The sequence below is a fragment of the Tamandua tetradactyla genome, assembly GCF_023851605.1.
Source record: "Tamandua tetradactyla isolate mTamTet1 chromosome 22 unlocalized genomic scaffold, mTamTet1.pri SUPER_22_unloc_2, whole genome shotgun sequence".
Lineage (NCBI taxonomy): Eukaryota > Metazoa > Chordata > Mammalia > Pilosa > Myrmecophagidae > Tamandua > Tamandua tetradactyla.
In genome coordinates, this window is record NW_027518252.1 from 465,227 (window position 1) to 536,065 (window position 70,839).

General features: G+C 34.3%; 1 pseudogene; it reads right to left on the reverse strand.

The window, feature by feature from the left end:
• Positions 1 to 54,540: 54,540 nt before the first annotated feature.
• Positions 54,541 to 55,513, reverse strand: LOC143672920 (olfactory receptor 14A16-like; annotated as a pseudogene).
• Positions 55,514 to 70,839: the final 15,326 nt, after the last annotated feature.

Below are 70,839 nucleotides of genomic sequence, written 5' to 3' on the forward strand. Positions count from 1 at the left end.
AATGGAATTGAATTGTCTCCAAAAATAAACCCTCTTATCTATGGATAACTGATCTTTGATAAGGCAGTCAAGCCAACTCAAAGAGACCTCTTCAATAAATGGTGTTTTGAGAACTATGTGTCCGTATAATAAAGAGAAAAAGTACCCCTATCTCACAACTTATATAAAAATGAACTCAAAATGGATCAAAGACACAATCATTAGAGCAAAGAAAATAAAACTTTTAGAAGAAAATGTATAAAAATATCTTAAAGATCTTGTGATAGGAGGTCATTTCCTAGATTTTACACACAAAGCACAAGCAATGAAAAGAAAAAAAAGATAAATTGGATCTCCTCAAAATTGAACACTTTTGTGCATAAAAGGTCTTTGTTGGCTAAGTAAAAAGACAGACTGCATAATGGGAGACAAATTTGGAAACCATATAACAGAAAAGGGATTATTATTGAGAATATATCAAGAGATCTAACAACTCAACATAAAAAGAGAAACAACCAAATTTAAAAATGGACAAGAGACATGGATAGACACTTTTTCAAAGAGAAAATATAAATGACTCAAAAACATATGAGAAGATGTTGAACTTCACTGTCTATTAGGGAAATCAAAAGCATAATAAGATATCTCCTCGCACCTAAGGAATGGCTGGTTTCAAAAAATGAGAAAATTATAAGTGTTGGAGAGGATGTAAAGAAACAGGTACACTTATTCATTATTGGTGGGAGTGTAGAATGGTGCAACCTTTCTGGAAAACAGTTTATCAGTTTCTCAGGAAGCTAAATATAGAATTGTCATATGATCCAGCACTATTCTCAATTGCCAAGAGATTAAAACAGCCCTAATGTCCATCAATGGATGAGTGGATAAACAAACTGTGGTACAGACACACAATGAAATATTATGCAGCAGTAAAAGAGAATAAAAGCATGAGGCATGCAACAATATGGATGAAATTTGAGAACATTAAGTTAAGTGAAATTAGGTAGAAACAAATGACATGTGGTCTCACTAATATGAACTGACACTAATGATCGAACCTCATGTGATCAAGTTGAGGATACAGGTTTTCAGAAGAAAGAAGAATGGTAGAGATCAGGCATTTGATGCTGAAGGAGCAAAGGATGTTCAATGAGATTGAGTGCATAAATCCAGAAATGGATAGCACAATACTCTCTGATGGTAGCAAAATATTGTAAGTACAGTGAAGAAAGATGAATGTGATTATGGTTAAAGAAGAAAGTCATGTACAACACCAGAAAGAAAGATAGACTATAAAGACTGGAACCGTGTAACTTAGCAAACCTGGAGTAGTCAATGATGGAAATTAAGTGCACAAGTATAAGAAGACCTTTATATGAGGGAGAACAAGTGAATGTCAGCATTAAAAGGTGTTGAAAATAGAATGGTACAAAATCCCTATATATAAGCTAGATAGAATCTAGCTATAGTAAACAGTCACATTGTAATATGTTTCCAGTAAATGTAACAAAGGCTATATAATATATCTAAGTATAAACAAGAAGGATATAAGGAAGGGGTATTGGATTCTTGGTGTGGGTATTGGTGTTCTCCATTTTATTTATTCTATTTTTCATTTTTCTTTTTTTTTCTTCTTTTTCTTTGCAGAAAAAGGTGGAAATGTCCTCACATAGGTTGTGGTAGAGAATGTAAAACTGAGTGATAATACTGCGTTTAAGGTATGTGAATGAAACTGTTTATTAAATAAGCAGAAAGATACACCTGCTGAAAAATGTGAAGAGAGGAATGTACTATTCCTTATTCACTGTTGTTAGGGAAGTAGATTGGTGCAGCCTGTCTGGAGGGCAATGTGGCGGTTCCACAACAGGCTAAGTGTTGGATTTCTATATGATCCTGCAACCCCATTATTAGATATATACTTGGAAGAACTGAAAGCAGGGACACTAATGGACATTTGCACACTTGTACTTATGGCATCTTGATATAAAATTTGCAAAGGATTGAAGTAGCCTAAGGAAACATCTACTAATGAATGGAAGGCAAACTGTGGTTTATACATACAATTGAATATTGAGTGGTTGCAAGAAGGAACAAAGTTGTGAGGCATGCCACTAGATGAATGATTTTGACTACAGGATATTGAGTGAAATAAGCCAGAAATGAAAAGATAATCATTATAAAACCTCACCAATATAAACAAACTATCATGTGCAAAATCTAAGAATTGAATCTGAGACTACAGGTTATCAGGGGAAGTCTTATTGTAAATGTTCCTAGATATAAAGGTCTTCCAGCAGTCACATCTGTTCCTGAGTTGTAATGATTATTTCTAAATTCTGAGATGTTGAGCTGTATGTGTATAAAGTTGGTCCCTAGTGTCAGTGTGACATCTGAGACTCAGAGCTAGATTTCTTCACCTGTGAAAGTCAGCATTACTCCATATAGTAAGTGTTTAAAAAGCTGAAAATAGTATCAGACTTCAATTAGAAATAGGAATGGAGCAGATCTCTTATTGATTAAGGTCAATTAGATTAATGGGTAAAGGATGATACAATGTTTTAAAACTTCAACTTTTGTTTGAGACTAAAGGAAGAGAGGTTTATTGGGTGCAAAATGTATATTAGCAGACTATCTAATTTATAGTTTATTTGAACATCAAAATTACATGGAACATTGAATAGGGAGTGAGATCTTGTTGGTTTGTACAAGTGAGTTTCATGCCCTAATACATGCCAGAATAATTTGGATAGAGAATAAAACAGTACTTGGAAAACCCCCTTTAGGGGCTGGGAAAAAAATGTAGAAATATTGTACATCCCCACCTGGGGAATTCCAGATTCTTTCACATTAATTTGTTGACTACTAATTTAATAGGCTGAACTCCTGATCTTGGGGCTTGCCCTTATGAAACTTGTTCCTGCAAAGGAGAAACTAAGCCAACTCATAATTATGTGTATGTGTCACCCCCACAGCACCTCTTTTGTTGCTCAGATGTCAGCTTTCCCTTGAAGCCAATTCCACATGTAAACTCACTGCCCACCCCCTACATTGGACATGACTCCCAGGGGTATAAATCTCCCTGGCATTGTGGGACATTATTTCCTCATCCCAGGAATTAGCCTGGACCCAGCATCATGGGTCATGGGATAGAGAAAGTATTCTTGAAAAAAAGGGGGAATAGACATTAAAATTTCAGTGCAGAGTGATTTCCAATAGAGTCAAGAAGACATTTTGGTGTTTATTCTTATGCACTGCATAGATATGCCTTTTCAGTTTTAGTATTAAAATATCTAGATGGAAATAACCTGAAACTCCTGAACTGTATTCTGTACAGTTCTTAAATTTGGTTCTTAAAGATGATTGTTTACCTATATAGCTTTTACAGTGTGACCATGTGACTATGAAAACCTCATTGCTGAGCCTCCCTTTATTCAGTTTATGCACAGATGAGTAAAAAATATTAAGGACAAAAATAAATAAATAATAGGAGGTTAAATAACGTGGACTGTTTTGGTGTTCTTTGAAATGTTTTTTTCTATTTTTATTTTTTATGTACTTTTTAGTAAAGAAAATATTCAAAAATTGATTGTGGTGATTAATTTACAACTATATGATGATACTGTGCACAACTAACTGCACACATTATGCGATTATATGGTATGTGAACATATTTCTATAATATTGTCAAAAGTTAGTAATTAACCTGAAATAATCTGAAAAAATACATTGTGAAATCATTTAAAATCATAACCATTTGGGGTAGACAGTAATGTAGATGTGATTTAACATCAGATAGCTATTAATGTAAGAGTAAAACAGATGGATGTCTTACCTCACTTCACATTATTCTGAAGGTCCTAGTTAATGCCAACAAAGTTCTAAAGTTGTTTAATATTTGAATATGATATTTTGGTATACCAGGAAAACCCAGTTTCAACTGAAAAACTATTACAAACAAAGTAAATATAGTAAATAAACTGGATATCAAGTTAATATAAAATGATTGATTTCCATGTTCATAAAAATAACTACTTGGAAGGAATGATGGACTAAAATACACTGAAATCAGTATCAATAAAAAAGATAATATATTCAAGAATAAATATCACAAATTAAACTGTTCTTGAGGGTTCTAAAAATGAAGAAAAGGATGTCATGTTCCTAGATAGGAAGACTCAACATCATAGATATATTATTTCTCCTTATATTAGCCTATAAATGTATAGTAACCTTAATTCCATGATACATATGGAAGAACAAGCAAGCAAAGATAGGTAGGAAAAAATCTGTGAAGAAAAACAATAGTACTTAAATGGATGGCCCCAAAAGATATCAGTTCACAAAGCTACAATAATTAAAGCAGTGTGGAATAGGAATATTAAGAAATAGAGATTATCAATGAAGTTATCAATGGACTAGAATGGAAAGTTCAAAAACGGACACAAATGTATAGAAAGGAATTTCATTTATGTTAAAAGGCATATGAAATAAGTAAAGAAAATGTCTATTTATGCAGTAAAGGAGTGTTGGGACAACTGAATAACCATTTGGAAAAAATGAAATAACTTAGATCCATAGTATACCAAGATGAATTAAAAAATGTGTAAGGCTTTAATGAATCATAAATATGTTAAAAGGAATCATTTCCAAATATTTACATAACCTTAAATTGAGAGAGATCTTTCTATGGCACAAACCTAAATTAAAAGATTGAGAAAGACAAACTCAGCAAAGATATGAAATTGATATTATAAATGATGGTCTATAATGTAAATGTCTCTCAAAAACATGAAACATATGAAGAGTACCTCAGTAACATGAGAGTACCCCTTTGTTAACATGTGTAAATTATTGTTACCATATTGATTTAAATTCATGTTAAGTATTTTTAATTCAGCCTTTTGCATTCACTTCAAGAGAAAAACACTACTTTCAATATTTTCTGGAGCTTAGATTGCAGTGGAAATATACCTAACATTGAAGTCAGACTGAGCTGGGTTCATAAGTCAACTTATGCCACTTTTTTAGATGAGTGTCTTTGCATGAATTCCTTAATGTTACTGAGCTTGAGCTTCTCCATCTACAAGTGAGTGTTAGTGATACTTGTCTTTCAGGGCTCTTGTTAGATAGAAAATGAGACATTGAAAGTTTATGGATACGAAGTAGGCATCTCTCTACTTTCTTTTCACAGACACCTAGAAAGCAATTGTATTTTTTTCAAAAGTGTTCTGGATGAGAGAGATTTTAAAAGCATCTAAGATTCTGTCTTAGTTTCCCAGACTGCTATGATAAATACAATATAATAGTTTAGTTTAAACAACAAAGGTTTATTATCTCATGGATTCAGAAGCTAGAGGTCCAATATCCATGCCTCAGCAAGACCTCACTTTCTCCCTGAAGTCTGCAGCTTTCTGGTGATACCTTGTCACAGTCTTTGGGGTTTCTTGGCTTGTATCTCTGCCTCCATCACATGGTAATTTCTTTCTCCTTGTTTCTGCTCTTCTGGTGCTCACTGACTTCCTGTGTGGCCTTGTCTGATGCATCCAGTTTCTTTTCTTTCTAAGGCATCTAGTAATATAGATTAAGAGCCAACCTGACTGAGTTGGTTACAAGTTAACTAAAAGTAATATTTTCAGAAGTTTCTTTTAACAAATTCACACACACACACACACACACACACACACACACACAGGAAGTCACATTAAGATTAAGACCCTCTATTTTGAGGGAGTGTGTAACTAAACCTACCACAAACTCTCAGAATGGTTTAAGGGTAAAGGAGAACAGAAAGCAGCTAATAGCAACACTGAAACCCTGCAGGATGGTTCCAGCAGAACATCCACTGAAAACATGAATGAGTTTTCTCTACTCCTCCAGGAATAACCAAAACCACAAACACTTGCAAAATTTCAGGGCAGAATATTTATCAACTGCCCATAGGTGAAATAAAAGGTAAAAGTCTTACAATGTGTTATTTTGGTATTAAATAGACAAGATAAAAATGAATTAAAAATTATTCCATGATGCATGCCTTAGTGTCATTTTCTTTGCAGCAGAGTCTCACAAGCTCTTTAATTTTAATTTTCCTATGGTTTTACTCTATTTGATTTATGGTTTTGTAATAAAGGGAATGGTTAATTCTTGTCCATGAGGACTATTCACAAATTGCAAGCATTAAAAAAATATCCCTCTAAATATGTTTGTTTTGGAGGAGATATTTTATCATTATAAAGAGAAGTAAATTTTAATTTTAGGAAAGGGAGTTGGTTGGGCCTTGAGGATTAATATCAATCACTGGGTAATGGTAAGGGATATTAGTTCACCAAAACAAAATTACAAAACAAACTACCAACACAAATCCCCATATTTCCATGAACTTCCAAATCTAAATTGAATTCTAAAGCAGTTGATATAATTCAGTGCAAGGTGGAAGATAAAATTTCTTCCGTCATGCATTTTATGGTAATCTGTTAAGGAAAGGTGACAAGGTGCCAACTTCTGAACAAATAGTGGGATATGGGGAGGGGGGAATTAGCATTTTTCTACATTGAAAGTTATTGTTAATGTGGATTATAAGCAAATGCATGCAAACCTACAGACAGACACTGAATATTTCAAAATTGAATCATATTACAAAACTTTTACTAATTTTCTCCCTGATGCTTTCTTCTAGGCTCAAATTATCAGATATCTGGGTCTGTGCTACATAAGAAGTGCTACATACTAGAAATTCAGGGTGTAGAACTATGTCTAGACAAGGAAAACTGGAAAACTAAGTTTAGATGCTAAATCCTAGAAAGTTTGTATATGCTTTTCACTGGTGCACTGAAATCTTATATTTTCCTTCTAGACTATTTAGCAGCCTGGGATCAAAAGTCACGACAGAAAATGTGAGTTTCCTGTCTCTCAAACCTCCACCTGGGATTACTGTAACACCAAAGCAAGGATAGAAGACAAGTCCAAACTGCTATTTTTCAAAAACTCAGTTTCCAAAGTCCTTGCCCAACTAAAATTTGTTTTGCCAGAGTGAATAGTTGAAATTTGAAGAGCAATTTCTATGTATCAAGCACCATGATAAGTACTTTTAAAGTATTATTTAATCCTCAGAAAGATCTTCTGATTTAGTTCTCATAATCCCTTATTTTATTATTGAGAAAACTGAAGCTCAAAGAGATTAAATAATAAGCCTAAAGTCATGTAGCTAAATGAAACATTGGTCTAACAGCTAACCCAAGTAATTAAGGAATCCCTATGTCCTATACATGTGTTGCCATATAAAAATCCCTGCAATAATCCTGTATGTCAATGAGCATGCAATTCAATTACTAGAATAATTTTTAGCAGCTTCTATTGGATGATAGATGAAAATGAGGCACAGAAATATTAAGTAGCTTGTCTCTGATCTCAGAAGCCCTATACAAAAACTCGAACAAGAACTAATGCATTGACTCAGCCTTGAGCACTTAGAGGTAAGATAGGGTGAAAGAACACAGGTTCTGGAATTATACCTGATTTCTTTCAAATTACAGCTCTATGATTCACTACCTGTGTAACTTGGATCAACAGAACTACCATTTTTTATGCCTCAGTGTTCTATATATTGGGAAGAATATAGCTTGACAATCTGTTATGTGTATTAGGTCTATTATGAAAAGAAATTTGTCACAAATTATATACTCAGCTTGTAATTTTTTCTTAGGAAACTAGGATCCCTTAGGCATTTTTGTCACAATGAACAATTGTTCCAGGTCCTCTCAACTTTTAGTGAACTTGTTTGTCCACTTGCCCCAAACACAAATTTACCATTGTAGAACAATAAGCCTAGAGATCTATTGTCATTGGATATCTGATCATTATAGATGGAAAAATAAAATAAAGGCCCAAACTCTCTCACTCTCTCTCTCTCTCTCTCTCTCTCTCTCTCTCTCTCTCTCTCCCCCCCCTCTGTCTCAGACACACACACACTCACATACAAACAAATTCAGGCATAGTACCTTAACTTTATCTATAGCAATTGATACAGTCAGTGTTCCACTCAGTGGACAAAGGAGAATGAATAAAATCTCTATAGAAAGATGCTTGATTCAAGAGGTGCTCTCTTTCTGATGATAGATCAAAATCTAACAATGAAAAATAATGACCCATAGGATAATTCTTGCAACTTAATAGAATTTTTGAAAGTCATGGTATTAATGCCACTTTATACTCTCTCCTTTTTGGTTAGTGTCTGATATGGAGAAAAGCCACATCTACTTAGGCCCTTTCTAAAAATAAGAATCAAGCCCAGTACTTACCAGTAAATTTTCTTTAAAGAGAAAATATGAAGAGAAAAACTATTAACTTCTGGAAATACTGCACCCAGACTGTTCTTCAGTAGAAGACCTCTAGACTACATAAATCCCTAAATCATGACTCATCCAGTTGTAGAGCTAGGAGAGATTATCTAGCTACAATAGAACTTGTGACTAACCACCAAGCATGTCCTTTTGAGAGTTATCAAATCTAAAGTTTGGTAAACAGTTTGTAGCTGATGCATAAGAAATATCATTTTGTTCTATGTACAAGCTCTCAACAAAAAGAAAACTTTATGATACTGAAATTACTTTCCTTATGAAGTGAAGACTTACTTGACATTAACTTAATATTTTACATGTTTCAATAATAAGGAAAATTGTTCAAAGATTATGTATCCTAAAATAAAAATAATATTCATGCCTTTAAATGTAATGTTTTACCAAAATTTTTAGTTCTTTATCATTTTTCTTGAATCTTTTAGTACTTCCTGCTTATAACTAAAAAACCAACTCTATTATTGTCAACCTCTTAATTCATTGTTTACAGTGTGCCCAACAACTTATTATGAATTAAACATAGCTATTTAAATAACGGTTTCAAAGTTATATGCATTACTGAACAAAAATCTATAATAATTAAGCCTCTGAAAATAAACATAAAAATTTCAATTAAAACCAGAAATGGCAGAAAAAAGGATAAGATAAAGAACCCACAAATAACAAAGACAATGATTAGAAATTATTTATTCCTATGGAAGATATATATAGTCACTTTAAATATGAATAATCTGTATCAATTAAAAGATACTGAGTGGCAGTCAATATAAAAACAACACCCAATAAAATGCTGTCTACAAGAAATCACATTAAAAATAGCTACAGATAGATTACAAGCAAATGCATGAAAGATGTTTTATCATTCTACCAGAGAACAACCCTAATAATGTATTGGGTGATTACATTTACAGGTAAGGGAATTAATGACATCAATATTGTAATGGATGAAAGGAAAGATTGGGAAGTCTCTGATATTTAAGGTACTTGAACTCCTGTGAAGTTCTAGTATTATTTGAAAGTAGAGTTTGATCAAAGAAGACATATAAATCAGAAGTATCACCCTGAAAGATAAGCTAGAGTAGCTGTATTTATTTCAAACAAATCAGATTCAGAATAAGGAAAATAATCAGAGATAAAGAAAAGTGTTGCATAATGATAAAAGGGCCAGTTTTCCAAGAAGTCATGCAAATCTTTAATGTACATACCTTAATAATAGAACATCAAAATACATGAAACAAAATTGTTGAAATTGAAAGGAGAAAAAAAAATCCACTGTTACAGGAGACTTCAACACAACTTTATCATGTCTCTTTTGTTGATTTCTAATTATCGCTACTGTAGTGTGGAAATATGCTTTATATTACTTCTATAATTTAATTTGTTAAAGTGTGTCATATCACAGAATATGGATTATGTTGGTGAATGTTCCATTTGAGTCTGAAAAGAATATGCGTTCTGCTATTGTTGGATGGAATATTGTGTAAATGAATGAGATTAAGGTGACATAGTACTGTTCACACCTGTATCCTTAATGATTTTCTGCTTTCTGGATCTGCCAATTATTGAAAAAGGGTGTTGAAATCTCCAGTTATAATATTGAACTTTTTCAGTTGTATCAGTTTTTTGATGCTCTGATTTCAGGGTGATATTTCTGATATATATGTCTTCTTGGAGAATTGACCCTTTTCTCATTAGATACTGATGCTATTGATATTTTTCATTGTACTAAATTTTACTTCACTTGAAATTAAAATAGATATTGCATCTTTATTTTGATTAAAGGTAGATAGTACAGCTTACTCTATCCTGTTGCTTTTATCAATGTCTGTATTAAAAATTTAAGTTAGTCTCTTGTAGACTGAATGTAGGAGTGTTTTGTTTTATTTTCTAGTTTGTAAATCTCTGCTATTTAGTTTGTGTTTTAACCATCAGGTTCAGATCTACTATATTCGTAATGTTTTTTGCACATTTTTATTATTTCTTCCCTTCTTTAAATGCATTCTTGAGTTTTAAGTGAGCACTTGATATGATTTTATTTTCTCCTCTCTCTTAGCATATCAGTCAAACCTTATAAAAATAAAAAGTCTGCTTTATGGTTTTAAATGTACATTTACAACTAATCTGTGTCCACTTTGAAGTATACTCACACCCCTTCAAAGATAATACAGATATCTTGAAACAGAGCATTTCTAATTTTTCCCTTTCATTCCTTTGAAAATGACATACTACATTCTTCTTGTCATCATGCTGCAGTGATAAATATATCACTAGTATCATTGCTTTAAACAAATATTTATCTTTCATTTCATTTAATGGTAAGATAAATTATTATTTTTTACCTTCATTCATTGCTTTTCTGAGTCTCTTCATCTTTATAGGTAGACTCAATTTCTGGCCTATATCATTTCCTTTGTCTCTGTAGAAATTATTGACATTTTTTAGAGTATAACTGCACAGAGTGAATTCACCCAATTTTCATTTGTTTGAAAATACTTTTATTTATCTTTCACCACTATGGTTTGTTTCACTGAATATAACATTATAGTGTCTTGTTTTTTGATGGTTTGTTTGGTTACCTTCAACACTTCAAATTTTTAAATAATTTATTCATCCTCCTTTTCCTGGAATTGTCTGTAACAAATCAAACATAATTCCTATCATTGTTCATCTATAATGAAGTTTTTTCTCCTCCCTTTGGTTATTTCAAAGTTTTTTCTTTTCAATATTCTGAACTTTGTATATAAAAAGTTTAGTTGAACTTTTATAGTATGCTGTTCCTTCTTATAAAATTATTAGAGAATTTGAAGGTTTACAGACAAAAATTATGAGGAAAGTATAAATTTTAAAGCTCCTTTTCTCTTTGAATTTCAATGCGGGGAAATTCTATTGATATATCCTCTATATTACTGATGATTTTAGTAGGCATTTTCAATATGTTGTTGTATTAATCAAAGGCATTCTTCATTTCTGTATAATGTTTTTATATTTTTAATGTTACCTTGGATTATTCTTTATTAGATTTTCATTCTCTGTGTTTGTCAACCTGAACTTTCTTTTATTTACTTTTCCCATTGTATCCCTTAACTTAGTAATCATAATTAATTTAAATTCACTGTCTGGAAATTCTAAGTCATATATAATTTAAACAAGGAACATGATTCAGATATATTAAAAATAGATAATCTCAGCTTATAAAAATTTTCAGCAAATAAATGAAAGCTATAAGGGAGAACTAAATGTAAATTTGCTACATAAACATATAATAACTAAACTGAAATCTCAGTAGATTGTCAATTGAAAAAAAAGGGAGGGGACAGTGTGAAGAATTGGTGAATGTGATAAAATCATAGAAATTACCTAATATGAACAACAGGGAGGAAAGAGGGTGAAAAAATGTATTAAGGCCCAGGTTCCTCTGAACTTTAATGAAAAGTATAATATTCATATTATAAATTCTTGTAAGGAGAGTAGAAAATGATGGGCTGAGTGATGAGCTATACCTAGTCAATACCTTGAACAGGTATCGACTAAAAATTCCTAGAGTTTCTAAAGATATAGAAAACAACAGGCAAAAGAAATGAGTAAACAGCAAAGAGGATAAATGCAAAGAAATCCACTCTAATACACTTACAATTTTTATGCATTCTCAAAATTAGAAAAAATATATTTTGGAGAGAGAAGAAAGAAATTGCACTTTTCTTGTAGGTATAAAATAATAGATATAATACTGAATTTCTCTTTAGAAACCTTGGAGGAAAGAAGAAAGTGGCACAATATTGACAAATGACATCAGAAAATAAATGTCAATCCAGTATCCCATATGAAGTGAAAATATCTTTCAGAAATAATGAGAAAAATATTTTCATTTCATATGAAGGAAGATTAATATAATGTGTTACTAGCAGGCCTATCATACATTAATGGCTAAAGGAAAGTATATAAACAGAAACAAAAAATCAAATAAGGAATTTTCAAACATCAGGAAGAAGGAAACACAACTGGAGAAAATAAAACCTTTGGTAAAAGAATACAATTTTCTTCTCCTCATGAATAAGATATCACTAAATATCAAAATAATGTGTTTGATATTTGAAGAAAAATTATAATACTCTTTGATGTGCATCTCAAAGATTGTAGGGAGATATTTTCCTTAACTATATTTTAAATAGGGAAGCTAAAATGATGTATTGGGTGTAAGATAACTATGCCTTACTTTATTAAAATATCAACATCGTTTGAATATGTTATATTATTTATATAAAATGTAAAGTTAAAGCAAACACTAGAACAGAGATATGCAAAAACACTTCATAGAATCAAAATGGAATTGTAGGACCAGTTTAAGTAAACCTAAGTAAGACAATAGAAAAGAAATGAATAAAAAACAGAACATGATAAAATGAGAAGTAAAACATTGGACTTAAGCCCAATCATCTAAATAAATATATGAAATGTAAATGGTCTAAATACATTAATTAAATACATCAATGGACTCCAGAAAAGATACTGAATTGAGGACAGGGAAAACTCATTCTCCCACCACTAGACAACTAGAGAACATGCAAAACATATCCAAAACAGTGGTTCTGTGGCTTGAGTAATTCCAATATGTAAGGAATAGCTGGATGAGAAAGAATAGAAGCTACAACTGAGAAATGGAGGTAAAAGTACTCAATCATGACCACCCTTGAGGCCTATGACTGTGACTGGTTGGGCCAAGCAGCCAAAAAACAGCACACACCTACTTTAACTGCCAGCAGGGGTAGTCAACCCCCGGAGTCCTGCAGCCTAGAGACTTTCAACATGAGATCCCAGGAGAAAGCAGACTCATTATATCCTCACACAAAGATTCTGCCAAGGTGCCCATTATCTAAACACAATCTTGAGGCTGGCAGATGTAGGTGCACAGATTTGGGGGAGAATGAGAAGCTCTCCCCTCAGTACACAGAGCAATACTGAGCTGACAGATGGCCAATTAAGGAGAACCTCTTGGTCCTGCAGGCAGTATCCTTTCTGCACAGAGGATCAGGGCACACACAGTTTGGCTGCATACATAAGCAGAGAGGTGGATGAGGGAAGGAAATGTTTTGCAATGCTGGGTGTCCTTTCCCCACCACTGACACTGGCTTGTGTACACTGCCCTGGGTCTTGCCAGTTGGCAAAACACAACACACTCTTGGGCCAGCTGCTGACTGATGAAGATGAATCTCTCAGTCCAGCAGGGCAAAGTCTTTCCTCAAAGGGTTAAGGGAATCATGAGATCCATTGTGCCCAGAAGTGGGGTCTTTACTGTGATGCACAGTATCCATCCCCCACCCCTGGCTTTGATTGCTTCCAACACACCCAGACCTGTGAGAGACAGGGATGCCTTACCTTGGAAAACATGGAGATGCAGGTTAGTTCAGAGAGAATAGGTGGTCAGAGACAATGATACTCTGGTTTCTGCAGCCTGTACTGGACTCAACCTTGACAACAGGCTGCCCAGCTAGCTGCGCTGATGGAGAGAGGTGGAATTGAGGAGAATATGTGCTCAAGAGTACCATCTGCTGGGAAGACTGGGAAAGTGAAATATGGCAAGTTGCTTTTCTTGCTCAGCCTCTAACATCTTTTCAAAAGTGGTTGCATCTACAGCATGGCACCCCAACCTTGGTTTGTTTGGGAAATAGGAAATACTGGCAAACCAAGTGCCAAATGAGACCTTCAATGCAAACTCAAGTTATAATAAAATCTTAACAAATAAGGGAAATCCACTTTCAAAATAATCTCATAAAGATAATCAGATGTCAAGGAAACAGGAAAAAAATGACAAAGCACAATGAAGAGACAAGAAGACATGGCCAAGCCATCTGATGAAATTAAAATGTCAGAAGAGACAGAATTTGGAGTTAAAGATATTCAAACAAATCTCCTAAATAAATTCTGTGAGGTAGGTAAAGAGATAAAGGATATCAAGAAGACAACTGGGAGAGAATAAAAAATACTTTGAAAACAAATAGTGAAATAACAATATTTTCAGAAATGAAATCTACCATAGCTCAAATTTAAAATATACTAGAGACAGGGCAGTGCAATGGTGGCTCAGTGGCAAAATCCTTGCCTGCCATGCCAGGCCAGAGACTTGGGTTTGATTCCTGGAGTCTTCCTATGACACCCTCCCCCCAAAATATATATATATGTGTATATTTAGTGTGTATATATATATATATATATATATATATATATATATATATATATATATATATATATATATTAGAGATACACTACTTCAAATTTGAAGAGAAAGAATTAACAATAAATGAATTAGGACAGAGCAACCAAATTCGAACACACACAAGAAAAAAATGAAGTAAAAATGAAAAGATTTGAATTAGTGCTAAGGAAAAGGAATTGACAACAGAAGGCACACAAATATAACAATCATAGGTGTCCCAGTAGGAGAAAAGAAAAGTAAATTGCCATGAAGATTATTTGATGAGACAATTGCAGCAAATTTACTGACCCTTACAAAAGACTTAAATATGCAGAACAAAAAAATCCAAGGTACTCCAAATAGAATAAATTGAAATATACCTACACCAAGACAAATATTTATCAGATTGTTAAATGCTGAAGATGAGAGAATCCTGAAAGCAGCAAGAGAAAAGAAATTCACCACACAAAAAATAAGCTGTATAAGACTAAGGTGACTACTTATTAGGCACCATGGAGGGAAGAAGGCAATGAATGATATGATATATTTGAGATTCTGAGAAATAAAAGTTGTCTGTCAACAATACTTTACCCAGCAAAACTGTCATTCAAAAGTGAAGGAGAGTTTAAAATTTTTACAGATTCAAACGAATGCTGAGAATATTTTAACAGAAAACATGCCCTGCAAGAAATACTAATGGGAATACTGCTGGTTGATAAAAAAGAATGGAGAGAGAGGCTTGGAGGAGAGTATAAAAATGATGATTAACAATAAGGATAGCAAAAAGGATAAAAAGAGAGAAAAATAGGAGGTCTTACAAAGTCAAAGGATGAAAATTTGAAATAAAAATGGCCTTTACAATAATATCATTGAGTGTTAGTTGATTAAATTCCCAATCAAAAGACATATTGACAAAATGAAAAAAATGTGATTCAGTTTTTGCTCTTTAAGAGACTCATTTTAGACATGAAGGTATAAATGGGTTGAAAGTGAATAGATAGGAAAATATATTCCATACAGGCAATAAGCAAAAAAAGAAAAGAAAGTGCAGGTAGCTAAACTATACTAATATTAAATAAAAAAGAATTTAAATGCAAAAATATTATAGGAGACAATTAAAGACTCTATGTATTACTAAAAAAGGAAATTCACCAAGAAGAAATAACAATCATAAATATTTATGTACCTAATCAAGGTGCTCTAAAAATACAAGAGATAATCACTGACAAAATAAAAGGGACTAACAAACATTTCTACAATAATATTGGGGCACTTCAATGTACTACACCCTTCAATAAATAGAACATCTAGACAGAGGATCAATAATTAAATAAAGAAGTTAAATAATTTGTTAAATGAATTAGGTCAAAGAGACATAGATAGATCATTGCATCCCCAAATAAGAATATACATTCTTCTCAAGTGCTCATGGGACATCTGAAAGGATAGACCATATACTGGGGTATAAAATTGATCTCAATAAGATTTTAAAAGATCAAGATTATTCAACACACTTTCTCTGATCGTGGAATGAAACCAGAAATCAATAATCACTAGAAAAGCAGAACGTTCACAAATATATGGAGGCTAAACACCACACTATTTAATGGTAGCTTAAAAAAGAAATCGCAAGAAATATCTGTAACTGGATATCCATATCCAAAGAATGAAAGAAGCCATGTACCTCACACCCCACACAAAAATGAAGCCAAAATGGGTCAAAGACCTAAATATAAGAGCCACAGCTTTGAAAATATTAGAAGAAAATATAGGGAAACATCTTCAATACCTTCTGATAGGAGATATCTTTTTAGACCATACACTAAAAGTCCAAGCAACAAAAGAAAAATATAGATAAATAGAAACTCCTCAATATTGCATACATCTTTGCTTCAAAGGACTTTGCCTAGGGAGTAAGGGCTGCCAACTCAATGGGAAAAAATTTGGTAGTCACATGTATGATAAGGGTTTAATATCTAGAATATATAAAGAAATCATACAACTCAACAATAAAAACACACTCAATTATAAAATGGGTAGAAGACATGAATACACATTTCTCCAAAAAAGAAATACAAATGACTAAAAGCACATGAAAAGATGTTCCTGTTCCTTAACAATTAGGGAAATGTGAAGTAAAACCATAATGAGATATCTCACACCTATAATGACTACTATTAAGCAAAGAGGAAACTACACATGTTGGAGAGGATGTGGAGAAATGGGAACACATTCACTGCTGGTTGGGATGTAAAATGATACAGGCACTGTGGAAGACAGTTTGACATTTCCTCAGAAATCTAAATATTGGCTTACCTTATGACCCAGCAATTCCACTACTCAGTATATACATAGAAGTTTCAAAAGCTGGGACATAAGCAGACTTTTGCATGCTGGGGTTCATAGCAGCATTATTCACAATTGCTAAAAGGTGGAAACAGCTCATGTGGCCATCAGTGGATGAATAGATAAACAAAGTGTGGCATATACATATAATGGAATATCACTCAGTATAAGAAGGAATGAAATCCTGTAGTGGATGACAACATGCATGAAACTTGAGGACTTAATGTTGAATGAAATAAGTCAAACACAGAAGGTCAGATATTAAATGATTTTACTAATATGAACTGAGATGTGATAACTCATAGTTATAAGACACAGAATATAGTTTACCAAGAGATTGATTGAAGCTAGAGAATAAGGAGTGTTTTTTTAATATATGTATATAAATATATATATATGTATAAAATATTCAATGAGGTTGAACTTAAATGTTTGGAAATGAATAGAGGTGAGGGTAGCTCATTGTTGAGATAATAAGTAATAGTGCTGAGTTGTATGTGCATTTGATTGAAAGGGGCTATTGAGAGTTATGTAAGTCACCAGAAGGAAAGCTAGAGGTTCAAATATGGCATTGTATAATGCAGTGAATCTTTAGACAGATGTTGTATAAGATTAACACTACAAATTATGTTGTTTCATTAACAAGTACAAATGTATGAAAGTTATAAATAGTTAACATAAGATTAGTATACAGGAAAAACTATCTATTACAACCATGGACTATAGATAATAGTATATATTAATATCCCTTCATCAACAGTAACAAGTGTACCTCACTAGCATTAGGAGCTAATAATAGGGTGAGATAAGGTTTATGAGTTGTTCTGGGTTTTCTTTTTATGTCCTTCTCTTCTTTTTATTTTTGGAGTAATGAAAATAGTATAAAATTGAATGTGATGATTTAACAACTGGTGATGACACTTTGAGATGTAGATTAAATACTTTTGAATACATGGTACATGAATAAATCTCAATAAAATTTGCAGTTAAGGAAAGAGTATTTAAAAAAAAGACAATAAAGTGAATTTAAAACAAGACACAACCTTATGTCCTCTGCAAAAACTCACTAAAATTTAATTATGTAGACATGCTTAAAATAAAAGATAGATACAATATATACCACAAAAACACTATAAAAGAAATCAGATATCTTGTTAATATCAGATATAATAAATATCATTTCAAAGAAAATTACCAGGACAGAGACGGAAAATATAAATTTATAAAATGGTCAATCCATCAGGAGGACTTACCTATCCTAACTATTTTCACCTCAAGCAACAAAGCTGCAAAGTGAAGAAAAATGGTAGACCTGAAAAGAGGAAGAGAAAATACATTAGTTTAGGTAAATACATCAACATCTCTCAAAATTAATAAAATCATCAGCAGGGATCTAGAACTCAACAACTACATCAACCAGCAAAATCTAATTGGATTTTATGGAATATTAAAAGAACCAAGAGCAAAATATTTGTTCTTTCATGGGCCCATGGAGCACTGATCATAATAAAACATATGCTAAATCATAACACACTCCTCGAAATTTTAATTGGAAACTTACAGAGTATGTTCTCTGAGCATAATGAAATTGAACTAGAAATCACTATTAGAAATACAGCAAGAAAATCTCAAAACATTTGTTAACTGAACTACACATTCACTTGTTACCCATAGGCAATAGGAGCCTCTAAAGAAATTTGAAAGTACATTAAATCAAATGAAAAATAAAATATGGCACATCAATTTTTAAACACCCTTAAGTAGTGTTAAAAGTGGTATTTATGGCACTAGCGGTGCTGAAAAAGTCACCAACGCACTGAGCAGCCATCTCCTAACATTGTCTACCCCACCCTTTTCCCCTCTTGCATGTTTGCATGCAGATATTTTTTTTTATATTTTCATTTTGCAGACTGGAGGAAATATTAAATCTCAAATATGAAAAATAAGCTACCCAGAATTGGAGTGGCTTTGCTGTACCTTGGGCCCAAGACTGGGAACAAGTAACTCTGTGTTCTTGTCAGGTCAGAAACTCTGCACTAAGTTTGCTTGCTACATGCTTTTTCTTAGTGGCAGGCCCCCAATTCCCATGGGGTGAACAAGAATCCAACCCTTGGGAAGCACTGGGCCTTTATCTCCAAAGGAATGTGGGCAGGTGGAGCTGCCATCCACCAACACTGATCTAAATAAACAGTTGGGCTCCTTGGCAAAATCAGCCATGAAAGAACTTCTGCTCTTTTCTTTTGTACACTTTGTGTTGCATAAGTATAACGTGGACATTATCTGGGAATCTTTGTTGTTCCTGAACTTGTGTTCCAATGGCACACATATCAACTGTGTCCACAAATGGTTGCCTTAATAAAAAGCATGATTATCAAATTATAAGAGAAATTTCCACTTCAAGAAACTAGATCAAAGGAAGAACCAAATATAACTCAAATGATCAGAGACAGGAAAAAAGTAAAATGTACAAATCTAAATGAAATTAAAAGAAGCAAATCAATAGGAAAAAGAGATGAAGTAAGAAGCTGCTGCTTCATCAAATACAATAAAATAATAAATATCTGGAAAGGTGTTTGTTCTAGTTTGCTAGCTGCCGGAATGCAACACACCAGAGACGGATTGGCTTTTAATAAATGGGGATTTATTTTGTTGGTTCTTCAGAGGAAAGGCAGCTAACTTTCCACTGAGGTTCTTTCTTACGTGGAAGGCACAGGATGGTCTCTGCTGGTCTTCTCTCCAGGCCCCTGGGTTCCAACAACTTTCCCCGGGGTGATTTCTTTCTCCATCTCCAAGGGCCCGGGCTGAGCTGCAAGTGCTGAGATGAGGAATTCCAAGCTGCTAGGCTGTGCTACGTTGCGATCTCTCATTTAAGCACCAGCCAATTAAGTCAAACGTCACTCATTGCAGCAGACACACCTCCTAGCCAACTGCAGATGTAATTGGCAACAGATGAGGTTCACGTACCGTTGGCTTATGTCCGCAGTAACAAGATTAGGTATGCTCACCTGGCCAAGTTGACAACTGAATCTAACTAACACAGTGTTCTAGTTTGAAAACTGTAAGAATGTGATATACCAGAAGCAAAATGGCTTTTGAAAAGGGGAATTTATTATGTTGCAAGTTTACAGTTTGAAGGCCATGAAAATGTCCAAATTAAGGCACCAATGAGTGGTTATCTTCCCTTAAGAAGGGCCAATGAAGTTTGGGGTTTCTCTCTGCTGGAAGGGCACATTGCAAAGTCTGCTGGCTTTCTCTCCTGGCTTCTTGTTTCATGAAGATCCCCTTGGGGCATTTTGCTTCTTCATCTGCAAAGTTTTCTGACTGCATGGACTCTTGTGGCTCTTAAGCTTTTTCTGAAATGGTTCCCTCTTAAAGAGCTCCAGTAAGCAGCCCTAACTTGAATGGGTGAAGATATATCTCTTTGGAAACTACCAAATCAAAAGTTACTGTATATGATTGGGTGGGTCACATCTCAATGGATAATCAAGAAGTTCCCATGAAGCAATATTGAATGAGGATTAAAGGGCATGGCTTTTCTGGGGTACATAAGAGATTCATACTGACACAGAAGGCAAAAAAGATACACAGAATGAAGAATAAGGGGGAAAACGAAAGTGTTCACTTGTAGAATTAAAGTAATAATAATTTTTAAACAACATATATTTTTAAGATAATAAGGAAGTCCTAAAAGTAACTTAATGCCTTAAAATTGATAACATAAGAAATGACCCAGCTTCTTGAAAGGAACAAACAGCCAAACCTCAACCAAGTAGAAATACACAATTTGAGAAGTTTCACCAATAAATAAATTGGTATTATCTTCTTAAATGTCCCTAAAATAAATCTCCTAGTGCATATTTTTGACAGAAATTTTCAAAATATTTAAAGGTTAGCAGAAATTTTACACCATTTTCTCTAGAGATTAGGAAGAAATAATACTTACCAATCTATTTTATATCTCTATTATTACACTAAAGCCAGATATAGACAAACATCACAAACACACACACAGATACACACTAAACAATCAAACAAGCTAGCAAAACAACTATAAACCAATATGCCTCATGCATTACATACCAAAAAAAACCCAACAACCTATGGGTAAATTGAATCCAGCAACTTGCTAGAAGATGTACACACTCTGATCAAGGGAAGAATTCCTAAAAACTAAATTCATAAAAGCTATATTAACTGACACAGAAAAATCTTTGACTAAAAATGCAACACCAATTCCCAATAAAGATTCTCAGCTAATTTGTTGTTCAGGGACTTTCTTCAGCTTTATAAGATGCATCTACAGAAATAGCGAACTGATAACATCATACTTAACAGTGACTGACTGATGGCTCTTCCCACTGATTACTACTGATGAGGACCAAGGCCAGGACATCTCTTGTCAACACTCCCTATTCAACATGACATAGGAAGTGAAAGCCGTGGTCATGGGCAAGAATGTAAAATAAATGACCTACAAATGAGAAGGAAGAAATAAACTTAGGTTCCCAATAAAAGTGCCTAAATAGCTCTAGAAGATTTATTCATTACAGCCAAAATCTGGAAATCACCTTGATGTATTTCAGTGGGTGAATGTTTAAATAATCTGCAGTACCTGCATATAATATAATCTTCTTCAGCAGTAAAATGGAACAAATTATTGATATCTGCTACACCTTGGATGAATTTCAGATAATCAGGTTGAATGACAAAAAGTCAATCCTAAAGGTTACATACTGCCTCATTCCATTATTTAATATTTTTTAAAAGAAAAATTTTTAAAAAGTGACTAAGTTAATGATCACCATACCTTAGGTTTTGGAATGTAGGTGAGTGGCAGTACATGTGGTTATAAAAGGGCAATATGAGTGATTCATTGTTGTTGGAATCCTCTATTCCTTAAGTGTGGTAGTGGATACAATATCTCAAAATGAAAACATTAATTTTAATAAAGGTATATCTATAATTATACCTATATCCATACCATGTTTGTGTCAAATTAATGTATCATCTATACACCTATATCTATATCTTGCATATGTATAATAGATTGATATCTATACCTATATTGCCTGTTTTCTGTAACCTATATATGTAAGTGGGAAACAACAAAGAAATACGAACATGAAAGTAAAATGCATATTGAGATCAGAGGATTAAACATGGTAATCTCAGAAAAAATAAAGAAAAATATAGTGAACATAAATTATATAAATTCTCAAGATGGAACATAAATTAATTTAAAAATATGTAAAATGCTTAAGAAAATGCAATGTTATTAATCTTAAATTAAATATATTTTTCATTTTCCATCATTGAAGTTTTCACTTGAATTCAAGGAAGATATAAGAGCAGAAATAATGACCATATAAGTGGAATTTAAAGGTCCTCTTCCCATAACTTATACAATAAAAGTGAAGAAAAATAATTACTAACAATTTCTTGAGGAGCGATAGGAGCAAAAATGTCACAACCTGTGCAAAATATTTCTCAGAGGAGACTTAAATTCATTCATTATAAGATAATGAAGATTGTTAACATATGAAACACAACCTATTCAAAATGTTAAATGAAAGCAGAAGTAATAGAAATAAGAAACAACTGAAATAAGTATTTCATATATGCATCAAAGCTATATATAGAGGGAAATATATAACATTAGGCGCATATGTGAAAAAAAAGAAAATGTCTAAAATCAGTAATCTATGCTTCTACCTTAGGAAAATGGAAAAAAAATTGAAAGCTAAGTCCAAAGGAAGCAAAAGAAAATAAACATTGGTGTGGAAATAAATGAAATTGAAAACAGGAAAATAATAGGGAATTTTAAAAACTGGTTCTTTAAAAATATCAATGAAATTGATAAACCTTTAGCTAAGCCAAAATCAAAAATAAAAGAGAAGACACAAAATTACTAATATGAGAGGAACAATGGACATTTAAAGATACCAAAGGATTATTATGAACAACACTATACCCCAAAATGATAGACTGTACTTATATTTATGTCTCGGAGCTAGCTATATTTTTGTTCCCTTAAGATGAATACGTTCATTTTAATTTTGTTTCAAATGCACCCAGTAAACTTTCATCCATTCTTCTACTCCACACTATTTAGTTTAAAATCCTTTTTCTCTCCACACCCAGATAAAACTTTGCTATTTTGGTTAAGATATAATGTGTCCAAAGATACATCTTGAGTGCTATACTACATTCACTTTTCAATCCTCAAAGATTGAATAAGGACATGTAATTACAGAATTACATATCTGTAATGTGGTATATTTTAAAAAGATATTTTTATTGACACATCTTCACGCACATGCATTCCACCTTGATCACTTTTTAGAACATTTTCATCATTCCAGATAAAGAAATAAAAAGAAAACAGATAAAAACTAATATGTAACATAAATCTATCCCTCCTTCTTATTGACCACTACCATATCAATCTACACAATTTATTTCATCCCTTATCCCTACTATTATTTAATTATTTTAACCATATATTTTTACCCATCTGTCCATACCCTGGATAAAAGGAGCATCAGATACAAAATTTTCACAATCACATAGTCACATTGTAAAAGTTATCATTTTATACAATCATCTTCAAGAATCAAGGCTAGCAGGATGCAGCTCAACAGTTTCAGGTATTTCCCTCGAGCCACTCCAATACACCATAAACTAAAGAGGGATATTCATATAATACATAAGAGTAACCTCTTGGATAAACTTTTCACTCTGTTTGAAATCTCTCAGCCACTTAAACCTTTATGTTGTCTCATTTCTCTCTTCCCTCCTTTGGTCAAGCAGCTTTACTCAATTCCTTGAGGTCAGGTCCTGTCTCATCCTGGGAGTTCTGTACCTCATTGCCAGGGAGATGTACACCCCTGGGACCCAGGACCCATGAAGGCAGTGGGGGCAATGAGTTAATCTGCTGAGTTCTCCTACAGGAACAGGCCACATCTGAGTCACAAAAGAGGTTCTCAGACATAATTTTTAATAGGCTTAGCCTATCCTTTGTAGGAATAATTTCATAGGGGTAAATCCAAACATTGGGGCTTGGAATATCAATTTGGTTATCCCCCTGCTTGTGAGAATATCAGAAATTCTCTAAAAGGGGAAGTTTAATATTTCCTCCTTTCTCCCCAGTTCTCTAAGAAGACTTCACAAATACTTCTTTATTAATTCCCAAATTGCTGTGGGCTATGTTGAGGCATCATATAACCTGGACAAACCAACAAGGTCCCATGCCTTATTCAAGACTCCATGTAATTATGGTGTTCAACCAAACTGACCATACAATACATACAATTTAAATTTTTCACCAATAAACATTGCTCCCTTTGTTCTCACACAGATGTTGAAGTTTTAAAATATGGATGATATCCTCCTTTGCCCTTTATTCTGTTCTAATTTAGTCCTATACAGATAAGCTTTCTTCATACCTCTATGCAAAGTCTAATCGCTTTATCAACTATTCAAACATTTGCTGTTTGGGTTCTGCTGACTCTTGTAATCTCACATTTCAAACTCTGAGTCTCAAGTGTCACATAAATACTGCAAGTTTCTGGGAACAAACAGGTCATATACAAACAGCTCAGTATCTCAGAATTTAGAAATAACATTTACAACTCCTAAATATTTGTGACTGCTGTAAGAGCTTACACTCCAGGACCCTCTACAATAGGCCCCAACCTGATAACCCATGCTTTCAACTTCAGTTCACTGAATGTTTATATTATAATTAATTCATATGATTGATGCATGATAATATTTGATTTTTTTTGTTCCTGATATTTCATTCAACATAGTCCTAAAGGTTCACACACCTAGCTGCATGCCTTTCAACTTCTTTCTTTCATGTAACCACTCAGTAGTCCATTGGATGTATACACCATAGTTCCCCTTTCCATTCCTCATTCAATGTACCCTTAAGCCACCTCCATCCACTGTGAGTCATGAACAGTGCTACTATAAACACCAGTGAGCAAATGTCCATTTGTGTCCCCACACTCAGTTCCATTAATTGCTCACATACTGAGCAATGGTGTTTCAGAATCATATTGTAACCTCATCCCTGGCCTCCTCTGGAGCCCCACACTGCCCTCTGAGGGTCTGCACCTCTTTGTTTCCCTATGGATAGTGATGAAGTTAATTTCTTTCTGCACACTTCCTCTAACGTTTGCTTCTCTCTGTTCTGTAACTTGTGATTTTATAATGTAGTATGCTTTAGCCAAATAAGAACACTTCAGTGAGCATCCATGTAAGTATTATGTGTGTGCACATTCATTTAAATACCTTGTCATGTGTTCCTTTCTTATTTAACATTCTAGCTAATAACAGTAAAGAGAATGGGATATTTATCTCCTTTCTTTATCCCAAATACATGCAGATGTAATCTCTAACTTCAGGTATTTTTTAATAATATATTTTATAATAAAAAGAACAGAGAAAATAATTTCTTATAAACTTACAGCCCAATATTTTAGTCCTTTTGTCCTAACACTCAGGCTGCTTTACTAGTCAGGAAGGGAAACATAATGTAATTTGGACTGCACATTGTTCTAGTTTGCTAGTTGCTGGAATGTAATGTATCAGAAATAAAACAGCTTTTAAAAAGGGGAATTTAATAAGTCATAAGTTAACAGTTTTTAGGCTGTGGAAATGCCCCAGTTAAAGCAAGTCTATAGAAATGTCCAATCTAAGGCATCCAGGGAAATATCCCTTGATTCAAGAAGGCTGATGAAGTTCAGGGCTTCTCTCTCAAGTGGAAAGTCATATGGCAAACATAGTCAGAGCTTCTCTCTTGACTGGAAGGGCACATGGTGAACACAGCATCATCTTCTAGCTTCCTCTCCAGCTGCCCAGGAGGCATTTTCCTTCTTCATCTCTAAAAGTCACTGGCCAGTGGACTCTCTGCTCTGTGGTTCTGTGGCATTCTGTCATCCTTCTCTGCTCTCTCTGAATCTCCTGCATTCACCAAAATGTCTCCTTTTTTATAGGATACCAGTAAATTGATAAGACCCACCCAAATGGATGTAATCACATCTCTATCTAATCAAGCTTAATATCCACATTGATTACATCACATCTCCATGGAGATAACCCAATCAAGTTTTGAACCTATAGTGCTGAATAGGAATTAAGAGAAATGGTTGCTCCCACAAGATTTCTTAGGATTAAATCATGACTTTTCTAGGGTACATAAATTCTTTCAAACCAGCACACACATCCAAGCAAAAGTCAGTATAATCCACAGTCCAATACATATTTTTTCATGTATAGAATTATTACATTGTGGTCAATGTCATTATTAAGTAATGTTATCTTTATTATCATATTTTGGAGGTAGAATTATTGAAGCAAACTTGTGAAACTATATTGATTGACAATCATTCCCACACCTGCATCACAGTTTTCTCCCTGGTAATAATGACAGATGTGCTTATATTTGCTCAAATTGAAGGATTCTGGAAGTAGGAAGAATGATTTTCTTAGCCCCCCTGAGAAATTACTTCATAAGGTTACACACTTTTGTTTGTTTGTTTCAACTCCCTCCATAATTACCATGTTATACTCAATAATTTAGTATTTTATTTTCAAAGCTTCATCTGATGTAATGTGCACACATGCTTGCTTCTACCATATTATACTCCTCTAAGTTTTCCACTCAGGCCACTCCAACAGCAACAGTTGTCACCAGGTGATAATATGACAAGCCTCTACAAATGAAATAGCACTGATGACACAATTGCAACTTCCTACCTTGACACATCACCTGGATTTCATTATGATGGTTAAATTTCAATTCCTTAATGGAGTGCCTGGATCACATTTCAACTGTTATTATATTAATTAAGAGCCCTTCATAAGATAGTGGAGTCACATAAACAGAATCATCGCTATAGTTCTTGCAAGATTACTGCGTTCTTCCACCCAATCTACTGAGCACTTGACACGAATGAATTTTTTTCTCCAATTCATCCTATGTGGTTTGTATTGCTGCTCCAATTTTAAATTTGAGTGCATTGCAGTTCACAGAGCTCAATAGAATTCCATGTCAAAATAAAGCTTAATGAAACCTTATTGTCCCTTTCCAAATTCAAAATCTGAAAAATGCATGAGTGCTTCAATTAGATGCTAAAGTGCTCTTTTCTGGCAGCAAGTTTCTTGGGGAAATCCTTTTCCTTATTTTTTAGCTTCTCAGTGAAATTTTGCAAAAGGCAGGGCTGTGCCTACTTTTGAAACCCTGTTGGAGTCTAAATCCCCCTAATTCTATTTTGATGTTATTTTAGTTTCTTTGAAGAAATATCAAACATCGTTCAATGGGCTGGCTGAAACAATGGAAATCTATTGGCTTACAGTTTTCAGGTTAGAAGTCCAAAATCAAAGCGTCATCAAAGCAATACATTTTCCCAGAAGAATGGGGCTGGCTGCTAGCACTTCTTGCCCTTGGACTTTCTGTCATATGAAAATACATATGGCATTCTTTCCTGGCTTCTCTCTTTTTTATTACACTGACTTTCAGCTTCTGGGTCCTCACTCTGGCTTAATCTCTCTGTGACCTTTCCTATTAGGCCCCACTAATAGAATTAAGGCATATCTTGTTTCAGTTTGGGGCATATCTTAAATGATGTAACCTCATTAAATTGTACTATTTACAATGGGTTCACAACCATGGTAATGGGCTAAGTTTATTCTGGGATATATAGTCTCAAGTCACCACAGTCTTCCCTCTGGAGCCCAAAAAGGTCTTCCTCCACACACACACAAAATCATCCCCAAAGACTTAAATCATTCCAGTAACAAAGCTAAGTCCAAGGCCTCATCAAAATTGGTTATGGGAATGGTCTGTTCCAGGTCCTAATTCACCTCTTTCTGTGGAGTGGTGAGGTCAATAAAACAAGTTGTCTGTTGTAATATACAATGGAGGGACAGGCAGAGAATAGACATTCCTGTTCTACAAGGGAGAAATTTGAAGGAAAGCACATAAAACAATGTGTCCCAAAGAACTGCTGAAACATAGCAAGATAAATTCCATTAGATTTCAAGGTCTGGCAACCATCTGTGAACTGATGGTTTGTCTTCTGAGCCTGATAGATTGGCAGCCCTCCACTCCAAGTTCTTGTCCAGTGGGTATGTTACCTCAAGCAGTGGGTGAGGGTTACACCCTTTCTGGGCTTTGTGGTAGCAGCACTCTTCCTGAATGATAGGGTATAGGGCTATGTCCTCCAAGCACAGGGGCAAATCATCTGTCACCTCTAAACACAAGAGCCAAGCTATCATTTCCACATATATGGTTAGTCTCACTCTCTTAGCTAAAGGAGATATCTTTTGTCCAGCTCTTGGCTTCTGTGTTAATTGAAATTACTCTTTATAGTCATTCCTCCTCTGGCACTTTCAATCCAGTCTGACAGTGGACCTATTCATACAAATTTCACAAACACCTTGTTGGATTTGTATAAAGTTCACAGGGGTCTGAACCATTAGCCTATAGAACTTTGCACAGATGCTTCCTACATGAAACTGTATTTCCAATCCATACTTCCAATGCAATGGCTGACAGGTTCCATGTTTAGTTAAACATTTAAATGAAACCTTATTCTCTTGGGACTCATTTTATTGACAGTCAGGTTGGTCTCTGATAGAGCCACTTACGGCCTTCATCTCAGAGCACACAATTTGCATAGGCTCAGAATTTTTCAAACCATCAATCTTTGTCTACTTTGTGCTTAAGACTTCATTTCTCAATGTGCCTATTTCCTACTGCATTTTATTATAAGCTTCAAGGAGAAATCAGGTTGTACCTTCCACACTTAGCTTGAGAATCTCCTCAGTTATATGTCCAAGTTCATCACATTCATATTCTGCTTTTACCCAGCATCAGAACTCAATTTCACCAAATTCACTGCCACTCAAGACAAGGATCAGCTCAATTTCCAATGCCACATTTGTCATTTCTTTCTGATACATCACCAGAAGTATCATATTCCTGCCAACATTCTTTTCATAATGAATTATGCTTTCTCTGTATGATACAAACTTCCTTTACAGCTTTCACTCATCTTTGAGCCATAAAAATTATTTTAGCCTCACCCATTATCCAATTACAAAGCTGTTTCCACCTTTTATGGATTTGCACTAGCAGCATCCCTCTTTTTGGTAATAAAAACTTTTTTTTATGGTTGCTGAAACCATCAGTTCTCACTTTCAGGCCCCAAATTGATTAGATGAATCATTTCTCAATATTGAAGGCAATGCCCTTTGTTGATTGTAGGTGTAATCAGCCTTAGATACAATCAATTTACTGATGTCTTAAACCCACAAAATACCCTCACAGTAGCAATAAGACCAGGTCTTATTTGATGAAACAATTGGAAAATATAACTTAGCCAAGTTGGCGCATGAACTTAACTATCCCAGAAGCCAATGTCTGTGGGCATGTAATTAACCTTGAGTGACAAAAAATATGCATATCTCCCTTGGAACCAAGACCATTTATGCTTACCTTAAAAATCAAATAATGTGCTTTTTGATTTATTAATAAAACTACTCAGTGAAGGAATAAATTATTTTATTGATGCAAGCCACAGCTTTCTAATATTTTGTGTAATATGAGTTCATGAAGTTTCTGACTTTTATTAGATAAAATGGCCACTCTGAAGCTCTACCTACCCTTTAAACATAGCATCTCTGATTTTAAAACTACATATTTTTTCACTTCTTTAAAAATTCAGCATAAGAATATACAAACACAAACATTCTTGCCATCCAATCATTCCATTCTTGATATATATCAATAACTCACAATACCATCACATAGTTGTATATTCATCATCATGATCATTTCTTAGAACATTTGCATCAATTCATAAAAAATAAAGAGAAAACAGGAAAAAATCATACATAACATACCCCTTACCTCTCCCTTTCATTAATCACTAGCATTTAAATCTACTGAATTTATTTTAACATTTGTTCCCCCTATTATTTATTTATTTTAATACATATGTTTTACCCATCTGTCTATAAGGTAGATAAATGAAGCATTAGACACAAGTAAAACGATATATTTTTGAAGTTCTTTAAATGCAGCTAGCACAGTGCCAATGGATATATATCATTGCATGATTGTGGAGTGAGCATGTAAAGTTTGTATAATCATATTTTTAAATAATAAAATAGAAAAACTTATGGCTATATGACACCAACATATACTTTTATTTCTTTCATATATTTATAGGAGATAGGCAACTTGAAGCCATATAACAAAGCTATTCATTTTAATGGTATAAACCTTATTTATTTCACAGAATGTGACATTTGGAACAGTAAACAATAAACCTACAGCATGGCATACCTTAAAGCAAGAATTTTGATTTGGATTGGAAAACATAGGACATTGGATTTTAAGACAGTCTGTATCATTCACCCAAAGAAACTTACAGTGTAGGTATTCAGGGAAATAATACACAAGATTCATTGCTATTCAGAATTAATATTCATCTCATGCTGAATAAGAATAGCTCCTAAGTTTAAGCTAAAAGGGATTTTTGCATAGCTGTTCAGATCTCCCTTGGGTACCCTTTTTGAGAATATTACAACACTTGGTGGAAAAATATACATTAACTAACTGCTGATGAATACTCTAAACTCTTTTTCTTTAAATGGTCTCCTTGGAGCCAACAAATGCATATTTCCACTATGAAAATTCAAAGAATAAATACCTTCTCCTTATCATTTTTCACATATGATTATAGTGCTATGTTTGATTTCACTAATAATTATGGCTCATGTAATACCACACATGAAATAGTCTCACTTATTAATGTACTAATGAATCACTGGTAAGTTTGTCCAAATGCAGATTCTGATTTAACAGTTCTGGATGTGTCCAGAAATTCTGCTTTTTCAAAGCTACCCTATATTTTTGGATACTTCCTGTCTAAGGTTCCCACTTCAGGTAACAATTCAACACTGTACATTTTCCTGTTATAATCATCATTTTACTGGTTTAAACTGTTTTTCACCCCAGAAAAGCCATATTCTTTTTCTTTCTTTTTTTTTTTTTTTTTGCATGGGCAGGCAATGGGAATTGAACCTGGGTCTCCAGCATGGCAGGCAAGAACTCTGCCTGCTGAGCCACCATGGCCCAACCAAGCCATATTCTTTTAATCCTAATCCTATATGTGGAGGATGATAACAATCTATTGTTTGGGACCTATAGACTAAGTTGTTTCCATGGAGATTCAAGCTACCCAATTCAGGGTAAGGCATTTTGATTAGATGGAGACATGATCCCATCCATGCAAGGTGAGCCTTAATCATTTTAATACAGTTTTTAAGAGAGCTCATTTATGGCCAAAAAGAGCTAGACCAAAATATCCTGGGTACTAAGCAAAGACACAGGGAAATAGCCAGAAGCTGGAACGTGTCAAGGGAAGCTAAGAGAATTAGATTCCAGAGTTTGGCTCAGAGATGCTAAGTGAGAGCCCACAGATGCTTGGAGAGAAAGCCACTGGGATCAAAAGTTAGAAGGAATGAACTGGAGCAATGACCTCAGATGCAAGCCATATGGCTTCCCAGCTGACAGAGGTGTCCTGGATGCCAACTGTCTTTCCTCTAAGAATGTATCCTCTTGTTGGTTCATAAATTTGGACATTTTCAACACCTTATAATTGCAACTTAATAAACTACCTTCATAAAAACAAATCCATTTCTGGCATAAATCCAGGCCAGAAGATATACTATTAGAGGGGCAGTCTTTCAGCTCTCCCACACCTCCCATGGAATTACAACTGCTCAGTGGCAAGGCCGATCTGATTGACATCCTCAGGGTCTTCATTAGCAATTCATTTTCACCTTTCCAAGTAATTTAGTATTCCAAAGAATATATTTGAAATACTAAATATACCTAGTAAATATTTTCTAATAACCAAGCATGATTTACAATTAAACAAAATCAAGCATGTCCCAGACATTTGCCTATGAGCTTTAATGAAACCAGGTTGATTTCTTACTTTATATTATAACATAGAATAAAGCCTCTGGTTTGTCTGAGAATTAATCTACAGTCATCCCCTCAGGTAAAAGTTCAGCAGGTTTATTCTTCTTCATCTCACTCTCAACATAACATGCTTGAACCATAAGGGAAGGTATGATATTAGACACATTATCAGAACCTTTTCTTCTTTCTGATGTCTGAAATAATCTCTTCTTCTTTTAAGGCTATCAAAAAGTTGGATGAGATTTCTCCCATTGTCAAAAGTAATTTCCTTAGAATGCAAATATAATCAGTCATAGATGTAATCAATGTGCAGATTATATAAATCCATGAAATATACTTACAGTAACAGGCCAGTTGTGCTTGACTTAATAACTGGACACTAACTGAGCCAAGTTGACACATGAACTTAACCATTGTATATATACATTGGAAATCTATAAGAAAGAGTAAATCATAAATTCACACAGCATGAATTTATTGATTGATACAGATTTATGGGTTAAGTTAGTGGTTACGCTTGGATTACAAGGAGGCATGAAAACCCCTTGACTCACACTCATGTCCTTGATCTGGAGTTTGGTTGCATTAGAACTTTCATATTGTGAAAGTTTACGGGGGTACATATTTATGATTTGTATACTTTTTTCATGCCTTTATTCTTCCCATAAAACTTTACTCAAAACTTAAAGAAAACATTAAATAATAGATGGCACACAATTGGCAAATAATCAGCCTGAAACACACATACACACACATGCATGCATCCACACACACTCCTTCTGATATTTTCAAGTATCATCCATGTTGTCAAATATGTCAGGATATCATATTTCATAATTCAATAATGTTCCCTTGTATGGGTGTACTATATTTTATTTGTCCATTCATTGGTTTGTTAGCACTTGGGTTGCTTCTATATTTTTGCCACTTGTATAATCTTGCAATGAATATTGGTGTGCAAGTCTATATTTGAATCCCTGCTTTCAGCACTTTCCAGTACATGCCTAGCAGTAGGATTGCCAGGTCACATGGTATTTCTATACTTAGCTTTCTAATGGCCCCCAAACTATCTTCCAGTGTGGCTACCCCATTTTACATTGCCACTAGCAATGGAGGAGTGCTTTTATTTCTCTGCATACCGTATAACACTTGTTATTTTCCATTTCTCTGTATTTATTTTTAAGAGCAGCCATTTTGATGCGTGTGAAATGGTAGCTTCTATAGTGGCTTTGATTTGCATTTCACTGATGTATGATTATATTGAGCATCTTCTCTTGGGCTTTCTGGTGGTCATTTCTATATTTCTTTGGAGGAATGTCTATTCATATTTTTTGCCTATTTTTCAATTGAGTTGTTTGACTTGTCTTGTTGTCAACCTGAAGAATTTCTTCATGTATTCTGGATGTTAATCCAAATATTTTCTTCAGGTGTGTGAATTTTCATTTTTGCTTTCAGGATAAAGCAATAGTCTTTGAGGAACAACAGTTTTTAGTTTTGATGAGGCCACATTTATCTATTATTTATTTTGTTGCTTGTGCTTTGAGTAAAAATGCTAGAAAAATCATTACAGCTAAAAAATCAAGTAGAAATAATTTCTCAGGCAAGCAGAGAATAGATGTAAATTGTCATTATAAACTCACATTGCAATAGATGCTGAAAGTTGTTCTTCAAAGGCTAAACAAATAGTATCAATAAAAATTTGAATAAGGGTAGAAAAGGAGTTAGAGAATGAATAAATTAAACTAAAAGAAAATATTTTAATTTTCTTCTTAGTTGTGATCTAATAGATAACAGTTAACTCAAAAATCTAATTCTAGCAATATTTTGGTTGACCAAGTTTATGGATAAAGGAATTGAAAGATAGCAGCACTATAAGGGATGAAAAAAAGGAATGGGGAATTCTCTACTGTGTTACCTGCACTATTTGTTAAACTATAGTGTTAATTAAGAAAAAACTTAGGTTAGTTGTAAATGTATATTGTAAACTTTATGTCAAACACTAAGGAATTGAAAAGTATTATGTTCTAAGAGAGGAGAAATTGATGTTGGAAAATTGTTATTCATCTCAAAGAGAAATATGCACACAGAATATATTCCAAGAAATAACTTACGTTAATGTATTAATATGTAATGTTTGTAATACCTATTTTAAAAAGTTAAAAGAGCATGTGCATTATCATCTAATTTAACAAAGAAAAATTAGAGGCTGAATAGCAAGGTACAACCTTTCCAAAATCAAATAAAGCACTGAATCTTGAAATTCTCTGTTTAAGAAATCAATTATAAATCTCAGAGTGATTTGGACAGTGAATAAAAAGTATTTGCAGGGTCTTCTTAGGGGAATGGGGAAAAAGGGGACAAGATTCAGCTTCCCAATTTGGAGAATTTCAGTGGGGACAAATACATCAATAGGCCCATATGAAACTTATTTCTGAAAGGACAGGCTAAGCTTACTAAAAATGAGGTCTAAGAGTAACTTCCAGAGAACCCCTTTTGCTGCTCAATGTGGCCTTTCTCTCTAAGCTGACACATGGCAAGGGAACCCACTGCCCTCCACTCCTATGTGAGACTTGACTCCCAGAGGTGTGACTCTCCCAAAATGGGACAGAAATCCCAGAATGAGCTGGGACACAGCATCAAGGGATTGAGAAAATCTTCTTGAACAAAAGGGGGAAGATAGAAACAAGAAAAAATAAAGTGTCAGTGGCAGAGAGATTTCAAATAAAGTTGAGAGGTTATCCTGGAAGTTATTTTTATACTTTGTATAGATATCCCTTTTCACTTTATGATGTATTTGAGTGGTTAAAGGGAAGTACCTGAAACTGTGCATCTGTGCTCCAGAGACCTTGTTTCTTGGAGATGATTGTATGAAGATATAACATTTACAATGTGACACTGTGATTGTGAAAAGCTTGTGTCTCATGTTCCCTTTATCTAGGATATGGACAGTTGAGTAAAAATTATGGATAAAAAATAATAGGGTGAACAATGGTTAAAATATATGGGGCAAATGTAAGTATTGGTGGTCAATGAGAGGGAGGTATAAGAGATAGGGTATGCATGAGTTTTTCTTTTTATTTCTTTTTCTGGAGTGATGCAAATGCTCTAAAAATGATCGTGGTAATGAAAATACAACTATGTGATGATATTGTGAGCCATTGCTTGTACACAACGTATGGAATGTTTGTATATTAAGAAGGTATGTGTTTATATGTTGTTTTGTCAAATAAAAAAAGAAAAGAAATCAATTAATGGAGAAAGTGAAGAATAGAGTGGCAACCAAGAATAGAATTGGTTTAGACTAATGCCAACTTCTCCCTTGAGCTGATATGCCCTCTGTGATAAGTATGTGATATGTCATAATTTAAAATAATATTTTGTTCATGTTTTATTTAATAAGATGGAATTCATTGTTTATCATAATTCACTATAAAAAGAGATTTGATTGATGAATGTTTTTCAACACTCAGACACATATTTCATGATTTTCTTTAAGAGTTATGGAGAAATAAACTTCATAATTTTGATCTGAGTCTAAATAGACATGTATATTTGTCTTAAATGAAAAAGATATAAAGAAAATTTGTTAAATGCCATAAATTCATAACAACATCAACTGGAAGTACTCAAATTAAAAAGGAAATATATTGAGATAGTTAATTCCATAAGTATTAAAATTTGTTTTAATTAAAAAATAATAAATCATAATTAAAGGTGCAACTTGAGATAGAATATATTTACAAGTAATAGATGTCAGTTTTGTTTTTACATGGGCAGGCACCAGGAATCGAACCCGGGTCCTCTGGCATCGCAGACAAGCATTCCCACCTGCTGAGCCACTGTGGCCCACCCTAGATGTCAGTTTTTATAACACATAAATGCACATAAGTAAACAATAAATTTTATGACACAACAGGTAAATTAGCAGAATATATGAACCAGTGATTTACAATACAGAATAGAAACAGAATATGAACATGTTGCTCTGCATGATGACAAATAAATTAAATCTTATATTTATAATATAATCTTATATTATAGCACTATGTAAAAAAAAATTATATGAAGACCCTATTGGCGTACAATACAGAATTTAAGTGGAAGTAGTTCTTAGAGAAATAATATATTCATTTTTTTATTAATTAACAGAAAAAGAAATTAACCCAACATTTAGAAATCATACCATTTTACATATGCAATCAGTAATTCTTAACATCATCACATAGATGCATGATCATCGTTTCTTAGTACATTTGCATCGGTTTAGAAGAACTAGCAACACAACCGAAAAAGATATAGAATGTTAATATAGAGAAAAAAATAAAAGTAATAATAGTAAGAGCAAAACAAAACAAAACAAAACAAAACAAAAACCTATAGTTCGGATGCAGGTTCATTCAGTGTTTTAACATGATTACTTTACAATTAGGTATTATTGGGCAGTCCATTGTTGAGTTTTTGTATCTAGTCCTGTTGCACAGTCTGTATCTCTTCAGCTCCAATTACCCATTATCTTACCCTGTTTCAAACTCCTGCTGCACTGTTACCAATGACATAGTCCAAGTTTATTCTCGAATGTCGATTCACATCATTGGGACCATACAGTATTTGTCTTTTAGTTTTTGGCTAGACTCACTCAGCATAATGTTCTCTAGGTCCATCCATGTTATTACATGCTTCATAATTTTATCCTGTCTTAAAGTTGCATAATATTCCATCGTATGTATATACCACAGTTTGTTTAGCCACTCGTCTGTTGATGGAGATTTTGGCTGTTTCCATCTCTTTGCAATGGTAAATAACGCTGCTATAAACATTGGTGTGCAAATGTCCGTTTGAGTTTTTGCCCTTAAGTCCTTTGAGTAGATTCCCAGCAATGGTATTTCTGGGTCATATGGCAATTCTATATTCAGCTTTTTGAGGAACTGCCAAACTGCCTTCCACAGTGGTTGCACCATTTGACATTCCCACCAACAGTGGATAAGTGTGCCTCTTTCACCGCATCCTCTCCAGCACTTGTCATTTTCTGTTTTGTTGATAATGGCCATTCTGGTGGGTGTGAGATGATATCTCATTGTGGTTTTGATTTGCATTTCTCTAATGGCCAGGGACATTGAGCATCTCTTCATGTGCCTTTTGGCCATTTGTATTTCCTCCTCTGAGAGGTGTCTATTCAAGTCTTTTTCCCATTTTGTAATTGGATTGGCTGTCTTTTTGTTGATGAGTTGGACAATCTCTTTATAAATTCTGGATACTAGACCTTTATCTGATATGTCGTTTCCAAATATTGTTTCCCATTGTGTAGGCTGTTTTTCTACTTTCTTGATGAAGTTCTTTGGTGCACAAAAGTGTTTAATTTTGAGGAGTTCCCATTTATTTATTTCCTTCTTCAGTGCTCTTGCTTTAGGTTTAAGGTCCATAAAACTGCCTCCAATTGTAAGATTCATAAGATATCTCCCAACATTTTCCTCTAACTGTTTTATGGTCTTAGACCTAATGTTTAGATCTTTGATCCATTTTGAGTTAACTTTTGTATAGGGTGTGAGAGATGGGTCTTCTTTCATTCTTTTGCATATGGATATCCAGTTCTCTAGGCACCATTTATTGAAGAGACTGTTCTGTCCCAGGTGAGTTGGCTTGACTGCCTTATCAAAGATCAAATGTCCATAGATGAGAGGGTCTATATCTGAGCACTGTATTTGATTCCATTGGTCGATATATCTATCTTTATGCCAATACCATGCTGTTTTGACCACTGTGGCTTCATAATATGCCTTAAAGTCAGGCAGTGCAAGACCTCCAGCTTCGTTTTTTTTCCTCAAGATGTTTTTAGCAATTCGGGGCACCCTGCCCTTCCAGATAAATTTGCTTATTGGTTTTTCTATTTCTGAAAAATAAGTTGTTGGGATTTTGATTGGTATTGCATTGGATCTGTAAATCAATTTAGGTAGGATTGACATCTTAACTATATTTAGTCTTCCAATCCATGAACACAGTATGCCCTTCCATTTATTTAGGTCTTCTGTGATTTCTTTTAGCAGTTTTTTGTAGTTTTATTTATATAGGTTTTTTTTGTCTCTTTAGTTAAATTTATTCCTAGGTATTTTATTCTTTTAGTTGCAATTGTAAATGGGATTCATTTCTTGATTTCCCCCTCCACTTGTTCATTGCTAGTGTATAGAAATGCTACAGATTTTTGAATGTTGATCTTGTAACCTGCTACTTTGCTGTCCTCATTTATTAGCTCTAGTAGTTTTGTTGTGGATTTTTCTGGGTTTTCGACGTATAGTATCATATCGTCTCAAACAGTGATAGTTTTACTTCTTCCTTTCCAATTTTGATGCCTTGTATTTCTTTTTCTTGTTGAATTGCTCTGGCTAGAACCTCCAACACAATGTTGAATAATAGTGTTGATAGTGGACATCCTTGTCTTGTTCCTGATCTTAGGGGGAAAGTTTTCAATTTTTCCCCATTGAGGATGATTTTAGCTGTGGGTTTTTCATATATTCCCTCTATCATTTTAAGGAAGTTCCCTTGTATTCCTATCCTTTGAAGTGTTTTCAACAGGAAAGGATGTTGAATCTTGTCAAATGCCTTCTCTGCATCAATTGAGATGATCATGTGATTTTTCTGCTTTGATTTGTTGATATGGTGTATTACATTAATTGATTTTCTTATGTTGAACCATCCTTGCATACCTGGGATGAATCCTACTTGGTCATGATGTATAATTCTTTTAATGTGTTGTTGGATACGATTTGCTAGAATTTTATTGAGGATTTTTGCATCTATATTCATTAGAGAGATTGGCCTGTAGTTTTCTTTTTTTTGCAATATCTTTGCCTGGTTTTGGTATGAGGATGATGTTGGCTTCATAGAATGAATTAGGTAGTTTTCCCTCTGCTTTGATTTTTTTGAAGAGTTTGAGGAGAGTTTGTACTAATTCTTTCTGGAATGTTTGATAGAATTCAGAGGTGAAGCCGTCTGGTCCTGGACTTTTCTTTTTAGGAAGCTTTTGAATGACTAATTCAATTTCTTTACTTGTGATTGGTTTGTTGAGGTCATCTATGTCTTCTTGAGTCAAAGTTGGTTGTTCATGTCTTTCCAGGAACCTGTCCATTTCCTCTAAATTGTTGTATTTATTAGCGTAAAGTTGTTCATAGTATCCTGTTATTACCTCCTTTATTTCTGTGAGGTCAGTAGTTATGTCTCCTCTTCCATTTCTGATCTTATTTATTTGCATCCTCTCTCTTCTTCTTTTTGTCAATCTTGCTAAGGGCCCATCAATCTTATTGATTTTCTCATAGAACCAACTTCTGGTCTTATTGATTTTCTCTATTGTTTTCATGTTCTCAATTTCATTTGTTTTTGCTCTAATCTTTGTTATTTCTTTCCTTTTGCTTGCTTTGGGATTAGTTTACTGTTCTTTCTCCAGTTCTTCCAAGTGGACAGTTAATTCCTGCATTTTTGCCTTTTCTTCTTTTCTGATATAGGCATTTAGGGCAATAAATTTCCCTCTTAGCACTGCCTTTGCTGCATCCCATAAGTTTTGATATGTTGTGTTTTCATTTTCATTCGCCTCGAGGTATTTGCTAATTTCTCTAGCAATTTCTTCTTTGACCCACTCGTTGTTTAAGAGTGTGTTGTTGAGCCTCCACGTATTTGTGAATTTTCTGGCACTCTGCCTATTATTGATTTCCAACTTCATTCCTTTATGATCCGAGAAAGTGTTGTGTATGATTTCAATCTTTTAAAATTTGTTAAGACTTGCTTTGTGACCCAGCATATGGTCTATCTTTGAGAATGATCCATGAGCACTTGAAAAAAAGGTGTATCCTGCTGTTGTGGGATGTAATGTCCTATAAATGTCTGTTAAGTCTAGCTCATTTATACTTATATTCAGATTCTCTATTTCTTTATTGATCCTCTGTCTAGCGGTTCTGTCCATTGATGAGAGTGGTGAATTGAAGTCTCCAACTATTATGGTATATGAGTCTAGTTCCCTTTTCAGTATTTGCAGTGTATTCCTCACGTATTTTGGGGCATTCTGGTTCAGTGTGTAAATATTTATTATTTGCTATGTCTTCTTGTTTAATTGTTCCTTTTTTTAGTATATAGTGTCCTTCTCTGTCTCTTTTAACTGTTTTACATTTGAAGTCTAATATGTTGGATATTAGTATAACCACTCCTGCTCTTTTCTGGTTGTTATTTGCATGAAATATCTTTTCCCAACCTTTCACTTTCAACCTATGTTTATCTTTGGGTCTAAGATGTGTTTCCTGTAGACAGCATATAGAAGGATCCTGTTTTTTAATCCATTCTGCCAATCTATGTCTTTTGATTGGGGAATTCAGTCCATTGACATTTAGTGTTATTACTGTTTGCATAATATTTTCCTCTAACATTTTGCCTTTTGTATTATATATATATCATATCTGATTTTCCTTCTTTCTACACTCTTCTCCATACCTCTCTCTTATGTCTTTTTGTATCTGACTCTAGTGCTCCCTTTAGTATTTCTTGCAGAGCTGGTCTCTTGGTCACAAACTCTCTCAGTGACTTTTTGTCTGAGAATGTTTTAATTTCTCCCTCATTTTTGAAGGATAAGTTTGCTGGATATAGAAGTCTTGGTTGGCAGTTTTTCTCTTTTAGTAATTTAAATATATCATCCCACTGTCTTCTAGCTCCCATGGTTTCTGCTGAGAAATCTACACATAGTCTTATTGGGTTTCCCTTGTATGTGATGGATTGTTTTTCTCTTGCTGCTTTGAAGATCCTCTCTTTCTCTTTGACCTCTGACATTCTAACTAGTAAGTGTCTTGGAGAACACCTATTTGGGTCTAATCACTTTGGGGTGCGCTGCATTTCTTGGATCTGTAATTTTAGGTCTTTCATAAGAGTTGGGAAATTTTCAGTGATCATTTCTTCCATTAGTTTTTCTCCTCCTTTTCCCTTCTCTTCTCCTTCTGGGACACCCACAACACATATATTTGTGTGGTTCACATTGTCCTTGAGTTCCCTGATACCCTGTTCAAATTTTTCCATTCTTTTCTGGATAGTTTCTGTTTCTTTTTGGAATTCAGATATTCCATCCTCCAAATCACTAATTCTATCTTCTATCTCTTTAAATCTATCATTGTAGGTATCCATTGTGTTTTCCATCTTTTCTACTTTATCCTTCACTTCCATAAGATCTGTGATTTGTTTTTTCAGTTTTTCTATTTCTTCTTTATGTTCAGCCCATGTCTTCTTCATGTCCTCCCTCAATTTATCGATTTCATTTTTGAAGAGGTTTTCCATTTCTGTTCGTATATTCAGCATTAGTTGTCTCAGCTCTTATATCTCATTTGAACTATTGGTTTGTTCCTTTGACTGGGCCATATTCTCAACCTTCTGAGTGTGGACCGTTATCTTCTGCTGCTGGCCTCTGGGCATTTAGTCAGATTTCCCTGGGTGTCAGACCCAACAAGGTTGGAAGATTTTTCTGTGAAATCTCTGGGTTCTGTTTTTCTTATCCTGCCCAGTAGGTGGTGCTTGTGGCACACGTTTGTCTCACGTGTTTGGAAGGGATCCCCCCGGTCACTGATCTCTGTGGCCTGGGGATTTCCAATCCAATTCTCTCTGTTGGTTCAGGGGGCTGTGTGTGGTGAGGGCATCAGCCGCCATGGCTTGAGGGGACCCTGTGGCTGGTCGCCGGCCACAGCGGGCCCGGGGAATTCGCCACCGGACCAGGAAGTGGTGGAGGGGCATTGGTCACCGGCCGCCATGTCCTGTGGAGTTCCCCACCAGACCAGGAAGCCGCCCGCAGGGGAGGGCCACCGCGGCTTGGGTAGCCCTCTGATCCGAGACTCATAGCCGGAACAGGAAGCCACCTGCAAAAGAGGGACACCGGCCGCCTCGGCTTGGGAATCTTGCCTCTCTGAGACTCTCAGCCGGCCCGGGAAGGAGGGAGGGAGGAGCTCCAGCTGCCACAGCTGCCGCTGCTCAGGAAATCACATGCCGCTTGGGGATCTCACCGCAGCCGAGTCTCGCAGTCAGACTAGCCAGTCCAGACTGGGGTACGCTGTGTGTCCATTCCCTGTCGTGGCCCCGGGAGCTGTTCTGCACTGTTTCAGTTCACCTAGTAGTTGTTTTGGAGGAGGAACTAAGATGCACATACCTTACTAAGCCGCCATCTTGGCCCCGCCTTATTCATTATTTTTTAAGAAATATTTTTGTAGACCTGATATACACTAAAAATTAAAAAGTGTTCTAAAGAAATAATTGTGTCATTCCAGAGATTTACTGGATAAACATTGTTTTCCATGTCCAGAGCTCTATATGATAGAGCATTCTATAAACTTTAAATGAGAACTTTGGAATTTATAATGTCCATGCTTCAGGGTAGTACATATTTACTAACATTTTCATGCTTATTTTATCATAATACTTTATATAATACAAGAATATGATGCACATATAGGAGTGGGAGAAAGAACATCAAAGCTGTGAGATACCTAGAAGAAAGGCTATCATCATCCAAGTAATGAAAACTTCAAGACAAAGGAGATGCCTCAAAATTAATTTTAATTTTAATAGGAGATTTGAATCATAGCTCTTTTATTCCCTAGGGATTCTGATGTCTTTCTCTGGGAAAAAGCAAACTGCATTTTCCATTTGTCACTTGACTGAATTCCCTAATGAATATAAAGAATGAAAGATACCATTCCAAAAGCCCAACTTGGTGAGAGCACTACATTTGATTTTGAACTAAGTCATCACTTATGGTGTGTTTAAACAAGCACCTTAACAGAGGAAATGAATAATCTTAATACATCAAAGAATTCTACAAGATTTTACTGATTCAAACAGTTGAGTAAGGTCATAAAGCAATAGAGCTTAGGGGTAATATTTTGTTTGTTGCTTTTTTCTGTCTTCATAAAGGTTAGTAATGAGTGGTACTGACTTCTAAACAAACATACTACCTTATATTATATTAAAAATAGCCAGTAATCTGCTTATGAAAGCAACTTGATGTTGGCATTGACAAATGGATCTATAACCATAGAAATTACAGAGACTTACATTATAATAGGAAATTGTGATATTTTTGCCCAGTGAAAATGCCTATTAAAGAAGCTGCTTAATTTTTTTCTAATACTTGTAAATGTTGGAGGAAAATGAATAAGTGATCAATATTTGTAGGCTATATTTTCTATTGCAATAAAAAAGAGTATATTTACTTTTTGATGAGATTTCCTTCCATCAGCATAACCAGAGCTATCCTCATGGCCTTTTTTCTTAGACAGCATATGATAGGATTCAAGGTTGGGGGTATCACAGTGTAGGACACAAAAATAATACTGTCAGAAATAGAAGGGTGTGTTGAAGTTGACTTCAGATAAACAGTGAAGTTAGTGGAGATAAATAATAAAACTGCTTGTGGATGGTAAGTAGAGCAGCTTACTTCCTACTTTTTTGATGAACTATTCTGTGGAGAAAATGTAGACATAGGAAACCACAATGAAAATAAAACAGTAGGCATTCACAATGACACTAATGAGGATGGGTACAATTTCCCTTATCAAATTCTCTGAACAAGAAGTAGGTAATAATTGGGGGATGTTGCAGAATTACTGATGGACCACATTGGATGCAAAGAAGGAAAAGGAGAAGACACCAGCTATGTGCATCACAGCATTCAAACCCTCACCAACCCAAGACACAGCTGCCATCTGCAACCAGGTGACCAGGTTCATGATTTCCTCATACTGTAGAAGGTAGATGCTATTGTATAACTGAAATATTGCAAATATTTTATAACAGTTTTCGTGTCTATACCAGTACTGATTTTCCCTCCCTGAGACATTCTATCTTTCTATCAATTTTTAATACAAATTGTGTATCAAGGGAGAAGAGATGACACAGGCTTGGAGCTAAATACAGATAGTCTTAGTCTGATGACACAGTTTAGTTGGTGACAGTTGTCAGTGACAGGTTGATGCATATCAGTACATATCTTATTTTAATCTCATTTAAATTTAGTAAAATATTTTAAAATGCACTTTGCATTTTCCAACCCACAGTCTTCCTTTTAGCTCCTTCATTTTAATATAATGCTCATACTCTCTCCCAGATTGTGGGTGGTGGAAGGACCACACAGTAGAAGTTAGATGTTGTATTTAAAAGAGATGATATAAAATAATTAATAGAGTAAACTATTCCATATATTTTGTTAAAGGGAAAACTGATTTGAATCTAGATTTTAGTAATCTCTGCTGCTGTTTCTTTAAAACATATTGTGGATTCACCATAATACAAAATTACGTACAATCTCTGATTTGAGGATAATGTTCAAGGCCATGAGTAAATGTATTTCTTAGTTACCCATGCTCTTTGTTTCTTTGAGTACAAGGGTAATAAAATTTTAAAAGCAAATTAACTCAAAGTTGAAATCCTTAATGACTTTGATTCAGTTACTTGCCAATAATATTTTTTCTTTTTCTTACCAATAATATTTTAATAGTTAAAAGAAATGTACATTTAAAAAGTACTTCTTTTTTGCTTCCTCATTCATTCCTTCTTATCTACCTTTCCTTAATTATTGTGATTTCATCTTATCTTGTTAAGATTACATTATTTATCATTTTATGTAAAATAATTAAACAATGTTTTATTTCTCAGGTTACTCTTAAATCTAAAATAAATTGTCTTCAATTAAATAAAGACTTACTGGTGTCATTCCACTCCTGGTGCAGGAAGCTTCCAGCTGTCTTCTGAGGATCACTGCTAGTGCAATTATAGCTGATCACAAGGATAGAAGGAGGTTGTAAACTTTTATTTAAAATGAAGTCATATGACATGTTTATTCCTCTGAAAATTCTCCTTTATGGATATCCATGTTGCCAGAAACAGTCATTTCATCTCTATTACTGCTCTCCCTCTCATGGGCTTATACATGACTCAAGAATTACAATTTAGTGAACTGTTTAATTCCAAGGGTAATTGTGCCACCTTTCTCGCCATTGAGTTTCTTAATTGATATTAAAATTTTATAAAATTTCATTGAGTAATTAGTGGAATAATTATGTCATATTTTTATTCCAACAGTGGTTTGCACATCTATGGATGAAACTGTAATTAATTCTGGGTTCCAATTATTCATTCATTGTTTTTTGAATACCTTCTGTTGGCACTGCTTCAATAAAATCAATGCAGCTGAAGATGAAATGCAGGGAAAAATATCATTGCTTCTCAACACCAAGCTGTGCTTTGTAGGGAATTAGAGGAAGTAGGGACAGAGGTCTACAATGAACACACTCCCCAATGGCTGACCAGCACAGAGCAGGTCTCCCCATGAGAGCAGGGTAGGTGGACACCAGAGGGTGATGAGTGAAAGTGGAAAAGATGAACTATATCAAGTCATGCTGAGTTTGCAGGAACCATTACCTTTGTACAGTGAATAAAAAATAAATTGTGCATTGCTTGAATAGAGGAGTCACTTGATCTGACTACTTGAATGTGATCATCCTCTGACAAAAATAGATTGTAGAGGCTCTACTGGAAATGGGAAAATAAAACTATTGCTCTATTCCCATTGTGAGGTTGAGGGGCTTGTACAAGAGAGATGGTGCTAGATGTAGAGAGCTGTTCATGTTCTGGGTACTTTATTGCTATTGTGAAAATTAAAATAAGGTTTAATAATATCCTATTCTGTTTTTGTTTAAGATAATCCTACTGTTTTGTGTTGTCCATTTTATTCAAATTCGATTAGTGTTTTTTGAGCTTTATTTTTGATGATAATTGAGTTTAAAGTAACAAATACTTAACAGCAAAATACTATTCCAAGTTGGAAGACCAGAAGAAATGATACATTTATGATCAAAATGTGAGAATTCTAAACTCTCATAATTTGCTACTTTTATAGTGTAAAAAAGTCTAAATTGAAAATTCATTTTCATTTGAGTGTGGATTTTTCTTGCCCACCCCCACATGTTCTGTGTAAACAACACACCTCACTGTAATTTCACATAATCTGAATACTTTATTTTCTTTCCTTCCTTCATTAATTCTTCCTTCTTTTCTTCCTTCCTTATTTCCTTTCTCTTTCTTCTTTGCTTCTTTTTTCATTCCTTCACCAGATGTTCTTAGAAAATTCTACTTCCAGTGATCTGGAATTCCACAGCAATGTGCCATGATGTAATATTTTTATTTTTTGTTTTAAATTTATTTCTTTGGGATTTACCTGGGTATGTGTCCCTTAATTTAAACTATTTCCTTAAGTTTTAGAAAATATTTTAGAATAGTTTTTGATATTTTTCTATCCACTGTTTTCTCTTTGCTTTTCTGGAATTATTTAGATATGATTTCCATCATTAATATTATTTCCTATTGTGTGTCTCCAATTTTCAGTTTCTCTATGACTTATCTTTACTCTTCAGAGAAAGGACTATATATATTCTTCTAACATTTCCAGCCAGAATTTTACATATTTTATAATATTTTCAAATACTAAGAACTCTGCATTTGTTTATGAGATACTATTAGCCAGTACTCTTTGGAGTGATTCTTCTATTTTTCTCCTTTTGAAAGATTTTATTGTGTTGTGTGTGTTTTTCCTTTAATCATTTTTTCTATTCATTGAAATACCCTGTTTACCCAGGTTTTCTTTATTTTTCCAGCATTATTATCTTTTTATTCACTCATTTTTTAATTTACAAACTATTCATGAGCACTCGAGGATCCTTGCCTCTAAGTTCATGATGATGAAGAGAAAGACTATTGGAAATGAGACATGAATGGACTGGGCATGTTAAAACCTGAACTTCATTGAGAAGGTTTATGGAGCTTTAGAGGTCCACTTTCTCAAAGAGTCAGTTAATCCAGAAAGAAACCATAAGTATTCTCCCAGTTGCATATGGGCTGGTCACTGGCATTCTATGAAAGATATTGACAATAATTAAGGACTTTGCATTTTATAATATCTTTAGTCACTGTAAATTCATGTTTATTTGTATTGTCCATCCCCACTTTGACTTTAGAGTGCCATTTGTCTCCAGGCTGATATTTATATTCTTCAAACTCTGAAGCCCTTAAATTCCACTACTTCTGCCTAGGGTAGTAGATTTTTTATTCCTGAGGTCAAGAACAGGTGGGGGGAAGAAAAAGAACAGGTGGGGAGTTTTAATCCCTTGTTTATGGGATATCTTATAATACAGACTAGCTAATGTATGCCCTCAGTTGTACCTTCTTTTCATCTTTTGTTTATAGGTGTCAATTTTCCTCATAATTTAACCATTATCTTATTGTCTTTGGTATGGAAGTAGAGATAAATTTGTCTTGAAATCTGTCATTGCAACCAAAATTATATTTTGCTTAATTTTATTTGAATTTTTCCTACCTAATGCACACAAAACATTTTAATTATATGATACAATAATTTAGGTACATTCATATCTACATGTGACAATGTAAATTGGATCACAGTAGCAGACTAGCTTTCCCAACTTATATACAGAAAATGAATAAATATGGAAAATATTATTTTCTTTTGGTGTACATGAAACAAAGTGCAAGACAATAAATACTGAATAACATTGGCTGAAAAATATTTGTCAATTATTTTAGTGCCATGAAAACAATAAGTACTCATATACTGTTGGAGTGGTAACTATAAAGCAAGTGTTTAAGTGATTACAACCTTCTCCAAAATTCACATTTAAAAATATTAATAAAACAGTGTTCAATTAAAAACAAAAAGCATGAAAAGATTTCAACAAAATTCATAGAAGAATCTGTCAGCATGGTAAACAAACAGTAACATAAATATTTTTAAAAAGTTTATATGTAGCCTGTATCTGTATAAAGCAACAACTAATAACAATACAAAGTTAGATAACTATTGTGGATCCATATTATCATCTATTCTTCATATAGGAGGAAATTTTTTTTCAGTTTCTCAGTAAAAGATTTGCATGTATAATTATATATTCACTTAAATCTATGTGTCTATGTCAAATCTATATTCAGTGATCAAATACACAATCACAAGTTGCATCTGTCCTTTGAAACTGGAATATGCCCTCACTCACTGATATTTGGAAAGATGAAGTCCATTTATTTTGTAGAATGAACACCACTTTATATTTATCTGAGATTTTCTGAAGATTGCAATCAGGTTATGCACTTTTGGCAAGAATACGACAGGAATATACCTAATGAGAGGCCCAACATGGTCCAATCCAGGTCTTATGAACATTGAGCCCTTGGTTAAGATGGTTCTTCTGGTTTTTCTCCACATTAAAGTTACACTTTTACTTGTTGTAATTAATAAACACCTTGTGGGGAGATACTTTGAGACTGGAAACCCAAATGAGATGTCTTAAGTGTTATTATCCTGTCTTTGAGGTGCCTCAATTTTTCCTTAAATTTTATAATTTCCTGATACTTTTCAATATTCTTGAAAAATGTTCCCATATCCTTTGCTAAGTTCAGAAATTGTTCCTCTGGTTCTTATTTTACATAACTTCCCCAATGATTATTTTCACTTAAATAGTTGGACTTCATTGATAGAAGTGACTTTGGTTCCTTTCTTAACACTTTTTTATTGTGAAATATAACCTTTATGTTAAAAAGAAAATAAATATGTAAGTACATTGTAATGAGCATTTGAAGAACAGATTTCAGAGTTTGGTAAGGATTACAGTTCTACAATTTCAGATGTTTCCTTCTTGCTGCTCCAGTACACTCAAGACTAAAAGAAATAACAACATAATGATTCAGAAGTCATAATCCTTTGTTAAGTCATATCTTTTCTGTTATAACTCCTCTTTCTCTTTGCTCCCCCCAATCTTTAGAGGTATTTGGGCAATGCCTATTCTAATATTCTCATTTTCTAAGGGGGTGTTAACAATATGTGATGGGGGTAGAAATAGTTTATGTTCTTGGAGAAGCTGGCCCTACTGGACTTCAAGATATATTGTGCCTAGGAACAGTCTAGATATTGTAGGTTTCTGGAGAGTAATCTTAGCATGTGAAACTTTTGTAGAATTTCTGATAGAGTCTCATGTGTTCTTTAGGGTTAACGGGGATGATTTTGATTTGGTATAGCAAAATGTGATAATTTGCAATATCTAGGTGAAGCATGCATGAGAATAGCCTATAGATTAACCTCTTGACTCTATTTGAACTCTCTTAGCCACTAATACATTATTTGTTACATTTTTTTCCTCCTTTTTGGTCAGGAAAGCATTGCTGATCTGATGGTACCATGGCGAGGCTCATCTCTGGGCGTCATTTCCCATGTTGCCAGGGAGACTTTTACCACTGGATAATGTGTCCCATGTAGGGGCTATGTACTGATTTTCCCTGAATATTTGGGTTTAGAGAGACAGAGAGTCCACAACTGAAGAACCAAAGAAATTTTCCGGAAATAACTCTTATGCATAATTATAGACAGGCTTAAGTTCTCTGTTATAGATGTAAGTTTCATAAGATCAAGTCTCAAAATCAAGGGCTTGATCTTGATTTTGGTCCAATTGACTTGGAATTCCCAAATGTTTAAGGCATTTGAGTATCAGGGGTTTCCTTGGTGGTAAAGTTTAATAGTTCCATATTTTTCTCCTGTCACTTAAGGGACTTTGCCAATACTTTTAAATTATCTTCTGAACATACTCTGGGATGTGTCCAGATGTTAAACTAAGCTAAACAAAGAACTCACAAGCCTTCATTTCCATTCTGAGCGACCTCTGTTGGCATTGTTTAAATGAGCTATCCCAAGAGGTTGAGTTTGATTATATACTACAGAAAATGTAGGCCTTGGACAAAATAAAACTTCCTTCCTTTGGTCTCATACAGTATGTGAATTTCCAAAATATAGGCAATGTCATCTTTTACCTTTTATTCTGATTTACCCTAGACCCAGTAAGATCAGCTTCATTCCTATCTCTAATTGAAGCCTGATATATATTTCAGTTTCCTGAACAGTGTAGCAATTCTTCTTTCAGAGTTGTAGAACTCCAACTCTGATTCTTAAGTGCTACACAAATACCCAAATGTCCAGGGAAATAACTTCTCTTCCTTTTAAACCTGCCTAACCATAGCTGCTTGCCATTTATATCCCCTTAGCTTTTGTGAGTCCTTACATTTCATGTTTAAATTTAGCATGTGCATAGCTGTGTCATTTTGGAATATTGACTGATGGAGTGGGTAAATAGAGCATCTGGAAGAGTGAACAAAAGGTTTCCTACACAAGATTTATAGGTTCCTTTTTATATACCTGAAAGGGAAATACCAATCATTATCAATAAAATATTAATTTCTGAGTTATCATTATTTCTTCATCCTTTGTTGTTCATCCTCCATATTCCTGAATTTGTCATATCTTGTTTGTGTGAGTGCATGGGCATATTAGTAGATATGTATGAAATTTCATTTCCTTCTCTACCTTGCAATGTTCCAGGTGATTTCTGTGTCTAATTTCAAGCTCATTAATGATTTTAATAGAACATTTTCATTTTCATTAAATCTTTACACAAAAATCTGTTTCCAGTTTTAAAAATCTGTTATTTCTTTTTCAAATCTGCATGCATCAAATCTCACTTTCACATTTCTTTCTCAAACTTTTTATTTTGTCAATGTTTTCCTTTTTTTTTTTTTTTTTTGCATGGGCAGGCACCGAGAATTGAACCTGGGTTTCTGGCATGTGTTGATGTATTTTTAAATATATGATACATGGTACTTTACATTCCAAGTACAAAATTTTAATATATGCTCTTGTTTCATAAGGAGAAATCTTGTTTTTTTCTTTTTAACAATTCAAATCAAAATATTGGGGACATTAACATATAATTAACAATGATTCATCTTGATACACTATAAAAAGAGAAACAATATAAAATAATTTAATAACTCAAAAGAAGATAAAATTAAACATCAACCTACTTAAATGTAATTGAGAAAAATGTTTGAATCAAGAAAATGTTGAAATACAGTTCTTTTTTAACTTTTGACAACATTTTAAAATATTTTGGTCCTCAATTCAAAAGTATTAGCTCTGACTTTGTCTCAACAATTGTTTAAACATCCCAAACCCAAGATTAATTTCCTTACAATCATAACAAGTTTTATGACTAACATTTCAAGATGTATCACCCTCCTCCATATTTTTGAGTCATCTAGTCTTAAAACAGTCCCTGTTATCACAAGGTCAGGCTGAACTTCCAAGGGCTTCCCATTGTCATCAGCCTAGAAAGAATGAAAGACATCATAGGCTGTCTGGTTCTTTACAAGCATAGGGTCTGTTAAGTAATGACATATCTAAAATTTAAACATACAAATTTAAGTTAATTCATACACCTTCTATAAAATTATGGAGGACATGAATATAGCAATTCCTGGTTTAAATATAAAGCCAGATCAAATTTCTTCACAATGAGAGTAAATATAGTCATCCCTCCCTAATGCCAACCATATTCACAGAAAAGATCTGATAGGGTAAACATTGATCCTTAGAACAAGTTATATATTTATTGTTATTGTTACTTTGTCTGATTGTTTGTTTTCCCAGAACCTACAATGAACAGATACACAGGGCCTACAAGTGAAAGCATTTGGATTAAAATTTGTACACAAATACAAAAAGGAATTTCTGTTTTACCTTTACAATTTTTGATGAATTACACAAGTGGAATTCCCTATCTTACTGTCACAATTTGTTTATTGACAGATTTACATTCTAGATGATCAATAAATATGTGTAAGGACAAATTGTTTTGGAATAAAGTATATACTGTTTATTCTTACAAAAATTATCATGCTTTTAGCTTAAAAAAGGATTTTTGCCTGTTTGCTTTTAATAAATCACACAAGCTTTGCTGCAAACATGCCAATGAAACAACACTTCCTTAACCCTGTCTCTTTTTCCTTTTCTTTTTCTTTTCTGTTTAAAAAACAGGTACAGAATAATAATGATGGTCAAATGGGTATTGGCCATTTTTTCTTCAACTGCATAGCAATTTAGACATAAATCCATCAAATTAGTAAAGTGTATTGTATTCATGATCTGGAAAATGAAGAAATTCACTCCTTTTAGAACATATACTCTCCATGGAATTGTAGGGAGTGATATATTTGTGGGTGTGGGCATTTCCCAGAAGCCCAGGTGGGTGAAGAGACATGAGGATCTTGTCTGGCCTCATCAGGAACAAAAGTAATCATGGCCAGAGGAGTCACTGGTAGCACATGGGGCCACTGGGCCCTGATTATTTGGGACTGTGTTTTGTGCCTAAAACTTCCACAGGTGTATTTATTTTTTGTTTGTTATCAGAGAATCATATATGAAGAAAATCAGTTAATATTTCATAGTCTTCAATGAAAAGGTGCAAATTTGTTCAGGTATAAAGCATAAGTATTCTCAATGAATATTAATTGATGAATGATCATCAGCACTTTTTTTTTTATAATGATCTTTTTTTTTTTTTTTTAACATGGGCAGGCACCGGGAATCGAACCTGGGTCCTCTGGCATGGCAGGCAAGCATTCTTGCCTGCTGAGCCACCGTGGCCTGCCCGATCATCAGCATTTTTGATTGCCCATCAATGGCACATGAATTACTGATATAATGCTTGCAGCAATCTTGGGAATACCTCTCTGAAAATACTAAAAGTGTGTGAGTATTGTCACAGGATTTACCACAGTAAAATTAAAATCTTAACAATAAAGGATAACCCACACAAATTTAAATTCCATATGGAGTCTTTAAATTCCATGCCTAGGAAATTGTTTAGTAGGGAAGATTTAAAATGGAGCAGCAAATGGTTTAGACTAATAACAATTTCCCACTGAGAATGTGATATACCCTATATGATAAACAATAAGTATTAATTGAGCTTAATATTGTGTCATTTTTAATTCAAAATGATGAAATTTATTCTTTATATTAACTGTAATAAAAAAGGACATGATTGAGAAATGTTTCCAGCATTCAGGGAAATATTTCCTGCTTTACATTAAAAATTCTGCCAAACGGGCCATGGTGGCTCAGCAGGTAAGAGTGCTTGCCTGCCATGCCCAAGGACCCAGGTTCAATTCCTGGTGCCTGTCCATGTAAAAAAAAAAATTCTGCCAAAAAAAATCTCAAGATTATCTTGATTTCAGCATAAATACACAATTTTTTACATGAAATTAAAAATATGTAAAAGGATGTGAATAAAATGTAATCAATTAACTACATCATCAATTTGAAGTTATCAAAACTCATAAAGAAATAATTTGACAGATTTAATGCTATCATTCTCAGAAGCTGTGTTATGTAAATAAAGTTGTAGTTAAAGGGATAATTAGAGGTGAACAATATTTATATGAAGTAATTTTAATATCTATGTCATATAAAGACATATTCAAGTTGACAATAAATTTTATGACAAGGCAGATAAATGAACAGACAATTTAGAATGCAAAATAATAGACAGTGAGTAAATATGTTCCTCCACCTGAAGAACAAATAATAAATTACAGCAATCCTTATGTAATATTCCTAAGTGAAAAAATACCTAATGAAAATTGGAATATAACTGACAGAATCTCAATAAAATTTATCAGTGAGAAAATCATATATTCATTAATTTAATGCTGTTTTGTATACCTAATATATATTAAAAGTATGATGTGTTCTGGGGGAATAATTTCAAGACATTTCATAAGCAATAATTGATAACCTTAAATTTATAGTACCAATGCTTTAGGAAATAATTATTTATATCTAGTACCATGGTTACTTCAACAAAATTTCTGACATGAGAATAAGTCATACACACAATAGTAGAAGAGTGAGAAAGTTACAAGATATCTAGCAGAAAGTCAATCAAAAGCCATCAAAACAGAATTTTGATGATTAGGGAGAAATCTTAAATATAGGCAAAATGATAGTAGAAATAAAAGGTGGCAGTTTTATTTTGAAATACAAATATGATATTTAAAATGTTAATACTTATATATATTTATTTTGTATATAATATATAAGGAAGTATAATTATGGTAGTAAAAAATAAAACATCAAATTAATATTAATTTTATTATGACACTTGGAACATAGTTTCTCTAGTATCTTGGGTTCTGATAATTTTCTCTGACAAAATTCTTTTAACATGCATTTTTCCACTTTTCCTTTTATAGAAAACCTTAAAGTAATATATAAAAGGGAAGACAGCTCCCCAGAAGTCAAATGAGGTGGTAAGATGATCACATTTAATTTTGAAGCAACTTATCCACCAAAGTGGCATATAAATAAAACATTGAATACAGGGAAAAAATAAAAATGAGCCAAAAGACCCTACAAGGTTTTGGTATATGAATTAATGACAATATGAGAATACAGAAATGGAATAACTTTATGTTTGTGCACTTGTTTTTTCTTATTTTTGGTAAAAGTTGGTAATGTATACTTGTCTTTTCTAAGCAAGCATGTTTATTTTCATCACATGAAAATATCTCGAATTCAGTTCATGAATACTATTTAAGAAGTGGGTTGGAAAAAAGATCCATAACTTTAGGAATTCTCAAAGTTTAATAATAACAGAGACATGCAATTTCTCTGCTCAATGAAAATACCTAATGAGGCACTGACCCTTTTTTATCCTTTTAAATATTTACTTATAAAATTTGGAGGAAAATTGAATTAAATAGTAGGTTTATACTTGTAAATTATTTTTGCTATTGGAGATTAAGAATAATGTATTATTTTTGATGATACTTCTTTCTCTAAACATATGAAAAGCCATTTTCATGGCCTTGTTTCTTAGACTATATATGATGGGATTCAAGGTTGGGGTTACTACAGTGTAGAACACAGAAATTACTAGGTCAAAAATAGAAGGGGACCCTCAAGTTGGCTTTAGATGGGCAGTGAAACCAGTGAAAAAAAATAACAAAATGACCACCAAGTGTGGAAGACAAGTGGAGTAGGCTTTCGACTGGCCTACTTTAGATGGAATCTTCCCAAAAGTGGAGAAGATATAGATGTAGGAAACAGTGATGAAAAATGAAACAGCAGAAATCCAGAAGTAATGAGAATGGGCACAATTTCCTTCATTAAATTTTCTGAACAAGAAATAGCTAATAATTGGGGAATGCCACAGAAAAACTGATGTGCCACATTAGACCCACAGAAGGAGAAGGAGAAGGTACCAGCTGTGTGCATCACAGCGTTCAGAAACCCACCCACCCAAGACACAGCCGCCATCTGCACACATGCGCTCACGTTCATGATGACCTCATAGTGCAGGGGATGGCAGATGGCAGCATAGCGATCAAAGGACATTGCTGTGAAGAGGAGCACCTCTGCAGTTGCTGAAAACACCATAAAAAATACTTGTGCTAAGCAGCCCAGGAAGGAGATGGAGTTGTTGTGGGTCAAGTAGTTGACAATGGATTTGGGGTTGTAACTGAAATGAGGCAGAAATCCAGGCAGGATAAATTTTTCAGGAAAAAGTACATGGGGGTTTTGAGGTGCTGGTCCAAAGCTAGTATCATGATAATGAGGGCATTCCCCAGCAGGGCCCACAAATAAATGAATGAGAAGAGCATTGAATGCAAAGTGTACATATGTTGACTAGTAGGAAATCCCATGAGGATAAATTCAGTCACAGTCATTTCATTTCTCATTACTGCAGTCATAATATATTCAAAATATCAATAAACAAAAAGAAAGATACAAAAATCAACAAATTCAAATCTCACAAGAGTAAAGAATATACATATCATAATTGGTCTCTACATATGGTAATGTCCTATTTGAATTACTGAACGACTACTTCCATGTGCATAGTCTTCAGTGTATTGATCATAACTCATTTATTGGCTAATTTACTTTCATTTAACCAAATTTAGTTTAAGTTCAAATAAGTCTGTCATTAAAATATTGTTTAAATATTATGTGAAAGATGTTGATATTTGATGACTTAAAATTTTATGTGGATCTATGAAAACCCTCCCAAACCTTTAGGTAAATATGAATTGACCAAGGAACAAAAGCTAAATTTTTCCCCAAGCTTCCCATCTCTACATTCTGTCCCATGTTGATTATAATCACAATTTCATTATAATTTCTGAGAATTTGAGATGTAAATAATTCTGAGAAAAATACAAATTATTCATTGTCAATTTTCCTCAGATACTCCTATAAAATCTTTAGCCTTATTGTCTCTTCAAATCATTCAATTTAGCACAGTTCACAAATTTCAAAATTTTAGTACAGAATTTAGTTAATAGCTTCCTTTTGTTTCTTTGTCACAATTCCCAAGTTATTTTCATTTACAGTCTTCTACATAGAATTTCATAAGTAACCCAGTTACGGTAGTTTTCAAATATCCTACAATATATGGGTTGAGATTATTGGTATTGCTCAGCAACTATTTTTTATTTCTTCCCCATTTAAATTCCCCCATATCTAATAAGTTAAATAATTATGTTTTCCCCACAAGCTCCTTTTCCTTTCTTTCTACTATCTATTAAAGTATTAAAAACATGACATTTATCAACTGCACACTGAAATTGCAAATATTTTATAACAGTTTCAGGTCAGTAACACAATCAGATCACCTTCCTTGTATTCCTGTATCACTCCTATACAAATTATGTAGTGGGGAAAAGGGAAGATAGAATGGGAACTAAATTCAAATGGCATCTGGGTGATGAAATACTGGATGATTCCTCTTTCAGTGACAGTTTGATGCCTTATATTTGTTCAGAATTTATTCTTCATCCTTCATGTACATTTATAATATACTTGAGAATATACTTTACAATTCACCTATCAGTGGACTCCTATTAAACTCCTTTTAAAAATATACTCATTCTCTCTCCATGGCATGGATAATGGAAAGAAAACAGTAAATATTGGTTACTAGGTTTGGGAGAGAGGTAATATTAAATAATTTATCATTTAATACCTCTAATTTAATATTCTCCAATTTCTTAGAGGAAAGGAATCCCTAGATTTTATTAAAAAATTAAAAAATGAGAAATTAGTTGTATTCCATTCTAATAGGGTAAATATTTTGAGGGGTATAAAAATGTTTATTATAATAAAATTCGACTTTGTTCATCTCTGCTGTTGTTTCTGTTTAAAATATTGTGGATTCTTCATCATAAAAAGTTATTCATTTCCCCTGAGTGTTTGAGTAAAGAAAGGTTAATGACCATTCATGCATATATTTCAAACATCCATACTTGTCTGTGTCTTTTAGTGAGAAGAAAATAAAATAGGAAAAATCACCTCCAGCAAAGTTCTTGGTAACTCTGACTCAGTTACCCATCAATGTTATTATAGGGCTGAATATTATATTTTTAAACACAGCATAATTAGTTTTTAACTTTCTTCATGTATTATTTATTATATGACTTTCATTAATCATGTTAATTATTGTGATTTCATGTAATATTGAATCCATTTTCTTCATATTGAGCTAAATGAAACACTCTTTAATCATTATATACACTTATAAACCAAGATATTATAAGTATGCCAAGAATATTAAAAAACATAATCTCTTTTGGAATATTTAAGAAAAAGACAAATTTAATATGTTCCCCCTTTGTATTTCATCCCAAGGATGCTGGATTAAATAATTAATTTAATTATTTAATTAAATGTTACATTAAATAATTAGAACACCAGACAGTAATATGATTTTAATATGGTCCTTTTAAATTTTCTTATTTTTCCCTATTGTTTAAATAAGGACATTTAGCTACTGTTTTATTTCTCAGGTATGTTATATCTAAAATGAATTTTTTTCTAACAAAAAGACTTACTTTTGTACCTCCAGTCCTTATTTCTTCTGAGATTCAGGACAAGTGAAATTACTGACCACAAGTGCAGAAGGAGGTTGTAAATTTCATTTCTGTAGAGATAAAGAACATGTTCATTTCTCTGAGCATGTAGATGATGCCCATGTAATATACCTATCCATGTTGGCAGACAGTGTGGGCTGAAGAGCTCGATCATTTTACATGTTACTGCTCTCCCATGGGCTTGGACATCACCCCAGGATGATAATTTATCAAACTGTTTGCTTCTGAAGGGAAAATAGGCTATCTTTGTCTGCACCAACTTTCGTAATTAGTATCAGCCAATAATAAAATCTCACTGAGTAATCAGTGAATCAGTATGTAGAATTGTTTTATTCTCTCAGGAACTTGTATATTCAAGAAGAGAACTATAATTAATTCTTGCTTCCAACCACCCCATCTTTATTTCCTGAGTAGCTTCTATTACCTCCCCTAATCTGCTCATCACATCCCTACCTGAGGATGGTGTGACGGGCAGAAGGTTCATAAAAAGCCCATCCCCAAGGAAGGAAGGAAGGAAGGTTCCGGGTGACCAGCAGAGGGCAGTGCAGCCCCGGGGAGAGCGAGGTAGGAGAAGATGATGGAGAAAGGAAATGAGGAAAAGGGTTACATCAATGGACACTGCCATTCATGGGATGTATTTTTAGTTTGTACTAGGCAGGGGAGTAAAACCCCGGATAATTTGAGCAGGAGAGTGATATGAGCCAACGTATATTTGAACTTGACCACTGTCTGACAAAAGTAGACCATCCAGGAAGCTGACTGGAATTGAGAACAGGAAGTAATTGCAGTACTCCTGTTGTGGGGATGTGTGGTTGATGAGCTTGGCAACACAGGCAATGGTCGAAGTGAGAGAAAAGTACTATTTCTGGGAATATTTAATTGCGTAGCATAAATTTTTTTCCATGTAATAATACCACATTTATTTATTTATATAACCTACATTAGATATTGGGTTGAACTATTCTGATTAAGATATTACTTTTTGGCTTTCTTTTTTTTAAAAAAAATTTATACCTATAAGTCCATTGCCAGCAAAATAATATTACAATTAATAATAATATTACAATAAAGGGCCAAAGCAATTAAAAAACATATGTTCCAGATAAGTAAGAATTTTATCCTCGATAGAGTTTTGCTTTGACTGTGTGAAGATAGTAAGTTGAAAATTGGTTTTCATAAATATTTGAATATTTCTCCACCCTTCCACCCCAGTCAAATTACCTGTGTTAAAAGATCATCCCATTATAATTCACTGTCAGTTGAATTATTTTTTTTTAATTTTTTTATTGCTGTGTCATCTTGAAAAGTCTCTTTATTTACAGTACTTTGGAATTTTACAAGTATGTGCCATGGTATAATATTTTTATTTCTGTTTATAGATTATAGCTCTGACTTCTCACTTGGTCATTTAAAAAATTCATTTCCTTCATTCTGAGGAATAATCTTATTTTGTTTTACTTTTTGATAATTTTCTTTCCTTTCCTTTCTTTTTCCTCTTTCTGGAATTTTATTATTCTTTCTGATATTGACATTATTTTACAAACATTTTTCTTAAAATTTTAATTTCTCTATTCCTCTTTTCTGTATTCATCCAACTTTTTTGTGGCATGATATTATTTCTGAGATAGAATTTTCACATATTAAGAATGCTTTCACTCTAAACTAGGGAGACACTATCTCACAAGTTTTAATTGGAGGGATTCTCCTTATTTTTTCTGTGATAACATTTATATGAGTTTTTGTTTTTTCTTCTATTATCTGCAATGTTCATTTACTCTTGGTTTCCTTTTCCTATCAATATTATTTTTCTTTTATTCTGCATTAAAATTTGAAACATTCCACAAACGCATCATGACCCTAAGTTTATGTTCAATATTAACAGTAGGAAATGTATTGGAAGTGCAATGAGCATGGATTAAGCTTGTGAACAGTCTAACTTCAATGATCAGGGCTATAGGGATTTTAAGGGGTCTGAAATATCAGTTATTTCAAGAAGTAATTTCCTTCAGAAAGTCATTCCCAAGGATACTCTCAGTGGAATGTTACCTTAGTCAGCATTCTTCAAACATCTTTAGAAGAAATTAAGGGATTCACATTATATAATATCTGAATACTCTTTTCAGCGTATAGGTCTTATCCACAGATCCGTCTTTATAGAACATTTTTTCTCCAGGTTGATGATTCTCTGCCTCAAACTCTGCAGCTTCCAAATGACACTACTTCTGTTTGAAGGATAGTGAATTCTTCACTCCTGAGGTGGAGAGCAGATGTGGAATTCTATTCCCTTTTGTATGAACTTTCACCATACAAAAGTACCAGGTATTTCCCCTTTAATTTCACTCTTATTTAATTGTTTTAGGGGAAGAAGTAGAGATAAATGACAGTTTTAAATGTCATTGTAACCCAAACTATGTATTTCTTAATTTCATTGTATTTTTCCTAATTTCATTTGTATTTTTCTTGTCTAATGCATGCAAAACTTTAGTATTATAACAAAGTAAAATTCTGACTAACACAACTAGACATGTGAATGTAAATAATTTCATAGTGCCACATTAGTTTGCCAAACACACATTATTTTTTATAATTTTTGATGAATTAAATATAGGAATCAATTCTTTTCAGGGAGTGGATTTGTGATAGAGTGCACATACTATGAATCCTGAATAAAAGTGATAGAAAAATATTGTATTAATTTGGAGCTGTTATATGCCCCAGAAAAGGCAATCTGCTGTGGGTGGGACATTTTAATTAGGTGGTATAAACTGGGATGTGATGTAGCCCATTCAAGGTGGAGTCATTCATGAGAAGATAAAAGGCAATGACCATTTGGAGAGAACCTTGAGAGGAAGGGCCAGAGGAAGGGAGAGATGTGGTCAGAGAGAAAGAAATACAGAGAAATGGAAGAGAGAAAGATAGAGAGTGAGAGATTTAGTTTAGAGAGAACCACCAGGAAAGAGCTCACTGAGGGAGATAAATCCACAGATGCTAAGAAAGATCCCATAGAAACACTGGGAAAGAGAGTCATTGAAACCAGAATACAGAAGAGAAGGACCAGCAGGGATTATCCTGTGCCTCCCTAGCAGTGTTTCCTGAAAAATGGCATCTTTCTCCTGATGTCTTAATAAATCTCCATTGAAAAGTCAACCCTGCTCTGTATACTGCATTCCAGAAGCTTTAACAAACAAAACAAATATCATGAAAGTTTTTGTACTGTGAAGGCAATGATATAATAATTGCCCTATTTTGAAGATTTAAGACTAGATGCCAGCTTTCCAGTAGTTACAGCATTCTTGTGCTCCAAAATTCAGGGTTTAAGATATTACTGTCATATGCTGTTTTGAGGCTATTGTGTGTCTCCAGAAAAGCCATGAGCTTTATCCTAAACTAATCTTGTGGGGCAGACCTATTGTTGGGTAGGATGTTTTTTATTAAATTGTTTCCATGGAGATGTGATCCATCCAAGTGTGGGTGGGATCTTTTGATTTGGTGGTTTCTATGGCGATGTAAGGTGGTTTCAAGGTGAGTCTTAGTCTACTTAATGGACTCCTTTAATAGGGAACCACTTTGGAAAAATCTCAGAAACAACACAGAAGGAAACATTTTGAGATTCAGAAAGAAAATGCCATTTGGGAAGCTGTTTGAAACCAGGATCCAAAGGACTAGCAGATACCTATCATGTGTATTCCCAGTTGACTGAGGTGGTTCAGATGTCATCGGCCTTTCTTGAGTGAAGGCATCTTCCTATGGATGCTTCAAGTTTTGACATTTTAATGACATTAGAACTGTAAAGCTGTGTTTTAATAGATCCCCTTTATAAAAGACAACACATTTCTGGTATATTACATTTTGGCGGCATTAGCAAACTAAGACACATAGAAATGAATTAAGAGCCAAAAGCATGAAAATGAATGAACGTGTTTTCATGTTATTCTAAGTAACAGTGTTTGAGCATGATAGAAGGATAGTAAAATTAAACAAAACTTAAGCTATAACTGTGCTGTTTGAAAATATTATGTACCCCAGAAAAGTCATGCTTTAATACTGATCCAGTCTTGTGAAGGCACTGTTTCTTTTATTCCTGATTCAGTACTCTAGGGCAGAAACTTTTGATTACATTATCTCCATGGAGATGTGGTTTGTCCAATTGTGGGTGTGGCCTTGACTAGAAGGAGATGAGACTCCATCCATTCAAGGTGGGTCTTGATTAATTTAATGGAGTCCTTTAAAAGGGGAAATATTTTGAAGAAACATCAGAGCACAGCCAAAAGAAAGAGCAGATACAGGCACTTGGAGAAGAATTGATTCAGAGTCCACATGAGACCCAGGGCACAACAGATGTTGCCATGTGCCTTCCCATAAAGTATTAAGCATGCAAGAACCCAGAGTTGTGTCCCAGAGGCGGAGCTTAGCAATGGTACAGAATTTTGAAGTTAGGAACTCCCACAGGAAATAAAGGATGAAAGCTATGAAGTCCTGCAGCTTGGATGCTAGCCATGCTTGTTCCCAGCTGACAGAAGTGTTGCAAATGGCAGTACCATTTTTTGAGTGAAGGTAACCTCTTCCTACTGTCTTCGTTTGGAAATTCACTCAGCCTTAGAACTGTAAACTTTTAACTTATTAAATTCCCTGTTTATAGACCACTCTAGTGTGGTGCAAAGGTGGCTCAGTGGCAGAACTCTCACCTGCCATGCCAGAGACCTTAGTTCAATTCCTGGAGTCTGCCCATGCCAAAAAAAGGCATTCCATTTCTCATATATTGCAATCCAGCAGCCTAGCAAACTGACATCATTTTATGCAATCATCTTCAAGAATCAAGGCTAGCAAGACACAGCTCAACAGTTTCAGGTATTTCTCCCCATCCACCCCAATACACCATAAACTAAAGAGGGATATCCATATAACACATAAGAATAACCTCTTGGATAAACCTTTCACTCTGTTTGAAATCTCTCAGCCACTTAAAACTTTATGTTGTCTCATTTCTCTCTTCCCTCATTTGGTCAAGCAGGTTTACTCAATTCCTTGAGGTCAGGTCCTGTCTCATCCTGGGAATTCTGTACCTCATTGCTAGGGAGATGTACACCCCTGGGACCTACACCCATGAAGGCAGTGAGGGCAATGAGTTCATCTGTTCTCCTAGAGGGACAGGCCACATCTGAGTCACAAAAGAGGTTCTCAGACATAATTTTTAATAGGCTTAGCCTATCCTTTGCAGAAATAATTTCATAGGGGTAAATCCCAAGATTGGGGCTTGGAATATTGATTTAGTTGTCCCCTGCTTGTGAGAATATCAGAAACTCTCCAAAAGGGGAAGTTTAGTATTTCCTCTTTTCTCCCCAGTTCTCTAAGGAGACTTCACAAATACTTCTTTATTAACTTCCCAAATTGCTGTGGGCTATATTGGGGCATCATATAACCTGGACAAGCCAACAAGGTCCCATGCCTTATTCAAGACTCCATGTAATTATGGTATTCAACTAAACTGACCATACAATACATAAAATTTAAACTTTTCACCAAGTAAACATTGCTCCCTTTATTCTCACACAGATGTTGAAGTTTTAAAATATGGAAGATACCCTCCTTTGCCCTCTATTCTGCTCTAACTTAGTCCTATATAGATAAGCTTTCTTCATACATCTACTCAAAGTCTAATCCCTTTATCAACTATTCAAACATTTGCTGTTTGGGTTCTGCTGACTTTCATAATCTCACATTTCAAACTCGGAGTCTCAAGTATCACATAAATGCAGCAAGTTTCTGGGAACAAACTGGTTATATACAAACAGCTCAGTATCTCAGAATTTAGAAACAACATTTACAACTCCTAAATATTTGTGACTGCTGTAAGAGCTTACACTCCAGGACCTTTTACAATAGGCCCCAACCTGATAGCCCACGCCTTCAACTTCAGTTCACTGAATGTTTATATTATAATTAATCCATATGATTGATGCATGATAATATTTGTTTTTTATGCTCCTGATATTTCATTCAACATAGTCCTTAAGGTTCATACACCTAGCTGCATGTCTTACAACTTCTTTCTTTCATGTAACCACTCAGTAGTCCATTGTATGTATACACCATAATTCCCCTTTCCATTCCTCATTCAGTGTACCCTTAAGCCACCTCCATCCACTGTGAATCATGAACAGTGTTACTATAATCACCAGTGAGCAAATGTCCATTTGAGTCCCCACACTCAGTTCCTTTAAGTATATGCTGAGCAATGATGTTTCAGGATCATATTGTAACCCCACCCCTGGCCTCCAGAGCCCCACCCTGCCCTCTGAGGGTCTACACCTCTTTGTTTTCCTACTGACAGTGATGAGATTAATTTCTTTCTGCACACTTCCTGTAACATTTGCTTCTCTCTGTTCTGTAACTTGTGATTTCATAATTTAGTATGTTTTAGCCAATAAGAACACTTCAGTAAGCATCCATGTAAGTATTGTGTGTGTGCATGTTCATTTAAATACATTGTCATGTGTTCCTTTCTTATTTAACCTTCTAGCTAATAACAGTAAAGAGGATGGGATATTTATCTCCTTTCTTTATCCCATATACATGTAGATGCAATCTCTAACTTCAGGTTTTTTAAAATAATACATTTTATAATAAAAAGAACAGAGAAAAATATTAATTTCTTATAAACTTACAGTCCAATATTTTAGTCCTTTTGCCACTCAGGCTGCTGTACTAGTCAGGAATGGAAACATAATGTAATTTGGACTACACATTGTTCTAGTTTGCTAGCTGCTGGAATGTAATATACCAGAAATAGAACAGCTTTTAAAAAGGGGAATTTAATAGTTGCAAGTTAACAGTTTTTAGGCTCTTGAAATGTCCCAATTAAGCAAGTCTATAGAAATGTCCAGTATAAGGCATCCAGGAACATATACCTTGATTCAAGAAGGCTGATGAAGTTCAGGGCTTCTTCTCTCTTTTCAAACAGAAAGTCACATGGCAAACCTAGTCAGGGTTTCTCTCTTGACTGGAAGGGCACATGGTGAACACAGCATCATCTGCTAGCTTCCTCCCCAGCTTCCCAGGAGGCATTTTCCTTCTTCATCTCTAAAAGTCACTGGCCAATGGACTCTCAGCTCTGTGGTTCTGTGACATTCTGTCATCCTTCTCTGCTCACTCCTAATCTCATGCATTCACCAAAATGTCTCCTTTTTTATAGGATACCAGTAAACTGATAAGACCCATCCAAATGTGTGTAAGCACATCTCTATCTAATCAAGTTTAATATGCATATTGATTGCATCACATCTCCATGGAGATAACCCAATCAAGTTTTGAACCTATAGTGCTGAATAAGGATTAAGAGATATGGTTGCTCCCACAAGATTTCTTAGGATTAAATCATGGCTTTTCTAGGGTACATAAATTCTTTCAAACCAGCAAACACATCCAAGCAAAAGTCAGTATAATCCACAGTCCAATACATATTTCTTCATGTATAGAAGTATTACATTGTGGCCAATGTCATTATTAAGTAATGTTATCTTTATTATTGTATTTTGGAGGTAACATTATTGAAGCAAACTTGTGAAACTATATTGATTGACAATCATTTCCACCCTGCAGCACAGTTTTCTCCCTGGTAATAATGACAGAAATGCTTACATTTGCTCAAATTGAGGGGTTCTGGCAAAGTAAGAATGATTGTCTTAGCACCCCTGAGAAATCACCTCATAAGTTTACACATTTTATTTGTTTGTTTCAACTCCCTCCATAATTACCATGTTATATCCAATAATTTAGTATTTTATTTTCAAAACTTCAACCTGATGTAATGTGCACACATTCTGTCTGTAAGTTTTCCACTCAGTCCACTTCAACAGTAGCAGTTGTCACCATGTGATAATATGACATGTCTCTGCAAATGAAATAGCACTGATGACACAATTGCAACTTCCTACCTTGACACATCACCTGGAATTTATTATGATGGTTAAATTTCAATTCTTTAATGGAGTGCATGGATCACGTTCCAACTGTCGTCATAGAATTAAGAGCCTTTTGTAAGAGAGTGGGGTCACATAAACAGAATCAAACCTGTAGTTCTTGAATGATTACTGCATTTTTCCACCCAATCTACTGAGTACTTGACACGAATGAATTTTTTTCTCCAATTCATCCTATGTAGTTTGCATTACTGCTCCAATTTTAAATTTGAGTGTACTGCAGTTCAGAGCTGAATAGTATTCCATGTCAAAATAAAGCTTAATGAAACCTTATTATTATCCCTTTCCAAATCCATAAGATGAAAAATGCATGAGTGTTTCAATTAGATGCTAGAGCTCTGTTTCTTGCAGCAAGTTTCTTGGAGAAATCCTTTTTCTTATTTTTTAGATTCTTAATGAAACTTTGCAAAAGACAGGGCTGTGTCTATTTTTGAAACCCTGTTGCACTCCAAACCCACCTAATTCTATTTTCTGATGCTATTTTAGTTCTTTGAAGAAATATCAAACATATTCAATGGGCTGGCTTAAACAATGGAAATCTATTGGCTTATAGTTTTGAGGTTAGAAGCCCAAAATCAAAGCACCATCAAAGCAATACATTTTTCCAGAAGAATGGGGCTGGCTGCTAGCACTCCTTGCCCTTGGACTTTCTGTCATATGAAAATGCATATGGCATTCTTTCCTGGCTTCTGTCTTTTTCATTACACTGACTTTCAGCTTCTGGGTCCTCACTCTGGCTTCATCTCTCTGTGACCTTTCCTATTAGGCCTCAGTAATAGAATTAAGGCATATCCTGTTTCAGTTTGGGGCATATATTAAGTGAGGTAACCTCATTAAATTGTACTATTTACAATGGGTTCACAACCACAGGAATGGGTTAAGTTTATTCTGGGATATATAGTCTCAAGTCACCACAGTCTTCCCTCTGGAGCCCAAAAAGTTCTCCCCCCCCCACAAAAAAATCATCCCCAAAGACTTAAATCATTCCAGTAACAAAGCTAAGTCCAAGGCCTCATCAAAATTTGTTATGGGAATGGTCTGTTCCAGGTCCTAATTCACCTCTTTCTGTGGAGTGGTGAGGCCGATAACACAAGTTGTCTGTTGTGATATACAATGGAGGAACAGGTAGAGAATAGATATTCCTGTTCCACAAGGGAGAAATTTGAAGGAAAGCACATAAAACAATGTGTCCCAAAGAACTGCTGAAACATAGCAAGATAAATTCCATTAGATTTCAAGGTCTGGCAACCATCTGTGAACTGATGGTTTGTCTTCTGAGCCTGATAGATTGGCAGCCCTCCACTCCAAGTTCTTGTCCAGTGGGTATGTTACCTCAAGCAGTGGGTGAGGGCTACACCCTTTCTGGGCTTTGTGGTAGCAGCACTCTTCCTGAATGATAGGGTATAGGGCTATGTCCTCCAAGCACAGGGGCAAATCATCTGTCACCTCTAAACACAAGAGCCAAGCTATCTTTTACACATATATGGTTAGTCTCACTCTCTCAGCTAAAGGAGATATCTTTTGTCCAGCCCTTGGCTTCTGTGTTAATTAAAATTACTCTTTGTATTCATTCCTCCTCTGGCACTTTCAATCCAGTCTGACAGTGGACCTATTCATACAAATTTCACAAACACCTTGTTGGATTTGTATAAAGTTCACAGGGGTCTGAACCATTAGCCTATAGAACTTTGCACAGATGCTTCCTAAATGAAACTGTATTTCCAATCCATACTTCCAATGCAATGGTTGACTGGTTCCATGTTTAGTTAAACATTTAAATGAAATCTTATTCTCTTGGGACTTATTTTATTGACAGTCAGGTTGGTCTCTGATAGAGCCACTTATGGCCTTCATCTCAGAGCACACAATTTGCATAGGCTCAGAATTTTTCAAACCATCAATCTTCATTTACTTTGTGCTTAAGACTTCATTTCTCAATGTGCCTATTTCCTACTGCATTTTACTATAAGCTTCAAGGAGAAACCAGGTTGTACCTTCCACACTTCACTTGAACTGGAAAGTTACATAAATCAGTCATCTGTTCCTTTTAATTTCTTAGTAGCATCCCATGATTTGAAGAAGGGATGATCATTTATCCATTCTGCTGCTGGTGGACAGTTGTGTTGTTTCCATTTTTAGTCTATCACAAATAAAATTGGCATGAGCATTCTTCTTTGTCTGTTTTCATAGATTGTAGTTAAAAGAGTACCATTCCATAGGTAATATGGTAAGTAAATGTTTAATCTAACTCAAAACTGACATGTTTTTGTCCTTACACCAAATGACAAACTATCTTGCTTACTGTAGCTTTCTGAGATATCTTGAAATTATGCAGTGCAAGTCTATGAACTTTGTTCTTTTACAAAACTCCTTTGACTATTCTAAGTACTTTGCTTTTCCATTTAAATTTTAGAATCAATTTTGTATAAAAAGGATTGATTGGAATTGACTATTGTTGTCTCAATTCTATAGATCAACTTCAGGAAACCCATCAGATCAAAACTGAGATTTTCAATATAGGAATAAAATATGCTTCTCATTTATTGAGACTTCTTTTATTTTTTCTTTTAGTTTTTGTATTATCCAAAGTAGAGGCATTGAAAATATTTTTTGTATTTATTTCTAAGTATACTGATGATATCATAAATTTTATTTCAAAAAATAATATCAAAGCAAGGAGAAGGAAGGGAGTAATAAAGATTAGGGCAGGAATTAAAGAAATAGGGAATAGAAAAACAACATAGAAATTGATGACTCCAAGTCGGTTGATTGAAATAATTAATAAATAGATAAATCTATATCTAGGTTGCCCAAGTAAAAAAGAGAGAATAGCCAAATCACAATGAGAAATAGGCAAGGAGTCATTATTTACTATTATTCTCATTGCTATTAGTCTTACAGAAATAAATGGATTATAAGGGATTATTATGAAAAACTGCATGCCAACAACATACATATCTTAAATAAAATGGAAAGACTGCTTAAAATATAGCACTACTTTAAATGACTTTAGGATAAATAAAATGTCTGAATAGAATTTGAAAAAGTAAAGTTATTGTTTCTGTAATTTAAAAATCCACAAAAAGAACATTTGGGCAAAGAAGTCTTCATTGATGAATACTACAAACAGCTAAAGAAAAATTGATACCAATTCTTTGCAAACTGTTCCAAAAATGGAAGAGTCAGAACCATTTCCCAACTCATTCTATGACACTAGTATTATTTGTTATGAAAACCATTCAAAGACATCATAAGAAAAGAAAACTAGATGCCAACATCTTTTATGAATATGAACATAATCCTCAAACTGAGACTATTAAAGTGAATCCTGCAGCACATGAGACATTGTACACTATAAACCCTTGTTCTAGTTTGCTAGCTGCCAGAATGCAATATACAAGAAATGGAATCACTTTTAAAAGGGGAATTTAATAAGTTGCTAGTTTACAGTTCTAAGGCCAAGAAAATGTCCCAATTAAACAAGCCTATAGAAATGTCCAATCTAAGGCATCCAGGGGAAAATACCTTGATTCAAGAAGGCCAGTGATATTCAGGGTTTTTCTATCATGTGAGAAGGCACATGGCAAACAAAGTCAAGGCTTCTCTCTCAGCTGGAAGGGCACAGGGCAGACATGGTATCATCTGCTAGCTTTCTCTCCTGGCTTCCAGTTTCATGAAACTCCCCAGTAGGCATTTTCCTTTTTCATCTACAAAGGTTGCTGCCTCATCGACTCTCTGCTTCATGGTGCTGCAGCATTCTCCACTCTCACTGAACCTCCATTCTCCAAAATATTTCCTCTTTTATAGGACTTCAGAAACTAATCAACACCCACCCAAATGGGTGAAAACACATCTCTGCTGATCCAGTTTAACAACCACTCTTGATTGGGTTACATCTAGGGAGATGATTTAATTATAAATTCAAGCATACAGTATTGAATAGGGATTATTCTGTCTGTACAAAATGGGATTTTGATTAAAACATGTTTTTTCTAGGGGACATAAATCCTTTCAAACCAGCACAACTCTCTACAGATTCATCTACTGTATGAGAAAAAAGGCAGAGAGGTTTATTTTGTCTAGATCTTAAATCTTCTGTAACACATAACCTAAATCAACCTGGCAGTATAGCTTATCTAAATAATCCAAACACATGGAGCCCAGAATGGCAATAAGGCTTTGAAATTCTTTAAAACTTATTATATATGTGGATATATCCAAGACAATCATGGGATGATAATGAAAAAGTATTGGTAGAGTCCCTTGGGAGGCTAGAGAAAAAAGTATGAAACAACCAAACCTTCCCACCTAGAAAACTTGGTACTCTTTCAAACATTAAGCACTCCCAAGAAAATAGGCCAAGTCCTTGATTTTGAGGCTTACTCTCACAAAATGTTTTTGTAGTGGAGAAGCTAGACTCCTATAATTGTCCCCAAGAGTTGCTTCCAGGAAACCTCTTTTGTTTTTCAAATGCAGCCATTGTCTCTCTCTAAACCCAGCTCTGCAAGGAAAATCAGTACCCTTCCCCCTACATGGGTTATGAGATTCCAGGTTGAAAGTCTTCCTGACAACATGGGATGTGACTCCTAGGGCTGAGCGTGGCCATGTGACCATGAGATCGACAACACCTACCAAGCCAAAAAGGGGAAAAGATATATAACAAAATAAGATATCAGAGGCCAAGAGTGTTCAGTGACCAAGGTATCAGTGGTCAAGAGGCTATTCTGGAGGCTATCATTAAGCAATTTTAGAGATATATTGATAATTGCCATGGTTTGCTGAACCACAAACAACATCAGTTCTGTTAATCTTAAAGAACACCAATGGCTCTGAGATTCTACAAAATTTTCAAGCACTAAGCTTACTTTTCAGAAACATGTAAGTCCTTAAACTCGATGTGTCCTTCAGTTGTCTACAAGGCCAGATAAGTCCTGAAACTCGATCATCTTAAAAATCAACCAATTTTATCCCCCTATCCCATATTGTTGACACCCCTTTTCAATGTGGAAAGTGAGAATGGGCATAGTCCAAATATCCCTAAAGATTGGGAGAAGAATCAAAGGAGGGAGAGTTAAAAGCAAAATTAGGATTTAACTAATGAATAATTTCTGAATCATTATATTGATATTTGTTTGATCTCTAGTGTCTTGGAGCAGC